The following is a 72,089-nucleotide window of genomic DNA, read 5'->3' as shown; positions in this document are numbered from 1 at the left end:
AATATAACTTTTCACATTTTTTTCTTTTCTTTTTTTTTCTCTTCTATTAAGAGGATATTTTTAAAATGGAAAAAAAAAATAGAAGGGAACAACATGCAGTAAAATGTTAGCATTATGCCAGACTCTGAGTTTGGTTTTGAACTGACAAGCCAAGGGGCCAGAGGGACAGCTGATATCTTACAGGAGTCATTTAAACTCTAAATCAGCCTCAGTGACAGGAAAACTTCTAAGATACAGAGCAAATTCACTCTTGGCAAAGTTTCAGAGAATAGCCTCAGGGCATGGGTGATGATTCATTCCTCTACCTGAACCATGAATAAGGACATGTGAAAGCTATTTAGGAAAAGCTGGGAGCAGGACACAGTCACTGTGTCTTCACTGTCAGGTTTGAAGCCAAACTGACTGACTGTCCAGACTCCATTTACCCTCCAGAGCTCACTAAGGAGGGACTGAAGAATATTTACAACTCATTACATTTTCAAGCATGTCTTGGGCCACAGCAGATAGGATTTGAGTTGAACGTGCAGACCAGGGTGAGAGGCAGGTGGAGCTGGGTCCCAGATGCTTGCTGGGTTTCAGGCCAGGCTCAGCTAGCTCAGGAATGCAAAAAATTATCATGTATCCATGGGCCATTGGGCTCATTAATCCAATTCTCTTTAGCACAGGCCGAAAAAATTCCTCTATTCTTAGGCAGTAAGGTAGCTTTTCTGTGCCTGTATTAGGGAATTAGCAAGGCCTTTCCCTTTGAAATAATTAGTAAGACCTACCCAAAGTAATTTAAAAGTTTCCACATGATTGCCTCTTTTAATGTATGTGGGCATTTCTCCATGGAAATGGTTCACAACTGGAACCCAAACTGAAATCAGTTTGCTAATGCTAGGCACTTTTTTCCTGTGATCTTTCTCCAGACGTGCTGTGCTCTGTATCTTTCAGTCTGAATCCAGTTTACATTATACTGCTATTGATTTTTGAAGAAACACACAACCAGGCTATTTCTTTTTTGCAGTGATCAAAAGAGTGCAGAATAAAACCTCTCTTGTTCATTTTGCTTATTGAGTGTAGAAAGTGATAGCCTATGCTTTCAATTGCTGTTCACCTGAGAATTATGTTACAGTGTTACACATGTTTTCTTGTTCAAGGACTCCAAACGAGTTTTCATCAACATCTATTTTGATTAGTATCCCAATTCATCAGGCTTTAACAAGCTGAGTTCTTTTTAGATTTCATATTTGTCTGTGTTGTCAGCTCCTGTGTCATTTCTTAGTGGTGTGGACTTTGAAAGGGGTGTTTCAGTACAACTACAAAAAATAAATACTACATGTTAGACAAAAGATTAAACAGACTTTGCAACAGTAAAATATTATGAATACACTAAGCATATTATCTACTTTTTATCCTACTTATTTATTTAATGTAGAGAATTTTTTGTTCATCGCACTATTAATAAAATATCTTTTGAAAATATTTTTCACTAAATTATATTTCCCCATTCAAAATCATTTTAGGATATACTGAGAATGAAGGAGAATGACAAAATCATTCCACTTACCACTTTTACTAAAAGTGTAGGAGCAAGAAAGGATGCTTTTTAGTTCATATTGCACAGAAACTTGGAAAGGAATTTGGAAAGAAAACAATGCGACATGCAGGTAAGATGCAACCTCATTATGAAGCATTAGAGCTCTACGGTTTGGTGAACCTTACCCAAGAATGTTGGTGTGTAGAAGAGCTGTAGCTTGTACTAATATCTTAAATATCAAATACTTTTCAAAATTAAATTAATAAACACCAGCTAATTCACTGAGTATAATTTCTAACCATTCGTGCCTGGTAGAGGTCACGATAATTACAAAACAGGGCAGAAATCACCATCTTTGTTAATTTCTTTCGGTTCGCCTTGTACTTTTCTAGCAGTACCATTTTCCTTCTATTGTTGCATATTTATGTTTTAAAGATTTTGGTTTACAGCAGTATTGAAAACAAGTGAGCCTCACGAAGTGTAGATAACAGCAAGCAGTGCCGCGTCTACGCGCGCCCTGAAATCAAGGATCGAGCTTCCTCCTGCACATTATGTAAACCCCAGCCATTGTTAATCAAAGGAAACTCCTTTCCCTCATATCTCAGCTTCAATCTGATCAAAATGTTTCAGGGAGCCATTAGGGCTTGACGACGGTCATTTCTTGGCAGATTTCCTCGGGGGCTCCTGGGAACGCTGGTCTCCGAGGCAGAGCGGCGCAGGGCTCAGGCCTGGGCACCCGTCCGCCTCCGGCTCCGGGCCAGCCGGTTTACCGGGTTCCCGGGGCCCCATCAGCTCACGCGGCCGGAAAGGCTCCGAGCACCCCGAGCCCTGCAGCTGCCACCCTCACTCCACTGAAAGCAGCCCAGTATGCCAACTGTGCCTCAACAAAATAATCAAATCAAATAAATGCACCTGCATACAACTGCCTTTAGCTCTATTTACACTACCTGTTCTGCATGGTGATGCATGGGCCATTTTTCTCCCTGTCATGCAGCCCATTTGCATCTCATGACCCAGGATTAGGAAGCTGCATGTCCTGCTTCTCACTCAGTTATTTTAAAACGTCACAGGAAGGGTGAAGTCCTGTCAGGGTGGTCTGAATATAGTCTGCTGACTTTCCAGGAATTCTTCCATTTAACACAGCTGAAAACATTTCCAAGTGATGGTTTTTTTTTTCCTTCTCTTTTAGTTACTATAACCAGAAATAAAATTTGTAACACTGATAATTAAAAAAAAAAAAAAAAAAAGACCAGACAACATGGCACTGGTTCCAAATTGACTCTGCATACTTTAGAGATATAGAAAACTTTTCATAATCTCAAAAAATAAATATCATATACAAGTAGCATAATTATTCCATCAGATCCTACTGTTAAACAAGAAATAATGAACTGTGAGGGTAATTTTAAGATATATATTAGGAAAAATAACTGTTAGTGTGAATTGTTTTGTGTAATGAAGTAGTTATTGAACCATTTAAATGCATATTCCCATTTTCAGTTTTATTTTAAATAATTTATCCAGAATTCATTTCATTTGGAACTCTTTTTTTGTCTCATTACAAATCATTTCTACTTCAGTTGTTTTTCTTCTTTTTTGCAACTCTCTTTTCTCTGTTAGTATACTTAAATTAATGACATTTTTATTTAATATATTCCTCTCCCTTTTAACTTCAGACATTGCATTATAACAGCAGCATATAACACACAGGACTAGTGAAATATTATATATATTGATATACAATAAATGACTTGAATCTAACTGGGAGAATTTGATTACCAGCCAACATTTTTTTCATTCATCAAAAGGATTAATTTTTTTTTTTTTTTAATCTGACACCCCAATGTCCTATTGAACATAAAAAAACCAAGGTAAAAGAGTGGAATAAAAGCTGCAAGGATAATATAAAGTATTACAAGGGATCAGCAGGAAGAAAAGAACTGAATTTCTAAGGGCAGCCTATAACTGCAAACTCTTCACCTTTTCTTGCTGAAGCATTTTCAACTTGCTTCTTTTCATCTTTGCCTTAGTCTTCTGCCCATAATGTCTCTTCAACTCTTACAGTGATTCTGGTTTTGTTAAATATTTCTTTTTCAGTTTCTATCCCTTTTTATCCCTGACAGATAATTGAGACGAACCAGGCTGCCAAAGAGAATTTTGGGTCCTTCTGTGCTTTGTGCAACACTTTCAGAGTTATGTCATTGTGACATTAGAAAGCCACCTGTAGTATTTAAGCAGCTTCCCAATTTATTTATTTAAATTTAAACATTTGTTTTAAAGCTCAGCTAACTGACGGAAATAGGGTTTGGGATTTTTATTTTGTTTTCTTTTCCTTTTTGTTTTTCACTAGAAAGTATCTCTAATAAGGAAAATGCTCAAACACATAGTAAAATTTAAGTGTATAGCAACTTCCCATAGAGGTCAAAGTGAAATTAGTCACTAGAACTACAATTACATGAATGTTTTCAGTGCACCACCACCATCCTTCTAAAACTGGGAGCTTCCAAAGGAAGTGATCACTCACAGCCTGCTCTTTATAGGGCTGCCTGTCTGACCAGCCTGCATATACCTTATCATACACAGATGGTTGTCAATTAGAAAACTGCTTGGAAATGTAGGAGTTTTGTCTATAGGCCTCAATTCTTAAATGCACTTGCACATCTGTTGAAACTTAAGCTAGTTAAGGTATATAGGTACCTAGTAGTTAGCCTGAGATTTAGAATAGTACTTAGGGATCTAACTTCCTTGGTTTAGGTTCCTAAACACCTTTCTGAATCTTTGCTATAAACGCTTGGAAAATTTTACACATTTAGCTAAAATTTTATTTTTTACTACAGCCTTATATTTTCTGGTGCATGCCTTTAGCATGAGATATAAAATTCCCTCAAGTTTCCTGTCCTCACAAGCAATAACTACTGTGTATTTTTAATAGGCTTTACCATGTGTGGTAATTTACTTGAAGATTTATATGGCATTAGTTGCTATCTTTTAAAAATTCTAATATTAAATATACTCTTGACCTGTCTTTACCTGCCGTGCTGGGCCTGCTTTCGCTTCTAGTGAAGCGAATTCCAGAACTCCCTTGACTTCACTAGATGCTAGGATAGTCCAGTAGTGACGTTTATGCATAGCAGGCCAAAGGAAAGATATCTCTGCAGTATCTGTGACAGACCGTGTGCTATTTGCCTAATGGCACTGCAACAAATGTCCTGCAAATTAGAAAAACTAGCATGAGTGATACATTCAGGTATGTTTGCATGCACTAATGTTACTGTGTTTCAGTATCTCTGATGCTTCCTCATCACTGTGTGATCAGCATATCATATAAATAAGTATAATCTACAGGCCATTTCCATGAGAATGAATTGTTCAGTTTTATTTGTTACTTGGATAGGCTTTCCATAAAAAAAATGTAAGAAGCATTTATATTTCCTTTGTATTCTACCCTGAAGTGAAGAGCAATATCCATTTCCACTATGAATCACTTAATCAGAAGGCAGTGTTAGCCCTAAAACATAAAAGCATAAGAAAGGCAGGCCTCTTGCTATGCAGAAAAGATACATTCAGGATCCTGGCAATGTGAGAAGATCGTGATGGCTGGGAAAAAGCTCCAGGGCAAGAGAATTGGGTGGAGAGAGGAGAGAGGGAACCACCTGTGGATCAGCTTTTAGCAGCGAATTGGCATGGCTCTAGGTTTTTTTGAACCATTCCATTTAATTCTATCCCAGAAGCAAGTTATGACTGCAAAAAACTTCCCCCAGAAAGATACTGCTATCGCAACAGTGGTAGCAGTGTTGAGAGCAATTTCAAAAGTAAGCACTTTTGAATTTCAATAGGGCCTTTCCACAGAGGGGAATTACAGTCCTGTACAATTTTGCACTAGATACCTTATGAGAGGAGCTGCTGCATAGCTAGGAAAATAATCTGAAGCCTATTATAGAACAAGAGAGCAACTGTTCGTGGGAACTGTGAAAGAGCTGGCAATGAAAAACAGAATGGAGAGGACAGTCCTTTAAGAAAACAATAAGGAAATTTGTGTATCCTAAAAATAAATATGTGAAAGCATCGGAAATCAACTGGTCAGTTTACAGAAAGTAGGGAATAATTCAATTTGTATCCTGATGGCTGAAAAACTGGAGCAAGAAAATTAATTCGCAATTTGTCTAACATAATTAGGTCAATTTAACCTGGAAACAATTTTATTTGGCAGAATTCAACAAATATTGTATTGAGGAGAGCTCTGGAAGGGATTGTGTTCTGATTCATGAGGAACTGAAATACTATAGCAAACAACAAAGGCTTTGGACCCAATTTTGAGATTAATTACACCACTATTAATAAGACTAACTTTGTTAATGGGTTTTCCAGTGCAAAAGTGAGACCAGAACCAAGTTATTCAAAACTACAAGACCTACTTGGAAGAGGTCAAAAGTGAGTAGTAAAGAAAATGGTTTATTCTTCTTATAAGTTATGATACCCAGAAGAGACATTGAGGAATTTGGAATAAAAAAATAAAGACAATCTGTTATTCTCAAGGGGCATGACAGAAACTGAGTTCAGTTATTTCCTATCAGAAAAAAAAGTTGTCAGATACTATTTTCACACTTTCCATGCCCACATAATTTATTTCACATGATGACCTTGAGGATGACGTGTTAAGTAACATATGTTAAAAATGATAGCACAGATGTGTGTGACAAAATAATAACTTTTTTTTAATTATTATTTTTTAGTGGAAATTTCCCAAACAGTCTCAAGAGTTATGGCTCACTGGATGATTTTCTAAGTGAGCACAACACAAACCCCATAGATAGTACATCTGGAGATCTCATCACTGTATTAAAAAGGAGGGGTGAGGGAAGGGGGGCATTTTGACCATTATTGTCCATGGCTTCTGAGTTACAGTTTGGGCAATAGGATGTGTACAGAGGATTGTAGGACTTGGTCGGCTTCACTGTGCAATCCTCAAAAGGACACTCTCCCTCTGCATGATCTATAAAAGTCACACAGCTCTACCTGTGGTTTTTTGAACTCTAAACAGCCCCTGTGTGTAACAACCTTACAGCATGTTACCACAGTATATTTTTTTTCCAGCCTCATCAATTATTTTCTTCACATTTGTTATTTCTGTGAAGTCTTGTATCCTGGCCATATTGCCAAAGGCTCCTAGACTGTAACCTGCCCTGTATGAGAATTTCAAAAGCATCATACTCCATAGAAAAAGCATGAAAGAGGCCTTCTTGTACTTTGGAATCACAAATGAAAATAAAGGTGAAAGATCGTGTTCCTCTCTCCCATGCTACTTTGAACACACACTTAAAATGCTCACAGACTGGAATGCTGCTACCCAGTATAGCCACAACAAAGAACAGTTCTTTTTAAAGTGTGGTGGAAAGCCATTAGAGTGTTACATGCAAAAATGACCCTTTAACAATTTTCTTCACTTTCCATTGTTCTAGGACTCCAGCACATGTGACCACTTTATTCAAAGAGATATTTCAAAGAGAGATTTCTCAGATTACTTTGGATAAATTCATAAAATGGAAGTCAAAGTAGTAAATGCAAATATTCCACATTTATACTAACTAGAGATATATTCTCATTTTTAATTGCTGTCCAATTCACAAAAGCACTTTAAGCATGTGCTTACTTGCTTATTACATTACAAAGTTTTAACATTAATGGCCCCATTGGGATTATTACTATTGACTTCAAAGGGAACCAGATTAGGATTTATACAGATTTGGCTGGTAGCACTGCTTATTATTAAAAACCTTCTTTTAAGTCACATAAAACTTTGCCAGACTTCAACCATTTAGGCTGAAATTCCATATGCTTCATAGCAGCCTCAGGCTGAATTCTTCTGGAAAACTCAAAACAAAACAATTCAGTTCTTTTCAAGAGCTAGGACTGACTGGGCAAGAAGAGTGGGACAGGGAAACCAGGGAATGGGAGTGGGACTGGGAATGTCTGGAAAAGGAAACTTGGCCTGGGAGCAGCAGCAGTAATTTGGGACTAGAGGGAAAAGCTAAGAGAGGGAATCAAGAGATATGTGGTAGAAATGACAAAGTAGTAGGGGGGAGTAGCTGGGATTAGGATATTATGGATAGGAAAATATGTCTGGAACAAGAAATCATGAGAGGGAAAAAGGCAGAACTGGGAAATACACATGAGGTTAGGAAGCTGGAAGGGTGGGCTACAATGCTAGAATAGCCTGTGCTGTTGTGTCTTCTCTGAAGCTTGGAGCAGAGGCCTGAGCTCCATAATCTCACTCTTTTTCCCCCCTTTTGGCAAATATCCATAAAAGCCATTGGCAAAATTTCTTGTGTTCCTCTATGGCTTGTCCATGCAGAAGATAAAAATCTGCTGATCCTTCTTTTCACTACACTAGCTTAGATATGCTTAAATGAAGATTAAAAGTATTCTGACTCCAATGACCCACACAGGCGTCAATATGAAACCACATTGCAGAACTTCATTTTTTCCCCATTGTTTTTCAAAAATAAAAATAAAAATAAAAAAAAAATCCTCACCTGCCTCCTTACACCTCTGATAAAATAGCATTATTTTATGTGGAAATGTCAGATTTAGTGTCAGATCTAGGCAATTGTCCCCTTGTGCCCTTGAGGACTAGGAGTTATGTAGTAAAGACAGATATTTTGAACGAAACAGGAGACTTTAGGAAAAGAATGGAGCACTGAAATTTTGGATTATAACCCAGCTTCTGCCTAAAATTTCCTGCGTGACCATGAAGAGAAATGCATGTCTGACTTGCTTGTTTCCAGCTTGCATTATGTTCCTTCAAACAGAGTGGAAGGGTCAGGTCAGCTCTTCAAGAAGGTAAGAAACTGCTCCTTCCCTTGGGAAGGAGATTCTGGACAAAGAAAAAAGTTTCCCAGAGACTGCAAAGCAAGGCAGAAGAATAAAGTAGAGGAATAATAGCAAGAAACTGGGGATCAGGGAATGCATGGACATGCCTCTAAGTCAATGGAAAGGGAAAATTCCTGGGGACCAGCAGGGACTGTGTCATTTCTTGAACCACAAAAGCACTGAGCTGACTGAGACCAAGCTAGAACCTGACTGCAGGGTCAGGGACAAAGAAATGGTAGCTTATAAGTCTTTTTTATTTCTATTCTGTTTCTATTTCTATTCTATTTAAAAATTTTTAAAAAGGAGAAAAAAAGAAAAAAAGCATTCTAATTTCTGATTCAACAATATTTAGAGATTTGGTGGGGGTGCTTTGGGTTGGTTGGTTTTGTTTGTTTGTTTTTACTTTAAAAACCCTGGGGAGCTCACAATAAGCAAAAGATCTAAGCAGAGTCACCTAAAAGCTCATCTGATATGGGATTCTGACATAATGACAAACAGAACTGTTCACTGACTCCTATACGGACACTGATTCCACAGGAAGAAGACAGATAAGACTGTCTTCTCCCTGAGAGACAGTATCGTCTCACCTAGTCCTTGTGCTATGCATCACATGCTGCAGCTGCACTGCTCTTCTCCCCCTCCAGCAGGCCCTCTTCTTTGCAAACCTGAGGCCTGATTTATAGGTGTTTTGAGGACTTCACAGCTGCAAGTGAAACTGATGGAAGCCATACTTTGAACTTGTACCTGTTATTGAATGCTATATGCTAATGCTATAAGTCAAGTTCTAAACAACTCTCATTAAACACACAGTATTAATAGCTATGCTTGACCATAATGTCTTCGTGCTTCAGCCTCCCTTCTGAGAGCAACTTGTAACAATAAATCTGTGAGTCTTTGATTCCAGTGGTGCTTCCCACAGAGAAATCCAGGAAGGATTTATTAAGTCTTCTTGATGGCTGAATAGAGTGCAATTCCTAGAGCAGAAGGCCACACAGGGAACAAGAAGAAAATAATGTACTAAACAGTGGCCCATTATATGAAAAGTACTTTTCCTGCACTGAACAAAGGAGGGTCCTGCTGAAAAAAATAGCATATGCTAATGTGATTGGTGCCTGCATATTATAATATATGAAGCCAAAGGAAGTGCATGCATTTTGTGAAAGGAAGCTAACCCTGACATTTGAGTACTTGATACTGCAGTTAAATAATATGTTTTTAATGTAGTTTTCGTGGATGGTATACTTAAACCCCCCCTCTGATTCTGCAGTCTCCATGCAGGCAAATGCCCTTTGCATGACTAACACAAATATGAAAAAATAGTAAGCTATTTATGTGCTCAAGATGTTAACGACTAAATAACCGATTCTGTTCTCCAAATGGAAATATCATTTTAAAAATTACAAATGTTTCCGTATATAGTATCTGCATGTCTACAGCAGAGAAAGGAAACACTCTGTATTTACTTTGTTTTTCATATAAATGCTATAAATTATCATTTAACATAAGTTTGTTGCTAAAAGAATGCATAAAATAATTTTACCATTAAAGTGAAACTTCTGTGTTGGAAATCCTGGGCCTTTTTGTTTTTTTTTTTGTTTGTTTGTTTGTTTTTTACAAATGGGTCTATTTAATTTACATAATCCTGGAAATCCCAGAAAAGCTATTGTTATCCTTGTTGCTATTACCTGTGTCTCTGTGAGAAAATGGATTAAGTGGAAAAAGTCTTCTAGAAAGAAGGCAGATTTTAAAAACCTCTAGTCCCAGCAATAACTATACTGCAGATCTTTCTATCCTTCTAAATGGGAACTGATGCAAAATAATGGACAGAGCACTATTCTAGGACTCTGTGATCTCATTAAAAATCTCACCTCTACCACTGACTGGCTGATCCTGACCAGCTCTGTTCTCTTCCTCTGCCTTGCTTTACCTTGGAAAGAGTGATACAAACATTATTTCATAAAGTATTGTGAGACCTCGCAATGAAAAGAAATCCTTTCCTAAAAGCTATTACTGAGACGGTCGTATACAATTAAATTGCTATTACGTGTTATATTAAAATGCAGACAATCTGTTTTTGACCATTTTTTCCTGTCCTTCCTTCCCAACATGCACTTGCACATCTAAAAACATATGCATGAATCCTCTCCCCACATCAAGAGTCAAATGGCTTCCCCCATATGTAGCTACAAAAGAACTCATCTCTCTTAGCAGGTGCTCATACAACTTTTCAGTTCACATGCCATATGAGAAGGAAAATTTTCAAAACATACTCCCTAGAGTCACTGTTTAACAGAGTCAAGTCACTGAAACAAGTGGCAATGATGCTAACAGTAGTAGCTTTGTCTCTTGCTTTTGCTCTGAAACTGTTTCAAGACATGAGCCTAAGGTAATAACAAAAGCTGTAACATCTTGTTATATTTGCTAGCAACGGCAGACCCTATGTCTTTCATTGCCACAGCATGAGACTCCTGAGTATGCCCCATATGGTGTATCATAAGCCAGAAAATTCAAAGTGAATCCTACACGCTATTCTTAACTCATATGCACAGCATGTCCTTTTCAGTGTGAAACTAAGAGGTTCCGCAAATGTAACAAAGAAGCTGTTGTATAACTTCCACACACTTGGCAAAAACCTAGCTATTGTTTTTGGAAAATGACTGTTGGTAAACACTGAAGAACTTTGGGCAATGACTCCTTCAGCACGAGGAAACAATGATCTACTATAAAACTGATTGTTATTTTATTTTGTTATTTTATTACTTAATTGATACTCAATGCAAATAGACTTATTCAAAACAGGCCATGATGCCTATCATACCACCTGTCAGTGATAAAGTTATGGAGAGTGCATGCAGCACAGCCTTCCTGGGCCCTGTGGTCATCAGTGGCTGCAGATATCAGATTACAAGCATGGAGAAGGGCCAGCTTGAGGCCTAGAGGAGAAATTGGATAAGAGCGGGTCTTTTCTTCCTTTGAAGTAGGGGCCAAACACATTATACAGTAGCCTCAAATCACTGCGTCCCAGGCTCTCGTAAGCTGAGTGAGACCACTTCTAAGGAAATAAATCCATGTGTGGTATATTCATTCTCTCTTCCTCTTCCACACTCTCTTGATAGCAGCAGAGTGTGGAGGAAAATTTTATTACTGATGCTCTTTCCCTTGCCCCTCCTTCCCATTTCTTCTTTGCTCTTCAGAATTCACTCGCAACCAAATAGCCCAACAGAGGCCTGCTCTGTTGGATGTCTGGATTATAACTGATCCAGATTTTGTCAATGGGTCCCAGTCAGCTTTTACTTCTGTAAGGAATAGTTCCATCCTTGCAAATCCCAAGGTATCTTAATTGGGAGGTATTTCCAAAGAGGGTTGGAAGGTTTTTAGATATATGAGAGATGTAGGTAAAACAATATGCATTGCATTAGATAGGCTAAACCAAGCAATCACTTTGTTATTTTATTGTGTCATTCAGCTCTGGCTACAAAAGTCTAGTTCAAAAAATTGCAATTTTGTTTATTTTATCATTCAAATTCACTACCAAGAATTGCAAAACTCTTAATATCAACATTGTATTATGATCTGAGCAAACAGTCCGTGGATACTATGGACCAATCATTTGCCTACAGAAGTTGGATTGCAAAAACTTAATTTACTAGAGAAATCAATAATTTGGCTAACATGAAATAATGAAACAAGCATGAATCTCTCTCTCTTTTGTAGCTTGACAGCCACAATAAGACTGTGACCATTCTGCTAGTGCAGCTTGTCATGTGTGAAGTAGGTATTAAGCAATAATTTGCTTTTTACAAGATCAGATGAGTATATCTAAAGTGATCAGCAACTGAAGAATTAAGACAGACTTTAAATGAGTGAATATTTTTCAATATCTTACTTACCATTTTTATTCCTTTCCTTCTTGAAACACCTTTTTTCTTAGAAATCTGCACTGCCATAACCAGCTTAGAGTAGTTATTCCTGAATCTGTTTTCTCCCTAGCACTTCCTCCCTTTGATGTATTTATAAAATACCTTATGTTCCTTAATTCTTTTGCCTACCAGTGTATAGCTGGTTTATGAATGACTTCAATGTCAATGTTCCTGCAAAATTTTACACTTCTAAGTCACATGCAAATTTTTGACATTTATTAAAAACAGTCTATGCAAATACAGACAGCTCATTATTTAAAGAAAGAAAGAAAGAAAGAAAGAAAGAAAAGAAAAGTAAGAAAAAGTTACTGAAGTTTTCCATTTGTAACATGAGATCCATAGCATAGACCTGCCAATGACACAACACTTTCTTGTTCTGGACTACTAGCATCCTAAATTGAGACATCTTTGTGTTGAACACTGCACAAACACATGATGCTTCCAAACAGCATAACTGAAAAACTGCTTCTGATGCTTCTGGCATCATATTGTATTCGTCATCACAGTATTTGCTGTATGAGTCCTGAAATTGCTTTGGGATGCAGCACAAGCTTTCCTCAAGACTCAGCCTTGAACTGTGTGTGCCAAATTCCCTGCCAATTAAGTAAAGTCAGATCACTATTTCCACCTTCCCAGCCCTTGAGCAACTCTTCTTATTTTTTAACACTTCATGGCCTTCATAGGCCTCATGGTGAGACTGGACTTCCAAGTATATCCAGGCTTTGAGAGATTATCAGAGCAGCAATCACAGTTCTTGTATTGTTAACTACTTGTCTATTCCCAAGAATATTACATCATTTTCCAAGTTAGATAAGGCAAGATGTATTTAACTTACTAGAGAGGAAAGTCATGCAACTAACTGTGTGAAAGAGCTGTTCCTTTAAGGGATAAATCGAACCTAAATTGCAGATGTTCTTATGCTTTCACATGTAATTTGCTGCTCAGCATGGGTGTGTATATTCAGAGATCAACACAGTTCTTCAGGGAAGTGGGCTGTTTTCAAATAACTTTATTTAATAAAAGGCTATCTGAAAAATTACTTTCCAGAGGCTGCTGTCAAAAAAACATGACATTTACACCAATAGTCTCTCAGCTTTGATGTATAGTAAATTATCCAATTCCCATTTCAACAGATGGAGTGCAGCAATTAGGTGATGTCTCATACAGGACCATCTGAATTTTATTAGCTGATGCCTTTGCTGAAACTAAAGCTGAAAAATGCACTGCAGCATTTCTATTTTGTTTGATCACACCTTAAATAAGAGGTATTTCATCTTATTTTTGTCATTCAACATAAATGTAATTATATTGAAAATTTCTTATAATGAACAGCCATTGTATTGAACTCTTCATGTGTTGGAACTTGAACAATACATGATGGATTGTGGTTCAATGCACAGGCACAACAAAAGATGTACATCAGGAAGCATTTACTAAAACTTGCCATCCCAGTGAAGTTCAGCTGATAATTTAAAAGTGAGTAGAATTTGCTTAAGCCTGTTTCTTAATATTTTGCTGGAAAAGCTTTTGGTTTGTTTTGCTTCACTTTGCCTGTTTTAACTAAAGGCTTTCTGCTTTCACTATGGATATTAGAAGATTTAGTAGAGAAGAATGAGAATGTAAAAACAGGTTTTGATATTAAATGAGTTTCAGTTAAATACACTGTTGTTGAACTAAGTAGTTTTCATAAAGTGCTTTACAAAGCATGAGTAAGAAATACCATGTAGGACAGATTATTTTTGTTTAAAATATTGAGAGAGAGATTGATCCTTCTCAGTCTGTTCATTTAATTGACTAACTTGCATAAGCCATAGCCCCACCAGGTCTCTTAAAACAAGACTTGGGGGTGCTAAATTCCATGTTTCTGGAAGGGAAGTAATTAGACACCACAGACCTCTCCTTCTCTACCACAATTTCAAGTTTTTGACCAGCCCCTACCATTAGGTCAGATATTTTATTTATTAAGTGTTCTGATCTGCCACTTGACTTTTCTTACCTGAGATCAGTTTTCAGGCTCTATTCTTGTGAAGTTTTCCTTAGTTTCCTCTCCAGCCATGACCAGCTTGTGATGTAAAGATAGCTACAAGGAAGCTAAGTTTAGATCAACAGAGGAAGAAATGGAGAGGGGATAGAATAACTGTTTTCCTGCAGTTTTCTGGGGTGGGGTCATCTGAAGTGCCCCTTGTGTGTAAACTTCTGGAAACACTCTGATTGAAAAAGATGAAAACACCCTTTTTTCCTTGCTGACACTTTTTTTCTTTTTTTCTTTTTTTTTTGTTTTTTGTGCAAGCACCAGAGAACAAATCAATAGCTTGTGATTTAAAAGGGTGTATGTCAATATTAAGCCCTATAACACTGTGTTCTGATGTTTTTGACATTTGTTCTGAGTACATTTAATGTACCTCTTATTCTTCAACCTTACAAACAACTTCTGAGAATTTGCTAAGCTATGGAACTAGCAGTGTAAGCCTCACACGATCACAGGACTTCTGTTCCTATGCTTGATGATTTACAGTGAAGATGTAAAGAAAAAAACACAGAAGTCATCTTTGCAGCTATAGTTTTATAGCAATAGGTTAAAGAGACCTGAGTGTGATTGCATGACAGAAAGTTAAAAAAGCCTAAACCCACTCAGATTTTAACCCTAATAAAATGAGCCCAAGACTGTCTTTTAAAATTTTACTTCATATACTCACAGCCAGCCAGCCCAAGCCCAAAGTGAAATAGTGAATAGAATGTTAAACATTAAGAACTAAAATTGAACATTAAGAATTAAAAAGTTGAAGTAGTTTGGAAATTTATAATGCATTCTAAAAAATGATGTGGCATGCAACTAAAAGCTAAAACAGAAGACAGAAGAGTAAGTGGTGTCTCTGGTTTATGGTATTTCCCTTCTTCTTTTGCACAGGTAAAGAAAAATTAGGAGCTTTCCTCCCTTTGTCAGGTATGGCACACAAAGTGCTCCTACTCCTTTTAGCTCTGTAATAATATCCTAATTTCAGCAGGAGGAAGTAGGAAAGATTTACTGCGTGGCCAGTGCTTTGTCAGTCCAGTTGCTCAGTACCTTACTTCCTGCTTCTCTTCCTAGGGTAAAGTACTCCATGGTCTGAGAAGGAATGGCAGACTCTAGATAGGAAGGAAAGTCCTTTGTTAGCAGCTTATGATAGGTCCAAACCTAACTCTGTCTATTCTCCGGCTCTGGGAAACTTTACAATTTTGAATGACCCAGTCACTTTGTGCCTAGTTTCTCACTTCTAAAAAGATGATGTTTCCTTTGTCTGCTTAGACAGTCATTGTATGGGCAGATGAACCTTTACATGGTTTGACATCATGGTTGATGTACTCTGTGGAGCAGTCAATACTTCTTTCAACTGCCAGAAGGGAAAGTAGGAAAGAACTCCCAGTTTGACTTTTCTGTGCAAGAACTTCTTGGTTAGACTATGACTACAACCAAGTCTGCAAATATAACAATTCCAGAAAAAGTAAACTTGCCAGTTCTGAAAAAATGGTGCTTATTATAAGGAAAATATTTTATGCCAATGTTTCAGCCCTCCTCTTCCCTTCATCATTTTCTGATAAGAATTTGTTTCTGAGCAGATGTAAATTTTAAGGGCAGATTTTAAGACCTAAGGATCATCTGGTTTGATCTTTGCCTAACACAGGCCATAAAATTTCACCAGTAATTCTTGTAGTGGAACATATGATCTTCCCTTACTATGTAAGTGAATACTGTCAAGCTCAGTAATTTGCGGTTTCCTAGAGCATAAAAACATCCTGTCTCAATTTAAGGAATCCTGGTGATGATGAATTTCCTTCTTCCTTGATAATGGATGATTACTACTGCTGCAAAACAGTTGTTTCTAATTTTCATTTTGAACCAGAAACAAATCTGGGGCTGCCATATGATACTGGTAGTTATGGCCTGAAAGTCTGCCACACCCCCAACAAGGGATAAAATATTCTGCTTTATATCTATGCATATGTCCTTGCTCTGCTGGCTTTTTCTAACCATGAAAATTTGGGGCATCTTCTGTTATGGCTGGGCCCCCCCTCAACCCTTATTCTATTTTCACCTATTTTATGTTAAAACACAGTTGAATTAATTCCTCTCTCAGACCTCTCAAAAGCCATCCCATACCACAGAAAGGAGAAGGCAGAGATTATCTGACGTGTCATGGGATGTAACAGATGGTGCATCATGTGATGACAGTGCTTCCAACTTATATAAGATTATGTATTAAACTATGGTACCACAGTTCAAATGTGAGACTCACAAGGATCTGCCAGACAGCATAAATTTGCCAACTTCTGCATAACTTTGCAGCCTCTCTCGCTCTGGAACCTCAACTACCAGATGCAATCTCAGCCTGGCTGGCTGCATCAGGCACATGGGAACAGGAGCAGGAGAGTGTCAGCACAGTGAATGCCTGAAATACTAGTGCTGCGACAGGGAAACTTGAAAGGGGAGGAAGACAAATACAAATGCATGAGTCATAACAAGTCCATTCACAGTGTATTTCCATACCCTGTTAACTTAAAAACAAACAAACAAACAAACAAACAAAAACACTTTCCCACAATGAAGTCATGTAGATAGTTTCTTTATGCTCTTTATGCCTTAGTGATTTTCCACTCTCACTGTCAATCTCTTCTGTAACCTGCAAAATCATGTATTTGTCTTATACATGTATTTTTAAAGTATTGATAAAAAGTCTATCTCAATACTGTAGTGGCTACACTAACAAACTAAGGTAACCAAGGTACTGAGTCAAAACACTTCTTGGGGAGAGTCATGGTCTAAAAAGAAGGAAAAACAAGTGTTAATCCACAGAGTATAGATATAGATGAAGAAAACATAAGAATATTACTTAGCAACATAAAAGATGAGGTAATCCAATAGTGTGTAAAAAAATCACCATCATTTTCCCCCCAAAATTTTTTAGGGAAATCACATAGAGAATGATAAAACCCAGTGAAGGATTAACTGGGAAACACAGCAAAATGTTGTGCTTTTATGTAAAAACAACAAGGATAATGATTTACTTTTAGAAAACAAATGCATATATTCATTCCTTGTGTTATTCCACTAAATTTACCACAAGTGTAAATTTGAACAAGTATATTACTCACTTGAAATATGGAGGAATGTAAAATATTTCTGAGGAAAATCCAATACTTTTTGTTTATCATTTAGGAGAGAGTCCAGTGATGGCATCAAAACAATTTCTCTGATGCCAAATGCCAGGAAGCTATTCTGATGGACACATTTTTTACATACACCTCTGTGGCTCTGCTTCAATTCAATAAATTTAGCTATGAAGAATTTTCTGAGGACATTCCATAACTTAAAACTACAGTATTACCAACATAAGAATTAAAAGACATTAGTGAGACCTCCAGAGCATGAATTTAGCTTAAAGATGATTAAAAAAATTGTTTTTTTTTGAACTAGCTTCTTATGTTTGAGCAAAAATGATATGCGGATCATTTTTCATGCAGTCTTCTGCAATGCTAGATCTGGAATTTTACCTTCTCTCCACCAGTGAAAGCACAGAGTCCCATGCATTCACAAAATTCAAGAAGTTAGATTATGAGGAAATGCAAGAGTTCATAACAGATTCTCTTGCCATCTTCACCAACATTCAGTTGTAGAAAAAAAACTTAATGTTACAGCAGATGCTGTGAAATGGTTTTGTTTTCCACTCCGTAGTCATACACAAATGATCAGTCTTTCCTGAGTCTCATGGAACTTTACAGCAATGAAACAGTTACTCAAGCACAGGACTTGGCCTTTTTCTAAATGCCTATGATTGCATAGCTCAAATATTGACTTAACTACAAACACTCTCAGTCTGTAATTTTAGACATCAAAAACAAATATATGAAATATGTCTTGGAAAACAATACAAAAAGCAGCGATAGTACTGAAGTGACTAATCTTTATAGAAAGAAATCGTATGATTTTTCTTCAAAATGTTTGAGCTACAATTTGTTTATATCATCTCGGCTTTGCTAAGAAAAGAAATGAAAAGCAATTTAAAGACTTGCTTGTTAATACAAAATCCTTCCCAAAGAAAGGGAAGGTTTAAAACTACAGAATAAAATTGCTTTTATAGGAAAACAATCATTCAGATGGCAAAAAGCAAGCAACCCCTGAAGCGACCAAACTTTAAGAGGAAGCCTATGCTTCTTGGGGTCCTCATCAATAACAGTTTCATAACAACCATTTCAAGCATTCATCTTTAACCACATCAGAACAGGTTAGTGAACATTAGCTAATCCATATATTGCTAATCAACTATTCTAAAAATGTGTGACTGTGCAGTACAGCTCTAGGTTTATGATTGACCTGGCCCTTTTTAACACAAAATGGACAGAAAAGGAATCATACCAGTTTTTTGTTGTAGAACTCCTCCGCTGTCAGATTTCACTGCATCTATAAATAATGTTGGAAATACTTCAATCAAGACATTCCTATGTTACATAAAAACATCTTCTGATGCACTTACATTTTTTCTTACCATAAAGCAGAGTGAAAGTAAGAGCAATCTACCATATTCAAACTATTAAGAGGCAAATAGACTTGGCCAACTGAGATTTAAGCAGTAGACTCCTTCCCCAAGGAAGTACATATATCTATTTTATGAATATTTGAGTAAAACAAAATATAAAGCAGCAACAATGTAGGTACTTAATTTGCATTTTAAAACAAATGCATACACTCAGAAATAAGAACTAGAAATACAGCAGATCCGAAGTAAAATAGGAATGAACATAAAGTAGAAGAGCAAGATATTTGATGATGGAAGGAATTCTAAAGAAAACCTGATCTAACTCCTGAAGAAGTCAAAAAAGTACAGGTATGGACATAATGAATATTGCATGGAGCTGCAAATGGATAAGACTGGTAAATATTTGAGTAAAGCATGGAGATCAGAGTCAAATCAGAAATGGGTGAAATAGCCAAATAAGCTTCAGGTTCACAGAGTCTGTGAAAACCTTCAAAAAAATTGAAATGACCAAGAACATTGTTAGTATATTCTTCTGTCACTACAGTCTAATATAAAAGGAGTCCACACTATTTCTAGGTCATGAATGATAAAGGCACTTTGAATCAAAAGATGCCTCCCTAATAGTATGCCTAACAAAAATCTGAATGCAGATTAAAAGGAATTAACATCTACTTCTTCATGCAAATAACTATCCCTTTCCATCTGTAATCTAAAACAGAGCTGATGACATTTAGTATACTCAGGAATGCACTGTTAAAGTGCTCAGATACTCTTGTCCTTCTAATGTTTTGCACTGTGGAACACAAATTTTGTATTTTCATAGCAAATAACTGTGACTTTCTCTGTTGTTAATATTGTACTCTCCATCCAACTGCAATACTTCTTAGTATTAAGTTGAACTTCTAGCTGACAGTGATAAAAGAACTTTTCTGTACCAGCTGGGATTTTTACTTTTTATTTTAATTGGACCCTAGCAAGAAGATCCCAGTATTGTTTTCAACAAAGTAATTCACCCCACCACCAAAGATTAATTCCTGAAAAATAGAAGTCAATGAATGGACTGAGCATCACAAATTAAGTTTTCAAATATTCAGGTGAATTAAAATCTCAACCAACCAGCTAGTCAAGCAAAATATGCATATAATCATTGCACAAGCAAAAACTTGTGTTTACATGCACAAAGATTACATTTTCCCACCCTTATGTGGGATTCAGCTAACAAAGCTAGTATGGTCAATAGTTTCTGCCATCCTTACTGTAAATGTTTTGAAAATGGAATGCTCAATTGATGTTTGGACAAATCGTTAATGTGAAAACCCTCAAATACCAGGTGAATAAGATAGAAAACTGATAGGAATTCTAGTCAGATTTGAATTGGGGGGGGGGGGAGGGGGGTTCACTTTTTTTTTTTTTCCTGACAAACACATGCGGCATAAAATGTAAGCACTTAATTCAAAATTCAGAAAAAGTTAAATACTGCCCAAATCTGAGTATATGCCTGTGATATGGGAATGTTTCCTTAAGGTTTGGAAAATATTACGGACAGTGACTGAACTCCAGTGGGACCTGAGTTGTCCAAGATACAAGGCAGCCACAAACCTGATACCAGATAATCAATCTGTAAGCATCCCTCTGAGAAGCTATGTTTGATGTAAAACATATTAAGAAAATATTAGAATGTTAAGTATCAAAAAGAAAATCTTAATGTGTGTATTTTATATCTCAGCAGTCTTCTCTTTTGAAGAAATTAATTTCAGTAATGGAAACTTTTGTTTGAGAAAGGACTGTGAGATTATGACATAATATAATACACTCTGTGTTGATTGTTAAATTTAAAAGAAATCCTTTGGAATGATGCTATTACATTTTAAGAAAAACTACCACAGAGGCAATATAATCTTAAACAAAAGATACATTATAATCATTTAAATATATTTCAGGATTTTTTTTTTTTGCTGATTTTAATATATTTAAAAACTTGATTGTATATTATAGACGCTGAAAATCTCATCCTATTTCTTCTGAAATATGTTTATGTTGTCAGATGGAGCAATGAGAAAGATACTGAGCAGCAATTTATTTTCAGAAGTTATAAAATGCCAGATAATCTGGTTGTCTTTTAAATGCTGCAGTAACATATCCAGAAGGATAAACACCACCACCCTAGGAAAAAAATATGATACCTGTAATCATTATGCGTATGCTACTGCTGGAAGAAAATAGTCATTTATTTTCAAGCTAACTAAACTGGCAAGGCAGGAAGAGATGGTCTAATGCAAGCTTAGAAAAAAGCCCTTGGAATTACCGACTTCTGTTTTTATGTGTGTGTTCCACTCACACTGTTAATGCAAAATATTTATCATTTGGAAACATATTTCATCATAAAAATAGTGTTTGATGAGATGTTTCATTTTAAAATGGAAAACAATTAGTTTTTTAACAGAATGAACAGTTGCAAGCACATTAAAAATTTAGCAAAAATTAGCATATTATTAAAGAAAATGAGATATGCATCACACATGAAATCATTCAAGTTACTATTTACTTAAGGTTAGGGGTATCAGCACTGTGCTGAATTAGGTTCGCAGATCTGAGCCTTTGTTCCTCCAATACTGTGAACACAATTAGACAATGAGAAGTAGAAATAATGTGATTTTGTTATAGTGATTCGTTACATTCCTTCTGCTTATGTCTTTATATATTTGGAAATATGCAAAAGTTAACAAATGATGATTCTGGAAATGCAGTGAACAGTAAAGCCTATTTATCTTAGCAGCCTAAAGCTGCAAGTTAAAGTTCTCATTTCTTTGAATTTCAATCTCACAGTACCATATAATTAGATAGTTTGTGTTAGCACTCTGTATGTATGTATGGGGCAAAAGACAGCCATTAGAATAATACCTGAATGCTGGATCTGAAGACAAAAATATAATCAATAAGTTTGAAGTGATAAAATTTCTTGAGGATTGCTCAATTTTGCAGAATAAAAAAAGCAGTAATTTTGTAATTACACTGTAATTTTTAAGCACATAAATGGGTGGTAAATACTATAAATTTCTATATATTCAAATGGTAATTATGTTCTTATATTTGCCTTCTAAAGGAAAGAGTCATCAAGGACTGAAGCTGGTAATTAAATTGACTCATTTGCTCTCATTAAATTTGTAAAAACACATCATAAATCATGAAGAAACATGAGATTTGGGTATACAGTGTTTTACATGGGAATTATCAGTTATTTTGGTTACAAATAAATATGTGATACTCTTTTGGTATGTAAGATCCAGGTTGTCAAGCACTACATATTAGGCAAGCCCATCCATTTCAGTGACAGTCACTGAAGATCTCTGCCTAGATTCATACCAGGAACTAAATTATCCCATCCCAAAACAGTCATGACACCTACTCACCTTGTTATTCCTCTCACTCTGAAGAAGTGACTGTCTTTCTGCCAAAACTCCTTTTTACAGATCAATGTGATGGGCTGAATTTCCTTTTATTTCACGTTGACATATACATTTCCGCTCCCTGTGTTGAATTTTTCTGTCCTCTTACGCAGGACTTCTGTGATCTTCCTCCTTGCCAGTAAGTATAACATACTCAGTGGAAATTTTTACAACATAAAACAAGAATGTGGAGATGGAAAGGAAAGGAGCTGAAGTGTTTGTTTTTGTATTTTCTTATGGGAATAAAAAAAATTCTAGACAGTCGAGGCAAGAGAAGAATGGTTAAGTAGGGAGCAGAAAGGTCTATAAATTGTACTTTTAGCGTCCTAAAACAAGGGTTAACAAGCATATGTAAAGTGTAGAGGCAGCTAAACAGCAAAGAGCACACACAGTATTTAATGATCTTGCACATTCATCTAATTTCTCAAAGAACCAAGTTTGCTTGAGATATCAAAATATAAGCTTCAAATCACTGTAGATTTTTTAATTTTTATTTTTTTTTAAGAAATACTCTCTCCCAGCCTATTCTTCCCATTTTCTTCTTAAAACACAATAATACTCTTAAAGTCTACACATTGCAGGGAATGTACAGTCAAGCACATAGTATGGATGAAAATCACTTCTGAGAACAGTACAGATTTCTGTGGGTGGAAAACATCTAGTAGAGGGTGAGTGGAAATTAGTTCCCCCACAGGTTTTGTACTGGCCTGCACAGCAGTGAATATTATTCTCTTTGAATTCTTTATTCCCAAGTTATTTATTAAAAAAAAAAAAAAGACTCTTTAGAAATAACTGTTAACTAAATTCACAAGAACTCATAGAATACATTAGCCTACTCTCAACATTCAGAAATCTGTGCTTTCTACTTGTCAGAGCGCTACCACAGAGTTCAAAAGATGCTGAGTTGCGTTAATAAATTATTACAAAGTTAAGATAGTATATTTGATACATGAGTTTCCATCAGGAACCGATGAGTCTAAATATGACATATTATTATTGAAGTGTTCAAATAACATTGTACGATAAAAACATAACATAAAATATATTAAGGCAGCTACCAAATATCCCTGGAACAGAAACTCTCTTTAAAATATCCAGGATTCAAAAATCTTAAAAACACACAAAAATTGGCTTTTTAGAAAAGATTTTCTCCACGTCAAATATGTGCTAACCAGCAGTCCTAGCAATTTGGTCATTTTAGAAAACAGATAGTTGTCTGACACGGAAGAAAAAAAGACATTACCAAAGACCAAAATAATCCAAAATATAGAAAATAAAAACAGTGTATCTATCTGAAATTATTTTACATTTATACTATCTAGCTACTGTCCTTTCATTTACTCTGTAGGCTTTAATTCCAGGATCTGTTTGAACTTTGCTAGAGCTAAACTTTGTTTAGGAGACATCGTTTCTTCATCTAATTAATTTAATCAGATTTTAGAATAAGTTTTCAAAAGTTAAAGATTGACCTGCAAAATATGAACATGGTAACCTTCAGTGTGCAACCCAGAAATTATTCACGTTCCCCTGTTAACAGTCTCTAGTTCAGAGTTAGAAATCTTATTCAGTAACTGAGGAGACTTATACACCTCAACCTGGGACTTTCAGAAACTAACTGGAGAAGGGTTTGAGCATACCTGCAGCATCCTAGGTGGCATCATTTGACTTAACCACAGTGTTGTAAAATCCTCACCTTTTGTATTTCTTTCATTTTCCATGCCGCAGTATTTAATTAGCTATATAAATTGGATCAGTTTTAGCAGGAAAAATGAGATTTGCTGCATAAAATCCTGAAGCCCTCACCGAGGAAGCAGGAAACATAGGTTCATATCCCTATTCCAAATCAGTATGAAACAGGATTTGACAGTCCACCTCTTATTTGAAAACCTTAACTACCTGGCCATTGGGAATCAGCATCCAGCCAGAGCCAAAAATGTCTCGTTCCTGCCTGTCTCTTGTGTTGTGCTTGATTTGGTAGTCGTGGTCGGAGGAGGTCTAAGAGACCGGATCCTGCCAGTGGGATAGGCAGGAGAACGCCTTGGTGAAAATGCCCCTGGGGCTTAGGTGTGAGCTAGGGATTTGAGCAGCTCGCAGAAACAGGCCGTAGGTGGTTCTGACATGCTCGCTGGCAGAAACTATGTGGACTTAACCATCACTGAGGCAACTACAGGGTGAGAGCAGATGAGTAGGGCTGTTAGAGATCTTAGTAGCAGCTGGATGCTTCTGAAGGAGAAGGGAAATTAAAAACCTATGTGTGTAAAGTCATTTTTAAAATGGGTCTTAGGTGTTTTTGAACATGTCATCCTGATAACTCAAAACTAAGTTTAAATATACAGCATAAAAGCAATTGCCTTTTTTGTCCTACAGTATCATAAAACCTAATTTTAAATAGATTACATGCTTGATTATACACACCTTTACAGCAGCTTCATGCCAGGGAAACTCCAGCTGAATAAAGCTAATGTAACAGAGCAGAAAATCAAGCTCTCTGTCTAGTTTCAGCTATTCTCTAATTCACATTCCTAAAAAGTTACAGAGGCGGACCCAAAGATTAGTGGATATCAAATCCAGACTTTTGGTCCAAGCCAATCAGAATGCTCCTGTTTCACTGAGTATCAATATTACAAAGTAGAAACACCATTCTGATTTAGCACAGCTAACAATCTTGTACCTACTAGCAGTTAACCCATGAGACTGCCCATGCATTTAAGCACAAGTATAATTTTAAGCACATAAATAGACACTGTTTGCATTGCTAGTTTGGTGCCACAGTTTAACACCTTAAAGGACTGAACTCTGAAGACAATAAGGTTTACTAATGCTTATAAATATCCTCCAAATGATGACTTTTTATAAATGCGTGACTGTTTTCAACTATGTCGATAACAGGACCAAGTCCCCTGAAGTTATTTCGGAGTCCTGACTGTGGGTAGAGCTGATTCCAGTGTCAGAGTCTGTATCATTTATGTCCAAATTAGTCACTCTGTGAAGAAAGTCAGGAACTGCAATGCTGGAGATGCCAGTGCCCTTGGATGGCTCTTCATTTGATGGAAGCCTGGCTTCCATGTTGTCTTTAACATGTAGTAAATTAAATTCTTCTGCAAGAAGTTCATATTCTCTTTCCTTCTTTTGAAGCAGTGAGTCCCTGTATGTAAGCTCTTTCTGAATGCAGCTCAAGTATGAATTGATTCTCAGACCATCTTTCATACTTTTTTCCAGCTCACATTTTACACTTTCCAAATTGGAGTTTTCCAGCTCAGCATTAGTAGCTCCTTCTGTGTGCACATCATCTGCATTTCTTTCTGTGCATATACCATGTACCTCTTTTTCAATTTCAGCACAAAGCTTTTCTATTAATTGTTTGTGATGTTTCAATCTCTCTTCAACCTGTAATATCCCCTCACTTTTATTCAAATATTCATGCATCTCTTTTTGATCATCTGGTCTATTCACCTGCTGCTCAGCATCATTTGGATTGACCATTAAATAAGAGTCCTGCACATAATTTTCTCCATCATTGGCTACACGATCTAGATGGAATTTAGCTTCACATTTTTCAATTTCCATATCTAGTTCCTTCATTCTAAGGACTTGCTGATGAATCGTGTGATCTTGAGAAATGATTAGATGAATCAATGTCTCCATATTATCTCTCTCTTGCTGAACACTGTCCTGTTTAAGTTTGGCCAGTTTCCGGAAAGTCTTCCTGACAATTTTCTTCTGCTTGTCTATTGGCAACATCTTCATGTAATTTGCTGGACTGAGCTCCCACTGTTTTTCTACATTTTGTACTACCTTAGCTTCAGCTGTCTTCCACAACGGAAATGAGAGGAAAGCATCGGACTTTACCAACACAAAGTGCAAATTAGGCTGCTCTTCTCCCCAGGCCTTCCAAAGTCTCAAAATCTTTGTCAAAGGAGGAAGGACTCGCTCGGAACCTCTCCATTTTTCTATAATACAGTAATCACTAGGTTTTCCAAAAAGGACCTTTTTCTCTCCAAATGTTGCCTGATGTTCCTCTAGTAGCGCATGAATCACTTCTGCACACGTTGTGCGCTTTGTCAGGCCACATACAATCTTCTCCTCCTGGCAAACCCAAACCACAATCTCTCTTTCATTTGAAGCCATGTCCTTGCTGGGAGATCTGAAAAAAAGGACAGAAAATATAAATTACATTTCAATGGCATAGACTACATGAATAAAAACTGTAATTCTGATATGACTACCACACTGAAAAACTTCCATATTCCTGTACATTTTTTTTAATTACATGAAGAAATACTTTTAGATTAAGTAACAGAAAAGCACATCCATTTCAGCTGCTGCTCTGATATTATTACTAGTGCAGATGAATGTAAATTTCACATAAAATGTCTTTTATCCCTTTTTTGGTATATTTAACAAGCATGTGTTAACAGTAAGTGACACAAGTTTGGCAATCTACATTAAATGTCCAGACTCCACTGGAGTCACATAACTTTCAGATCTGCATCAGTTCTCATCACACAAACATTGCATAAACATTGATAGGCTCTTAATATCACTCAGGCTTTTGAAGGGAAGAATCATGTTTTCAAATGCACACTGAACATATGTGGATTTTGAAATACCACTGAAAATAAGAAAAAATGATAGAAGAGCATCTGAGTTAAAAGAACACGATGGTAAGACAAAACTATAGCTTTTCTGCCACACATGCACACTCAAAAGCATAAATACCATTGCTTACACTGTGATTTTCATGAGCAAGTCTCATGAAATTTGGTGCTATTACTAAAGTACCAAGCAATCTGAATCTCAGTGACTTATGAAAGAGTAGCTGCTTTGAGAATATATATATATATATGTTTTCTAACCTTTGGAATGATACAGAAATGCTTCAGAATCTAACTTATATGAATGCCATCAAGTTTTTAAAGTTCAAATAATATATATTTTAAAATTTATGAATTCCAGTGAATATGGCATTAACCTAACATTACCAGATAGTACCAACTTATAGATTAAGATACCTAAATTCAGGTATCGAGGATCCCATTATAGTTACTGTAGCTCTTTAATCAACACCTAATCACTGGAACCTAGAGAGTCATCCAGCTGACCAAATGTAGGTGTTCACATTAGAGTAAACTCTTAAGTTTGTCCCCGTCCGTCCAACCTGGACTGCAAAGGATTACATCCAATGCCACAAGACCATTCTGCCAATGCAGGAGATGTGGCTGAAAGTAATGGGATTTGTACTGAATATTCCAATCCTCTAGTTTTCACAAGCATAATTTGCTGCTTGCCAGAACTTGGGATTTGGCATCTTGCCTAGAATGATAAAACAATTAATTCCTGAGAAAATTACATTATTTTGCATTTTCTGGTATCACTTTCAGTTCATTTGAATGGATGAGACAGTCCCACGGGGAAAGTCTGAAAATGATAATGACAATTTGGACAATATCCTAAGGGCTTAATACCACTATTGTTCATATCTGGCACTACTTAGTCACTGTAGTTTTCTAGTCATGTGAGATGTAGTAGGAACGGAGTCTTACTTGACTTAATTAGGGTTATACCCTGTGATTATCAAAGCAACCCAACTTGCTTCTTTTTCTTAATTGCTACACAACTTGAAAGACAAGTGCAATTCAATAAATTGAACTATGATTGACTCAGCTGTAGGTACCACTCTGACTGGGAGGCAAGAATCCTCAAAAGACAAGAGATTGCAACTGAATAGCAATAAAATTTAGAGGAGTGAGTTTTATTAGTATCATTGAACAGGAGAGCTCTGTCCAACAGCATTGTTTCATCTCTTGGAACATTCCCCTTTAAAAATTTGTGTTTTGTTAGATTACTCTGAGTTATGACATCATCTTCTCAATTCAATAGTTCCTTCTTACAGGCTAGCATTTTACAGTTATTATAATTTTAACTGGTATTCAGAAGACTAATAAATATTTCCTAGACTATTAAGACTATTTTTATATATGTGTATATATATAATATATATCAAAAGGATATCAAATGGCAGAACAGCACAAAGAAGCAGAAATACGCAAGTTGAAAATGGGAGGGAGAGGGGAATGAAAGACAATACCAGACTAAATGACACTACTGTTAAATATGTCATACGCTAAAAATTCAGTATTTGTCATTTTTTGTAGGTTTACAGGATAGAGGGTGCTATAGAAACATTTTTGTCTGCTGATAGATTGGTAGTTAAATGAAACTTGCATAAATAGATAATTGCAACATAGGTCACTGACAGTCACAGGTGACCGATGTTGCAAATACCTCTCTTCATTTTACACTGTGGATATAAAAAGAAAAAAATCCAGCTGAACTACTGAGTTACATTAGATGTTAAGGATAAAATGATGCAAAATGAATTATCAAAAATACAGTGTCTTAGTGTCAACTATAACCTATCTAGAAATAAAAGTATATTACCAGTCAATGAATTTCAACTCAGAAATGTGCTGACAGAAAAATAAAATTAAAATAGGTGCAAAAATTTAAGAAATACTAGATTGGGACTTTGAGGCAGTAAGTTCAGAAAGGCTCTTTCCTGTTGCTTTTTTAATCAGTAAACACATTTTAGAGAATGCATGTTATCTCAGCCTGTTAGCATTCTTCAGCAATTCTTATACAATTTGTTTCCACACTGAAACTTTTTTTTTTTCCTCATTCCTGTTTTTGGTTGATTTCCATATTCTCTCCTACCCAATATCTTCAGTGTGTATTGGATTATATGAGTTAAGCAGATTATGAGAATTAAGCAGAAGCTTACTTTCTCTTTTCCTCCTGGCTCCTTTAAAGCTTGCCTATGAAGACAGCTTCTGTCTGTGATGTTAGTAATTCATCAAATAAATTTTTAATTCCTATACAGTATTAGTGTACTGATAAATTTTTATATTGTATTTATTTTACATGGACTTCCCATTGACTTCAGCAGGAGTTAAACAAGCTACTGATGAAAACAGAATTGCTTATTACAAAGTAATCTCAATTTTGCTCTTGCTTTTTAATTTAAAAATAATTAATTAGTCATTTATAATCTCACAGTGCCATGGAGTTCTAATATTAAAAAAAAAAATCAAGTGTTATTATACTCAACTACAAAACAGTAAACTGATGTGGTCTTCCATGGTCTTTTAAGGAAAATTTATTGTATAATTCTTTAATTATAGTTAATCTAGATAATGCCAAACAAAAAATGAAGCTTCTGCTTGTCAATCATACCATAACAATTACTGAAGACTTGCTTTCAGGATGAAAAAGATGCTAATACTAGCAGCCATCTTTCATTATGCTATTCTTTCCTCACAGAAGGTACACAGCAGATTCTGAATACACCAGGTGAAATTCATCTCACTTAGCCATCTGGAAGTTAAGATTTAAGTATAAACTTATCATCAGAGCTCCTTATTTTCATGAGAGGAGAGATGACCTCCAAGGGGAAAGTCATCACATCCTAAACCATCTATAACAGTTGGGATGAATCCTCAAATGAAATCTCTGTCTTTCCATGACTACAAGAGACCTATTTGATCACCTTCAACTAGCTACCTCATTTTCCAATACCTAAATACAAATGAGAATAATCCAATCAGATTTTGGTTTAGCATCTTAGAGAAATATAACAGGAACGGTTTAGATAGCAGTAGACTTACTAAAGATAATTAAACATGGGACCTATGTATTACAACTTCATAGCTTAGTAGACATTAACTTAAGAAGGACCATTCACTGCTTGTTTTTTTACTAACATATACAAGAAAATCTATAAAGTAATTACTAATACTAATGAAGGTATAATCCAGTTTGTCACTCCTCATCTTGAACAAATGTTGGTCTTAGACAATTTTTTTTTTTTGAGAGAGAGAGATGTAGTATTAAAATGATAACATTCAGCAACAAGCTCTGCTTTTAGAAAGTCATTTTAATAAAGAGGTGAGCTTCTCATATGTAATAATTCCTTGGCCTTCACATCCCTCAGTTTTATAAAGAAAGCAAAAGAATGGTCATTTTTGAGTAACCTATCAATTGAATCTGTAATGACTAAGATGTTTTTCCAGTTTAAATTTTTGGCTTTCTTCAAAAACAGTTTCAAAAGCAGCTTTTTCAATACTATTTAGGCAACTTCTTCATTTTTTCAACAGTTTATTGCTGTTGCTGCAGACATCCTCAAAAGCTTACAGTTCTGCTTGAATTCTTTTTCTTTGAATAGATCACTGAAATGTTCTCTCTCTCTCCCTCTCTTTAGTTATCCATTTATGATTTAAAAGCCTTGATAATAATGACAATGTGCAAACAAACCTTTTCTTGTAAAGTTATTTGTTGCTTAGGAACAAATTTAAGCTTAAGAATGGTCAAAAGTACATTTCCTTTTTTTTTTTTTTTGACTTCTAGTTTCATCCTTTTATTCTTTGCTTCTCTTGTTACCCAAAAGAAAATCTAATCATGTTATAGACCTCACACAAAGCCTTGATTGTGTCAGCACAAGCTAACTGTTGAGTGTTAGATATACACTACATGAATTTATTATTCAGGCCCACGGGAAAAAAGGTAGTACATTCCAGCAGTGCATAGACAAAACAAAAACGTGTATGCATGCATGCTGTGCAAAGTCAAAATATGAGATAATTTAAAGGCTAGAAGCAGCACTTTTGATACTCCCCAAATTTAAGTGATGTTCTCCACAAAGAACATACATATCAAACACATAATTTTATGAGCACCTTGCTAGCACTATTGTTCAATGCTTTATCAACTTTAAGTTAATATGACCAATTTGCAAAAACAATTTTTGTATATTAGTAGAGTGCTTCAAAACCTGAGACTATGTTCATGATCAAAAATGTGATTAGCTGTGTCCCCAGTCATTAAAATCATTAATAAAGAATTAAAAAAAAAATCTGTAAGTGAAAATAGATGGCACACAAAGCAGTACATTGATCCTTTGATGGAGAATGTATAAAACTGTTAATGATTTACAAATTCACCATCACAGAGCTCATGCTGAAAAGCCATTTGTGTGAAATAGCTCAGTCGTATTTTTTCACCAACTTACTGGTGAAATCAGCTTTTACGATTTTGATTTTCAGAGACTGAAGAGCTTTTACTTATTATGTGTGAATTCAATTACTGTTAATCAGATGCCATAAAGCTGTACCTGTTAAAGAGCACAAAATGTTTGTGGATTGGAATATTTTTGTACTCTTAGTGTAATGTCACCTTTTTTTTTCATTCATCATTGCAGCTGCAAGTGGCACATCATCTGTAATTAATTACTCTTTTTGTCAGGAGGATTCTTTCCACTGTTTTGCTAGTAGATGATATAACTGATTCAGCTCATTCTACTGTAAAAAAAGAATTTAACTTTGTACTTTTGAGATCTTTTCTTCTCTTCAGCTATTTTTTCTTTTGAAACTCTGCTTGCATAAACACATTTCATCATGCATGAGCCCCAGAAAGCTGCACAACACAACAACCATTTGCAATGCAAAAAAGGCAACACGACAATCATTTATAAACAGCCTCCTATTGGCAGTATAAAATCTAGCGATGGTGCGACTGAATGGATGGTCTGACCTGCAGCAAATTGGATGATATCTGGGGTTTATCATTGACTGGCTGTCACAAATCTGCCCACCTGGATTTTGGCAAGCAGGTATTTGTGCTGTGGTCATCTCTTCGTTCCACACCCTTCAGTGTTCCCTCCATTTGCAAGGACGCAGAGGGCACACGCCTTCTTTTGCCGCACACCAATGAATCTTGTTATCTCCTTCTCTGCGCCTCAGATCTTGGCCATAATTGCCTATCACAGAAATCTGTTAGCTTTCAGTTGTATTTACTTGTTGGGAATAAGGAGAGGCCAAAATTGCAGGGACACCTATTTGATATGAACAACCTGCAGATGTCCTATGCGCACATGCTACACAGACAGCCATTTGAGAGCTTCTCTGATATCAGTGACATTTACAAATCAAAGTATATGAGGGCTAATGACTTCATCAGTCACCACATTCCACTTAGAAATGATAGTATCATTGCTTTTATCATTTATTTTTCAAAATCTCAGTATGTATACACACACAGAGGCATATATGAAACAACAGAATATCATGCTGAAAAAAGGGTCTAAACATATTTTGGCTCTGTGGGATTTGCAAAAAGTAAAGCTACTGGTGTCATGTGTTGCAGTCCTTGCTTGAATGAAACTAACTTAATTTGATCCAATGGGATTTTTGACAGAGTAAGTTTAAGCACTAAAGATATAAAGAATACATAACCCATACAAAAGTTCAGGTCAAAAGCCTCTCAACCTTTCAGGCACAAATGGATCACATTAAAAGTTCACACTAAGTTTATTCAGGCCATGCATATCTAATTCACTTTTTTACTCAACTTTCTATCACCTTCTGGATAGTCATTCAGAAAGCAATAAAGGCCAAATCCTACACACCGTATGCCTCCTGCCTAACTAGATTACATGCTTGAGTTTCCTAAGGGCAGCAAGGAACAAGTATCTGTTTTCTCACCACCCAAAGAAGTTGGAATTACTCCAGAGCTTTAGGGATTCTAGACAGCCTATTAACTAACGCCATACCCATTCCCCTTCACCTATCCTTAAAAAACAATGTTTATGGAGGCACAGTTAATGTCCATGTCATGTGGGGGATATAAATTCCATATATGACATGCCAATATCTTGGTCCTTCTTCCCTTCTGCACCACACTAAAGTCAGGGCAACGCCTAGCTAAAAAGAGCCAAGGCAAGGCAGGACTGGTACTATAACAACAGTAATCAAAAAAAGCTTGATGTGGATATCAGAGTAAACCTGATAGTGCAGTAAGACTTGGAAAGGACAACACAGAACTTGGGAAAGGAAAATAACTCCTTCAAAAGAACTAACCTAAATTTCTCTCTACCATCTCTTTTTGCATCTGTTTAATGATGTTCAATGATACATTTTTTTCCTTTACAGAAATACATCTAGGTATTTATTAAAAACAGAAGAGAGTATTGGGCATCTAGGTATTGATGTGACATTTATCAAACAAACACATACAGACAATAGTTTGGATGTTCAAATTAAAATATTCCAGGTACTTGAAATAATATAATAAGTTAAACAAAGGCTATTTTAGCCAGCTGTGTACAGCACATTCCTCTTAGTATCATTTTAGCTACAATTTGTAATTCCTTTTTAAATGCACTATTTTTTTAACTCAGCAAGAATCCCATACCATCAGTAAGCCTTTATGAAATATTTAAATTAGCCACAGCTCTTGAGAGTTATATTCTATATCAATACACATTTTTGCACTTAAAACTATTAGTTCTATATTCCTTCTGTAGTTGGATGCCATCACCTTAGTTTGCTGCTGCACAGAATTGCATACATTACAATTCAACAGTGATATAAAGTAGAAATTTCTGTTCATGCAAACATTTTACACTATCCTAGTGCTCTTTGACAATTTTCATTTAAATTACTTGTGACTAGATATGAAATAATATTATTGTGTCATATCACAAGTAACATGAAAAGGTAGACTGATAAACAAAAGTTATGTAAAATAAACATTTTATTACAAATAAGTCATTCACTCCAGAATTCTTGCTGTATTGAAATGTCAAACTCCAGTTAAAAAAAACATGGGAAATTTTGTGCCTCATTCTAATATCTAATGCTTGGATACTAGTGGCTGAAGAGGGACCCATATTTAAGAAAAATAAAAAGGAAAGGAAATTGATACTGCTTACAACAGATATAAGAGAAACAAAAGCAATATACAAGAAAATGGGACACTAATAGCTGCATCATTTGATAAGCAGAAAGATAGCAGAGTTTATACAAAGAAAAAATGAAAGCAAAGAAATTGTACTAACTCAGTATTTTACACTAATAGAAAGAAATATATAAAAGACATTGTAAGAGGATTTATCCACCCTGCTCACTAGATAGGAAAGATAATTACGGAAGATTGTCCTGAAAAAAGATTGTTTAATAATGACACAGTAACTCTCTGTCATTGCTCCAGTGGTGGCAAAATCTTCTTTGCTAAATTCAAGTGCAGGTTTTCAGCTGAGATGACTGAATGGCTGCTGTACCCTCTCCTTCACTTATTAGCTCTGCCCTGTGCCATGTTTATGCTCCCAACCACTAAACCTACAGACAACTGCAAAAGCTGCAGTCCCCATTCAGAGGAAGACTGCATCTGCTCCGGTCCTTTTCTCCTGCCTCAGCTCTGAAATTACTTCTCTCCCCCTCAGGCTGCACATTCTCTATAAATTACATACACACTTGAAATCTGCCTCCTGTCAGACAAATCATCATTTTTCCATTATATATTCAAAGGCATAAGTTTGGTAAGTGAGTATTAGTCAAAAAATGTTTGGATTGCAGTGAGTAACATTAGCAAGTTTGCTAAGTACCCAGAATGCTGTGACAGGTACCTTGTTCAACATATCAGGTCTGTAGTTGTGATGGCCTGCCAAAGGGGAGGTTTGAGAACACAGGAGACCTAGTTGTCCTCCAAAATATTTTTTAAGATGAGCAACAATAACATTAACAATTTACTGGAAAAACATGCTTTGACGTGCATATTGCAACTGCTACTGAGGAAGCAGATGTGATACTGTAATGGCAGATCCATTAAAAGCTCCAGAACCAAAACAAAACACTGACATATCAGTGGTAGTAATTCTTTGGACCATGATGGGGTGAATGGGAAGATGGGCATTTTCAAATTCTCCAGTGCTGGTAAGCAACATGCAGTTTAGGAATATCAATGTAGCAAATGCTACATTCTGATTTTGGGCAGTGGTCAGTTCCCATAGCTCACAAATGAAGATACCGCTGAATTTTAGCTACCACAATCATATTGCAAAAATATAATTCTTTGTAGTGCTCCTCTGTTTATTTAAGTGCCTATGCATATTTAAGAGTCAGTTAAACTGTACCATTGTTGTTGTGCTTCTAATTCTCTACCATCACCTTCAGTAACACAGAGGAAGTAATAACATTTATAGCTCATTTAAAAGACAGACCCCTAAACTACAAAGTTAGAACTGTTGTTATTAGACAGCTAATAGAAATTTAGTTTATCTCATTTTTCACATTAGATTTTTTTTACAGTTGTCTTAGCAACACTCTTGTTGTTTATGAGCTTTTGGCATTAAAGAAGTGAGGGGAATTCCATGGGTTGAAAACACTAATTTTTTTGTTGTTGTGGTTTGATTAAATTCTGTTCAGCCTTTCTTGAAAGGCAAATATACACTCTTTCCCTCCCCTGGCTTTGCTGACATCTTGCTCAGTGAATAAACAAACACAGAACGCTCTGAGGTTGGGTTTATACTGCCAAAACATGAACGAAGTACAATCTATGTAGAGCAGTCACACTAATGTAAGTTGAATAAAGGAACAAGATACAGACAAGGAAACCATAGGATTTCATGTCACCTTTCTGATAGTCCCTGGGACAAAAGATGACTGGGATCTTCTTATGATCCCTTAGAAACAGAGCATGGCTCGAACAATTTATCACCACTTCTCTACTGCTGGTGAAAGCATATGAGACAGCTGCTTCCATAATTCACAATGAAAGAAAAGAAAGTCCTGATGGACTTGGTATCTTTCCACCAATGCCTCAAACCTAACCGAGGCTCAGCAAAGCATCTTTTCTTTTCCTTACAGCCTTTTCCTTACAATTGCCTGCTGTAATTACCTCTGTAGCTACTCAAGCAACAGCCTGTGGTGAACTTCAGAGCTTGGATGCTGTAGTCCATGATTCTGAGAAGGAACATCACAGGAATCAGTACTTTTATCTTCTGTCTTTTAAAAAACCCAACACTACCAAAACCCAACCCCAAAATATACAAAATTGTTTATAAAATAACTATGTTAGGCAAATGATTATCCTAAATACCATTTTTACTGTAAAGTTCAGTTTTATAGGTTATCAACAGTGTGACTTAAAGTTTCATCAAGTGGCTTAGGTAATCTGATGGCAAACTGCCATTCCTACCTCCTTGCTTGTGCCACCTCTAGTGTTAATCTGACCAAAGGGTTTTCAGCTTGCTAAACTGGCAGAAAGCTTACCCCCCACACACACATATATTCACACGTGTGTGTGTGTGAATACTGATCTCTGAATTGGGTCCCATGGTGTCAGGAGAGAATGAGTGCTGGTGCAAAGGAGATGGTGGGGAGTGGCCAAGAGCTTGGTAGGGGGTTACGACTGCCCTTTCAGCAAAAACAACTTTTTAGATCTGCACAGCCATCTCCTGAAATATCACCCTTAAAATTCCCCTTTACTATTTCAAATCCATCCTATTGTGCATTACAAAATTAAAGGTACTCCATACTATTTTTTTGAAAGGGGCCAAAGCATGGTCACATGGGCACCAAAAATCTGGCATTTCCTACCTTTACTTCCTTGACTTGTTCACCTCTCATGTTCTTTCAGAATAGCCCTATCATTAAATCTAGTTCAAGCAGCAATTCAGTTTGCCAGAAGTGAGAATGGCAGGATGGACCTAAATTTTCTTCTGTATTTCATTATTGTAATAAATTTTACAGACAGTCAACCTCCTCACTTCGAAATTATACTGTATAATCTTCTGTTTCATTTGCTTTCATTAAAGTATATTGAAGATGTCACCTCAAAAGGGGTTCTATCAAGACCTCATTTACAATCAAATTCTTTTTGGCTTTTTCAAATTTCTCCCTCAAACTTTCTGAAAGATAATTCAATGACAAATGTGTTCCATTACTTACAATATTTGAAGAGCTGAAAGGAAAAAAAAAAAAAAGAGATGATGAAGTGGACTCTCATATAACTCTTCACTCTGAAGAGCTAAATTGAGTACTAGATACATAATTACATTAACAAGAAAAGTGGACATAAATTTTAACAAAAGAAACCTGAAGCATTTTAGTGTCCATTGACAATCTGAGAGATCTACGTGCAGCTTACGCATTCTGGTATTTTTCTAAAATTGCTTATCAGTGAATGCTTCAGTATGTAGTTACGCAGCCACACGCTGATAGGGTCTCTGAACTATCACCACATCCTCTCTGAAGAAGCTACTGAGCAAACAAAATAAATTGTTAAACTTACTGACCAGACTCTTCCCTAGCAATGCTAAAGAGGGCACAGGAGCTTGCAAAACTAGTTCTATCCAGCTGAGGGACAGAGATGGGGAAGGCAAGGAGGGAGGAACTGCTGTCTGAAAGCAGGATCATAAAGATCAAGAGACCTGGGAGATTCACTGGATTCCTATAAAGAAGAGAGTATAGGCAAGAGAGAGATAGAGATGCACAGAACAGTGTCTTGTAGCACACACATACCATTTCTAGCTATGAGAAGATGAAGGAAGCTGACTGCAGAGGAAAAGACATTCCATGATTCAGATAAAACTCCATTTGAATCCTAAAATGTGTGACTGATCACAACTTAACCCCAAAGGTGGTCTAGAACTATGACAAAACCGTTAAAATGAGTAAAAGCATACTTTTCCCTCTTCTAGCTGAAGTTAGGAAGGACTCGATTTTGAATCCTCACAGCCTGTTTACAGTTTAGCTTTATTATCCAGTTTACTTCAGGAACTGGCCTTTACATTCAGGATATCCACAAGACAGAAGCTCTTGGAAAAATCTGTAATGAATCCACTGCGGAGTCTGGAACCAGTAATATAACTGGCCCACGAGGTGCCATTTCTAATGAAAGAATAGTAGACAAAAATCTGGTGTACAGCAAGTGTGTCAGGAAGGCTACGGGAAAATGATATAGTGCTTCTTAAAAGTGAAGAAATATCCCCCTCTGTTTCCAGCTGGGGCCACCTGAAGAGGTTCACAGTCATGTCAGTTGTCCATCACAACCCTCCCACTGCAGCTGACTCTCCCTTAGATATGCCATGCTGCTTATCTGACTGTTCTCCAAACCACAAGAGTCCAGATGAGTTAGACCATAAAGATAAAGGCCTCTTGTTAAACTGTCTACAATAAACCTCCTGAATGTGACTGAAGAAATCATACAAAAATTTCAGGCAGCTAAACTGAAGAGATGGTAACCCCTAGCAAGAGATTTGTGAGGAACAGTGAGGAGCAGGTGGGGGCCAAAGAAACCCTGCAGTCAGCACAGCTGAAGCTGGAAGAGGACGCGTGTCTGTGGCCATAGGACAAGAGAGTCCCAAGAAATCATGGTCTAGTTTTGCGAGACGCCATCTATGGCAGGATAGCGATTATCCCAAGAGGGTGGTGACACCAGAACAACACTGCAAACTACTTGCCTTTAGTTCACAGAAAGTCAGACTGAGTCAACATTCAAATTAATCTAATGTTTCATTATTTCATATATCCAAATGTCTTTGCAGCTGGGGATCCTTTCAACATATGAGCAATGCATATGACTTTATAGCTCAGGGAGGATAAAAAGACATTTTACTTCCAAGAAGATATTTCATAAATTGAATGGATACAGCAGTGACAGCTAAATGAAGGCACTCTTCCTTCTGCCATGCAAACAACTGTGATGTTTGGAGAAACACAGATATTTAGAATTCTTCTGTGACATGTTCACATTCTGCTTGTCACCTCCGACTTTTAAAAAACCCTTGTATGTACCCAGTTTTATAACATTTAGATGCATATGTATGCAATTTACAGAAATGCCTATTTCTGTATGTTATGTATGATAATCTGTTTTTTTGTAATATATTTTATTGTATACTAGATGTAGATAACATTTCTTTAATACAGGTTAGATCTATAATAAGATATATGACACTATACCTTATGTGCTATACATATGAATAAATTATATGATCACATACAACACAAACTGTCTCATATACGCATTTATATTCTAAATATATACCTACCACACACACACTCTTTACTAAAAAGAAATATGCGTAAGTTGCAAAGTCACACATGCTCAAAAATTGTAGGCACTAGTGTTTCCTACGCTTCTTAGCTCAATGAAAATTAATTAAATTCAGGTTGTTCATAGTGAGATGAATCCTTACTCTTACATCCTGGACCCTGCTTCACTGAATGTGTGCAATAGACAATACTCATTCATGCTAGAGTCCCAGAAGGTACTGAGGCTTTGCAAATACTGGGTGTTATAACTTTTAGGTGCCTTGCCCACTGCTGCAATTTATAATCCCTTCTTTCCACAAAAAGTGCCACAGAAGAGTTAGACCCCTAACAGTGGGATTTGTTGACACCAGCGGGCTTAGCAGGAACTGATCTAAAATAGTCAGAAATGCAAACAAAAGGGTAGGACTTAAGCATTTACTGTTGGACCACATTCAGGTGTTTCACCTGCACAAAACATTACAGCATTAATTAGAAGTAGAACCGAAAGCCTGAATGCCTTCCCCCAGTGAAGCCTTCAACACAAATCTTTGTCTTTCTCCTAGTTACTGTAACTAACTTATAAAAGTTAGCACAAATTGAACAGCTTCAACAGGAAACACAGAGAATTCCAGTTGATTTAAGGACTTCCCTGACAAATAGATGCTAAGGATCCAAATTCAGGTATCTCACAAGGTGTTCAGACCAGAGGGACACTTGGCTGCACTTTGTATATCATTAGACATGCTCTGAAGAGGGCTATTAGATAAGACCTCATGGATGGAAAAGGTGAAAACTTGCCTTTCTTTTCATTTTGGTAGGGTATGAGTTAGATGCATAGCTGCAGAGTTTTCAGGACCTGTGTGAGACTAGCAATGGTAGTATATGAATCTGGAGAATGCTGCCAGCCAAAAGTTACTGCCACATGTTTTACTGACAATTCTGTGAACCTTAGAAGTTTCTAATGCTTGGCTTAAGGGACTGCAATGGCATTTAAGCATCAAAGTCTCCTTTGTAAATCTAGCCCTTATTACTTACTTTTGTTCAGTACGTGCCCATCCTATCTTCTCTCCTGTGCACAATACTACCCTTGAAAGAAGACACAATTTTTCATTTCACTAGGACTTTTACCTGGTGTCTTTTGTGCTTTTTATCACTAGATATACAACTGCTTCAATAACATTACTGAATTTATCTTCCTACCCTCTTCTAGGGAGTAAAGAAGACCTTCCTTTTACAAATCCAAAGCTCAAAGAGTTAGGCCAAAGACTTCCACTCATTCCCTGTCTGGATGATTGAACTGGTATCTATAACAAAATACGTCTGAATTGGGACATCTGTAAACTTCCTTTGCCCCTGTGAGTGCTTAGCCCTTGTGCAAAATAGATTACAGGACATCAAACTAGAAAGTGAGGAACATGCAGTGAGTAACCACTTTTGTAAACTGCAGTTTATGTGACTTGCCCAGCATCACATAGGAATTTTCTGGCAGGAGCAGGGAATACCATCCAGGTTATTAGGATGGTTCTCCCTTAATCATACATTAGCCACCTGTAATTCACTGCTCCATTCACTATTTGCTTTTTAATTTCTAAAATGAATGGTACAAAAGATGGTATATGTTCAGTACAGTGTTAATTAGGTCCTCTACAAAGTCTGAGCATGTTCCACGAAGGCAGGATATTCAGAGATGTTAACCTTCCCTTTGAAAGCGATTTGGGTGGAGCTCATCCCATCTATTTAAAATGTAGATGTGTACTCAAAGATAATTCTCTGAGTTTCCTCTGTAATCAGTGGCATAAGATAGGTACCTCCAAAAGGGTGACTAATAGATGTCTAAGGCAGAATGAATTGCCCTCTGGAGGTGTTTAGTTGTACTCATTAACTACAAAGAGTACCAAAATAACTAGACACCTATATTTCCAATGGCTAAAGTTGGGTAAGATGCAGCTCACCATTTGTGCTCTACTGTCTACCTGAATCTTATGAACAGCCTGACTGTCAATAAAAGTAAATGTTCTAACCATCCCCAACTGCAGTTCTAAAAATAACTCATATCTTTGTCTGACTCTTCTAACAGTCTTTAAAAGCAGCAGAACTAAAAATCTGGGAAAGCACAATAAAGTCAACAGCAATCCCAAACTTTTGTTAGGAAGCTGGGTTTGTACAGAGCTTTTCAGTAAAACAAGATACTAATAACAAAGCAGCCCTGAGAGATACAGGCAATAATGAAGTTAAACAAGTATAGTTAGTAGCTTAGCAATCAGTACAGAGGAAGTCTGACAACAGGCACTGTCCAAGTGAAACAACAGTTCAGCGTATCAATTTACCAATTATAAAGCCAACAGAAACAAGAGCAAATGAAAATCAGCATACGATCCTGCATTTATAAATATCACTAAGCCACTCTTTGATCAGTAGGAAGAATCTGATAAATTCCTGTGACAAATGAGGCATAAAATAAATTGTCAAAATACTGCCTCAACTGCTGTTCTGAATTTTTTTTAAGTCTAAAGTGCTTTCACAGTGGAAACTACCCTCAGTAGAAAGTTATGTTGAATTTGAAGGAGGTCGGGGAAAGAGAACTAAGGTGTTCCACATGGGTGAGGGAATCTATCAACAAAGAACAAATTGCAGGTTCAAGACCAAGGGCAGACTCTCTTGAAAGTTAGTAGTCTTCACTCAACTACACAACTCCTCTGAGGTCATGCATGCTTATAAGTTAAATTAACGTAAACATGTTTAACCCTGACAAAAACAAAACTTGGTCTACATTATTATTACAGTATTATTACATTTCTAAAAAAAGAATTTTATTCCTAAACAAGAGATTGTTATGCTTTTCCATATTTAATTAAACCTTGTTAGTTTCATATTATTAAAAGGAGGACAAAAGAAATATATCTTGTGCTTGTCAAGAGAGATGGTTATATTTTCCATTATGATGGGAAATTCATAACTCAGAATTCTTTACATTAATGAATGAGAACAGACAGGGGTGGAGAATAAAGAAAGCAAAGTAACCAGATGGACAGTTTTGGCTCTCAAAGTAGACAATTCAGATTTATGCATCTCATTCTTAGCAAATTTCATACCTCTGTGTAAATATATTTTCCTCCTATCATTACTCCTAGTAATGTAGCTGATTAATGAATGTAAAAAAAACAAAAACAAAAACAAAACAAAACAGGAAAACAGAGGTTTATATCACATCCAGGATAACAATACAAAAAATAAACTGGTGGCCTGGCTTCTTACCTATAAACCTCGTGTTCCAAAATATGTCTAGTAACCACCTATAACTTGATATAAAATGATTCAGATTGACACAGGTAAACATGTCCTCAGGCAGACACCTTAATATTCAGTAAAAGAGAAACACGTCTTTAAATAAAGTGCATTTGAGAGGTATGCCAAACTTAAAACGGAAAATAGTCTTTCAAGTCTGGTATCTTTTCTTCCTCTCCATATGGTATCAGAACTTTAGTTTTATAACACTAAAAATAAAATTGCAGGACAACTTTATTATCATTACTAATGAAGACCTTGCATTTTGATTTTTTACTTCAAAAGTCATCTTTCTCTCCTTATGTTTACCTCACAAAACCACCTCGCAATCTGTTAAGAAACACATGACAGTTTTATTTATTTCCTTTTCTGTGATTTTGCAGTCCTCCCCACAAGCAGTTTTATCATTAGAAGAAACCTTAGACTGTTGGAAATTTCTCTGTGAAGTACGCAAAATCAAAGCAAAACAATCTGTGGTGTATTCTCATTTCTCTGTGTGGCAGCCAGCTCTAGCGGACTGTACACAGGATTAGAAATAAGGAACTCCCAGATTTTAGTCATACCTCTCCTACTAACTTGCTTTCACATTGTGGACTTCTACAGAATTTACACTGTCTAGTCATGTCTTACTTATTCTCCTGAGGCATGTAAACATTATCACCCAAATTAAGGAAAACCAAGTATGCTTATCGGTTGTCTGAGGTCACAAAGCAAGTTTGTATCATTATCACTATTACAACACATGCTCCTTGAATGTACTTCTGGATAGGCCAAGACAGGAAAAAGCAACTAGTGGGTGGTTCTGGTGCCCAACTGAGCCAAGTTCCAGAAAGGTGCTCAACAATTTCCAAAAAATGTTTTCGTTCTGACAGGGCTCCCTGAAATCTGCAACTTCCAAAATCACTAATTATCTCTTGGCCTTTATATTTATGTGTAACACATATAAATGAGAAATGATTTATGAAAATTACTGTTTCTTATTGCAAGAATTCTGCAGTTTCATGGAAGATTTAGTACCCTGGAAGTAAAAATTCCATCACCGAAATTTGCATGACAAATATACTGCGCTCAATTCTACATAATTTTTGTGAAAGGGAGACACAGGCATGGAATAGTTGATAAATAAGTCAAGGTACAAACCAACAAACTGATTTGACAGAAACTTTCAGAGACGTCTATATGAAATTTGTCTGTAATACAGCATCATACCTACCTGAGGATTACACTGAACTATGTATTTTTTAATACCTACACTCTAGAGGATTGTTCTGGTCTTTGTTAGACAAATAAATGTAGTCATCTATTTTTTGCTCTAATTCCATTAAGTTGGTCACTTTCTTTCTGTTCATCATCTAGAACTCCTTTGACTTTTTATCTGTAGTGTCCAGTCTTGAAAGTATCATAACACATAAGAGAAACATTAGAAGAGACAATGATAGCTCAGCTCTCTATGCACAGAACTGGCTATCAGCATGTCCAACATACAACTCTAGGCTTAACTTAGTGTGTGGTCTCAGGCAAAAAGTTTATCTTGCATCATCCTTTTTGTCACCAGTAATAAGCATTTACCTACATACCAAAAAAAGAAGTTGGAGGAACTAATTAATGTTTGTACAGCACTTGTGATGTTAATGCTTGCAAATAATAATGTTTGAGATCATAATTTTAAGTTATTATTATTCACTGTATAAAACCAAACAAAAATTAAGATTTTCTGAGCATAAGGGTATACCTCTGCAGGACGTTCAAGAGGTTCTAGCCTGTGATTATCACTGACTTTTATGAAAGTTACTAGAGTTAAAAAGAAAAATCCCCATCTCTGAAAATGTTCATCTCTCTACTGACATCATTATTCATGCAGCAACATCTGATCCTTTTCCCTGCATGTAAAATATTACTTTTTCATTAGTAAAATAGGAAACCATCATTAACCAGTAAGATTTTTCTTCAGTTACTAAAAACATTTTTCTTTGTCTGAAGTGTGTTTTCTCAGCTTGACTGTACATTATATGAGTGCTTCAGATTAGCTTCAACTTAACCTAAGTACTGCTCTTTCTTTAGATGGTGTAGTATTACACCCATCTATTAGTCATTTTATTTACTCCACTGGAATGAAATTGCTGTCTGCCCTCCTGGGATAGTTGATAATTAACTCTTTAGAAATAAGGTTAGTGTTTTGCTAGACAAAAAGCTCTTCCTGAAAGTGAAGTGAACAAACGTATACAGAGATTACTAGAAAATGTATGCAACCATTTTGACCCCTGAGACAAAGCTTACAAGCCATATCAGTAAATAAATTTGAATGTATGAACTCCGGCTCAAAAAGGAACCTCTTCTTTGATAGTTCAGTAATGCAACTCACGCTCAGGGAAAAGCGAAAATAACGAGAACAATGTGTTCCACGATTACTGAAGCATACCAAACAAAAATCATCTTTTCATTTCAAAAATTTAATACAGATTACACCATTGATTCTGAATAAGCTTTTATCCACCCCCTCCAAATACATACCAAATTCCAGGTAGTCTTGGAACAAAAAGCACTTTTATAACTTCATACAGACCTCTCTCAAGGTATGTTCATCCGAGAAGTATTAGACATTTCACATGATTTCATTAGACTTACAGTATAGTTCACATGCAGTTCATTCAGATAAGCAGTTGATCTCCAAGAGCTTTTCCAGTCCGACCCCACAGGCTGAGTATTTTCAGTTTTGTTTCACCAAGGCTTAAAATGTACCACAGTGCACTCAACCGTAAAGCAGCAGAGGTGTTCAGAGTAATACTCAAGTCACTGAGCTAACTACATACACCGAGAAACTACTGGAAGGAGGGAGGAGAGGAGGGAACATGATAATTTTAGGTCAGTATCACATAGATGAAGTCTCTAATCTAATTCATTATCCTGCACTGTAATATAAATCCTGAGAGAATAATTGAATATTACTCGCGTTGGGGAGGGGCCTCTGACTCTCAGGACAGGAAAAACTCCCTCTCTGTGCATACGAATGAATGGATATGCATGGCCTTTCTTTCTATCTCTGAACCAGAGTTGAGGAGATGATTAGAGGCAGACAAAATGAGGAGGCAAAGTAAATGATTGCCTCCTATACAGAAACACTATGCTAACTGCTGTGGAGCTGAGACTTTGAGGGTAAAAAGTGGAAAAAGTCAGGAAGGAAGAGCAAAAGCAATAAATACATTTAAATAATAACAGATCTGCAACACAACTGTTTTATCATCAAACAGTACTGTGGGTTCAGATGTATTGTATGTCAACAGGGCATACAAATGGCTGTGGTAAACTTAGGACCAGCAATAATTACACTGGCAAAAATATTTCTCTAGCTATTTGTGCCTAACAGCATAGCCCTAGAGTTTCAAGGACAACTATGTGAAGAAGGATTCCCTGTAGAGTCTCCCTTTTGGCTTGCTTTTTTCCTGGCCTACAGCCAAACATTTGCATGGAACACTAAAGCTCTGATGAGTTTGGTTAAGCTTTAGATGAAAAACCCAAGGATATGGCCTCAATGAAAAAGAAATAGCAATGGAATCAACTTTCTTGGAGTGAGATCACCGGGAAGATAACATGATGGCAAGACAGTGATATACCCAGATATCCTTGAGGTGATGAGTAACATTTGAAGTGATTAAATGACAAAAGAACCTAAAGACCCATTCTCAGAAGTGATCAAATCTAGCACCCAAGAGCAGAGTAGTCTTAATCTTAGAAAATCAGTGGGGCATAGATTCCTGTGTTACTTAGCAACCAGGAAATTTTTATACACATAAAACATATGCACTGTAAATATATACGCTTTGTTTTTGTTGCTTATACTTGAATAGGGAGCTGTTTTGTCTCTGTGAAGTGCAATGCATTAGATCCATACTAGACATTATCTACAGAGAACTCAATAATCTTTCTCATACTCCATATGATTCAATCTTTGGCTGAGTATTTCCTCACATCACATACTTCCAAAGAGTAGCATCTTTAAGAGGTTTACCTAAAAATAAATCCCTTCAGGTTCAGTCATGTCACTGAGGCTGAGTCCTGCAGGAAAATGTCCTTTTTCCTTTATTTATTGCCTTATAAGGTGCAGCCTGTCCCCATGGATCATATTTGGATCTGTAGATGGGTGGGGCTTTGCTATCTTTTGAGTGTGTTGTTCCCCAGGGGACATATTAACAAGTATAAACACGCTCTGGGAACTATAATTATTTCTGGATGCCACAGGAGGTCAGAGAATAGTATAAAACACTCCTCACAAGTCTTGAAAAACATATCAAGATATCACTCATGCTCTTTCTGGCCAACAAAAATACGTCAGGGACCAATTCCTAGCTGGTATTCCTCTGAAATCAAACCAGGGCTTACAATGACCTACCTAATGATTACCTAAGTCTTGTGCCATCTCTCTGCATGAGCTAGATTTCAGCAGCCCAAGAGAGTAATACAGACCAAAGATCTCTCAAGCACAAGAAGCAGCTCAACATAGGTTTGGTCTTCCTGGGGCTTAATCACAGTTTCTTTCTCTGAAGGCTTCTGGCATCACAACCAGCATCCCCCCCGCTTCCTGTTCACATACCTCACACACAGAGTTACGGTTAAAGTAAACTCTTTGTTTAAATTCTAAGATCTTTGGGGTAGAGGCTGACATTTTATGACCTGGGTGTGAAGAGTCTACTACAAAACAGGGCCCTGATCCTTTATTGGGACCTCGAGGCAATGCTGCAAGAGGAGCACTAATTACAGAGGTGTCATCTTGTTATCTGAGCAAATCACTGTAACTCCTTCATTTTCCTTCTGGCTCTTGCTCCAACTACTTTTGTTGCCTTGACTAAGCCATTTAACTTAGTTTTATGTCCTCCTCCTGTAAACATACATTTTACTCCTCCAATGTAGTTAATGGTCATTACTCTTAGTGAAAATGCAAAGTGGGAAGAGGGGGGGGGAGGATAGTGCTTGCTCCCTTTGTACTCCCCCTTTGCTTGATATTTCTTCTCTTACAACTGAGATTCTCAAAGAGATAGGCAAGCACTAGACCTAAAAATAAGTAGCAGATTAAATTACACATACATACACACATACACAAAAGGACACATGTGTGTCCTTTTTTGGTCCCTCTTTACAGACAGGCAAATTAAGGCAAGGTAGACTAATGAGCCACAAGTTCTGACTTCACATCTACTGCTCTAAACACAGCTAAGGATTTTAATGTCACTTGACTTCCTATTCAAGATTTCAAATGAGTTGGCAATGATACAATCATAATAAAAAAAAGAATTATTTCATGGTTCTATTGTACTGCAAGACCCATTTACTAAGTCTATAGGCAAAGTCTGAATTCTCAAAGTTCAGCATTGAAAGCGAACTTGAGATATAGAGAAATCTACATATTTGAATAGGTAATAACAAAATCCTTAAAATAATTATGTGTTTTGCTTTGTTCTTGTTTTTTTTCCCCCCATTTCTATAGTCATAAGACTTTCATCCACTTCTTATCTCTACTGCCCTGGCAACACCTCTCCAGCCATAAAGGCATTAATTTGGGGGGGAATCAAATGAAAAGAAAATGCTAAATGTTCCCTGTGATGTTGCCTTTAAGATTTAAATTTTTATTTGCTATTTAAAGCTTTGGATTATGACCTTCTCCCAAGGACACAATGTCATATCAGTGAATGTAATGAGGTTGATGCAATTAGTATGAAGGTATTTTAAAAGTCCAAAGCGAAACAGATGCACAGGAATAGAGTGGAACTGTGCTTTGTGATTTAACATATTCAGATAATTGATGGCAATAGTAAGCCTTATATTTTAATAGGAATAAACATGCAGCTTTATGCAAAATCAATTTGATAAAAAAGCTCATGCACACCTTTCTAAGATGTTCTGAACACAGAATAGCCACATAAGGAATATTTGCATTTCCAAACTCATTAGCAAAATATACTTATGTAAGCAGTAACCTACAGTATTAATGTTTCTAAAATAGTACCATATTTTAAAACCTTGACTAATGTAGTTGTTCTATTTTTTATTTCATATAATGTATTAAGTTAGTCATTTCACACAGTCTCAACAACAGTCACACCTCCAGAAAAACTCTCAGTGTATCAAATGAGAGGAAAAAATCTCAAAGCCAAAACCTGCACTTAGGTCAAAATCAGGACATTTTAACAAGTCTTTTTAGGGCCCAAACCTATTCCTTCTGAAAAAAAGATCGTTCCTGGGGTACCCTTAAATATGGACTAAATTTCACTGGAGAACAACAGTTAAAGTGGGGAAGAAATTACAACTGATCTGTGAGCTTATCACTGAGCCAAAACGTCAGTGATATGTTTCTGTAAATCTTAGCTAGACGGGTTGAGCCACTGTAAATTCCATAGAGACCAAAGTAGCATTTTCACGCCAAGCAAATTTACTCTTTAAAGCTTTAATGCCCTCCTCGCGCTTCAAATGGTGACATACTTCCACACGAAGCATTTTTTGTTCTTTCTACAGTTCATGGGGATGGCATGTGTAAGCACGCACAAAGTGAGGGGCAAAGTCCTCGTAAAGAAACTTCGGAAGGAGCCAGCTGAGGGGCACAGCTGTCAACCGGCACATTTTTTTCCGGGCAGAAAGAAAGTCACCGAAGCTTAGCTCAGGGTTACCGGTAACCAAAAAGCCTCCCCCCACCTCGGTGCGCACACGCCGCCCTCCTGCCTCCTAGACTTACGGCCAGAAGACGAGTTAAGGGCTGATTACTCGCAGCGGCAGCCTGCGGCTCTCCCACCCTGGGAAAATTGGGGAGAGCAGAGCGCGGCGGGGCCCGGAGCGCAGCGCGGCCGCAGCCTCCCGTGAGAAACTTCGCCGAGTTTTTTCCCAGAGCGGGTGCGCGGCGCTGCGTGCGCGGCCGCGGACACTGACCGCCCCGCGCAGCGCCCCTGCGCACCGCGGCCGCAAGCTCTTCTCCTCAGCCCCGCTCTAGTCCCGGCTCGTTAAAACGAGGGACTTTAGATGTTGGCGTTGGTTTGGGCGGGGGAGGTTCAAAGTTAGGGAGAGCAATATCCTTCCCGCTGAAAGTTTTGCCTAGGACTTAAAGGGGCCAGAGCGGAGAGGGGAGAGGCAGGTAGAGGAGCGGGAGAGAGGAGGGGAGAAGCGCCCCTGCCCTCCGCACACGCTGCCCCGGCCCCGAAGCGGCTCGCACTCGCTGGTGAGCCCCGAAGTTGCAGCTCCCGGGGGCTGCGTTGTTCCGAAGCAACACATCCTTCCCCAGAACCGAAAAAAAGTATAAAAGAAATTCATCCCTTACTTCCCCCCCCCGCCCCATTCCTCCGCGTACGCGCAGACTTTACCTGTTTTTATGCCGGGTTTTTAATAAATTCCTTCCAAAGGGAGCCATGGTCCCAACGGCAGAAGCATAACATCAGCGATCTCCAAACAATTCGAGGGTGTTCCCTTCTCCCCTATTTTTTCCCTGAGCGCCTTCCAGCTTGTTAATAGTCACTGAGCGTAGCGATGAGCTGGAAGTTGTGTAATTTACTGCTAACTTTGAACTCCGGCTTGTTGCTGCTGCTGCTGCTGCTGCTGCACCTTTGGAGTCCTGCCCAGCTGCAATCTTGAAGGAGGCGTTTAGGAGCAGGAAAAAGAAAGCGGGGGGGGGGGGGAGAGAACTAACCCCACACTTGCTCCTGCGACGTGAAGTTATGTACAGAACTTGCAAAACTTTCAGCCTCGTCACCTTCAGGGCACCAGCCAGCAAATGGGAGAGAAGGGGGTTTGCTCCGGTGGGGAACTCTGCAAAAACACACAACAAAAGGATTGAAAACTTTCTCCGGGAGGTTCCAGCTACCTCAGGTCAAGTCGTTCAGCTAAACAGCAACGTTAATGAAGGGCAAGCAACAGTTGCCACACCAGTTCTTTGTACATAATAACCTGCCTTTCAGATCCAGGAGCAATACGGCTTTACAAGGTGTTGGACAAGTAATGGGAAGATGAAGGCACAAAGTCAGAGCGCTGCGGTCCCTTTGCCCTCCCTGGATTTTTAAGTAAACATGTGCTATTTGCAATAGAGACCTTCACAGACCTGGGTGTGAGCCACTGTGACTAAAAGCACCTCTGAAAACCTCTTAAACGTGGCCTAACAGAGAACAAGTGAGGCAGCAACCAGAGGCTCAGTTCATACTGGGATGTTGCAGGACCTTTTTTATTATTATTTTAAGCTAGCTTCACCAACAGGGAAATGAAAGCACATTAAAGTTCCTTTTTGCTGGAACCCCCTGGGAATGAGAGATTCGTAATTAAGCTTCAGAAGGGAAAACTTTTCTTTTTCTTTCCCCTTACTGAACACAGCAGCTTTGGAGTGGAGCGAGGGAAGGAGGACCCACTGCGCTGCAAAGGCTGACGCTGGTGGGTGAGGGTCCCGGGCTGGGCAGGCAGGAGGCCCCAAGCACAGCTCACCCTCGCCCTCTGCTTTGTGCACTTATTTTAACAGGTTCATATTAGATGTAAATCACTCCGAATTTTTTTTCTTTTCTTTTGTTTCTCGCCTTTTACTGGGTAAACTCTGTATGCGACTGCCCAAAGGTGCAGCACAATGGGGAATTGTTTTATTAAACAGGAGAGATGACTGGATAGGACTCTATCAGACTAAGGGCTTGTCTGAAGGAGGCTTTTTCTTTTTCTAAAATTCCTTGTTCCTCCCTCAGTCACGACAGTCACAGCAGCCTAAAGAAAACAAAGTGAGGGCCTATTCCATGGGTTACCTATTACTGGCAGCTCAGGGAATACCCCACATATTTTCAGTTCAGTCCCACGCCGCTAAATTCCCTGAGCTGTGACTACAAAGAGAGCTACTGGAGCCTTGTTTGGGTAATCACCCAAATAACAGAAAAGTAGAGAAGCTAAAACAAAACAACTTTCCTGCTGCCAGGGGAGATTTTAAGAAGCAATCTGCTTTTGGCATAATGAACATGATCCCAAAGCCATTAAATTCACAGTACTCTTTCCTTTGACTTTGAATCAAAGTCATATCTGCCACAAAGAGGGGATTTTCTCATATCTAGAGGACAGCAAAAATTTTCCAGTCCCTAAGACATGTTCAAGTCATATTTGGCATAAAATTCTGATCAGTGTAAAATTTCCTAGAACAAAAATAATATTCAAGTAGCCATTTTTATTGGCAGAGGTAAAATGAAATAGCTTTATCTACAGAATAATATTCAATTTTTCCTTATTAAAAGAATAAATGGGAACCTGGCAATATCTGTAGCTGTTCTTATATTCCTGAATACTCATCTCACAAATTTAATTTATTGAAATATTAAAATGCCATAGAAATTGTTCCTCTTTTACTATCAAATGCAAAATAATTTTAAAACAAAGATATGTAATGTGGGAACTGGGTACCTCTATACATGTAAATCACAATGCTTCTACATTCAGTGTAGCTATGCAACGAGTTGTAGGAAAGACTCCAGCATTAATATTCAGACATTTTCCCCACAGCTGAGGGAGAAAAGGCAGCTTTCAGACTATGCACTTTCACAATTAGGCTAACCAAAAACAGGAAGAAAGTAAGTGGGAGTATGATAAAGTCTTACAAAATATCAAAGGAGAGAATCCTGAGAAACGAGCATTATTGTTCTTTACTAGAAACAAGAAAAAGGACATTCAGCAACCAAAAAGAATTGAATACATGCTGTTTCACACTGTATTCAATTAATTTACAGAACTCAGTCAAAAATATAGAGGGCAAAAATGCTTGTGAGTTTATATAAATATCTGCATAAAAACAAAAAATAAATGTATTTCTCTTAGTAACAGAAGGGACACAAAACTTTCATTCCTCAGCACATAAACTAGTCTCTGAATGTTGGGAATTAGTAGAAAAACATTTCAGAGGGACAGCTTAATTTTGTAGGCAGTGTTGACACAACAGTTTAGTTAGCTTACCCTTAAACTTCCAAAGAGCCTCAAACTACCTGTATCTGCATGTACATGTCTTTAGTTTTCTTTAAACTCAAGCTCTGATCTTCCAGGAATTTTGGGCCAACATTCCAGACCAGGGCCCTGGCACTTCCCTGCATACCATGTGGACATAAAAAGCAGCCAAGACTGAAGTCAAGCAGGATCACCTACTAATCATGGTTGTGCATGTCAAAGTCAAAAAGGCGAATAGCTGGTAATGTTCCATTTTTCACTGACAGTAGGAGGCTTAGCCAAATCATTCTCCTGCACAGTTTCTTCTCCCTAGGAGAAGTGATGAAAGAAGGGCAGATAGTTCTGTTCGCAGGAGTCATTTTTGGGAAACACTGTGTAAAATTTGCACATACTGAGCTTGAGATCATCAGAAAGATTTGTCAACAATTTACTGTGGTATCTAAAGGGGAAAGGAAGTGAATTGTAAACACCTGAGTAATACCTGCCATCTGGACAGGCTTAATGAACAATAAATCTGGATGCATATCTTTGGTGCTTAATCAGAAAGTTTAAGGTTGAAATTGAAATATTTCCCCTTGTCATCTCCCAGAGCAGCTCACACTGAGCGTTGTGTACATCCCTTTGGCAAAAATACTGCAGCACAGGTATGTGCAGTCTAGCTTTAAACTGCAGCAGTCCAAGGGTATAGTTTCAGAGGACGCAAAGAGTCAAACAAACCTCTTACGCACAACAAAAGGTGTGTTCCTGCCCTCCCCTTCCATTTCTTCTTCCCTCTTAACCAGCACATGGCTCCAGTGCTCATCTTACAGTCTCTGGGATCTCATCTGATCTCATCGTAAGCTGACGTAACTCACTCAAATTCCAACCCAGCAACAAAAGTTTGTTCCTTCTCTGTTTTGGACAGGTTACTGAGGTGAATTGCCCTACCTTGGGATCAGACCAGATCAGTCAGTGTGATCTCCAGAGCTGGTGCATGGGAGGAGCTGAACTAGAAGCACAGCTAAAAGAATGAAAGAGAGGAAGCAAAGTGAAAAAAGGAATGGAGAAAGAGAGAGAAGGAGGAAGACCTCCTCCTTTGGCTGTATGGTAGGACAACACAGCAGCCCCATGAAACTATACCCTAAGAGTGGATTTACATGAAATGACTTCAGCTGATCTGGGGCAGCTTTCACTGCCATTAAAAGCAGGGAGGTCCCAATCCTCTCTCAGCAACCACAGGCTCCTGCTGCTTTTCTTGTGCCAGGTCTGGTTCTCACCAGGCTTTGTGCTTTCATCATTCAACTTATTAAACTGACCTGACACAGGAAAGTGGATAAATAGTATTTTTGCTGGGCTAACTAGTTAAATGGGCTTGCTGAGGTGTCGGACAAGTGGCAGGACCGGCATGAGACAGGACCGTGTGGCCAAGAGTGTGGGCAGATAGACATGGGAGAAGGACCTCTCTTCTGAGCAAATTACCCATTTCTTGCTCTAGACCACTGCACCTCAGCTACTTCTGCTATCTTAACTGTCTCATTTTAAACCACCAGAAATATTTCTATCTGCATTAAGTGCAGACAAGCCTATAAGACACTAGACTAAATGGTTCAATAGGATAAGAGGGAAAGGTAAATGCCTGGGTTATAACTGGTTAAACAGCAAGAAACTGTGTGACCCATCCTCAGAGAGTTTGGAGTTTACCCCAGAGAGCTCTAGAAGATTTGTGCTGCTGAACTTACTTGCCTGAGAAGATTCACAAAAGGGACTGAGAAGACTGGTGACTGAAGATAAAATGGCAGGTGAAGGTCATGTTGATAAGTGCAGAGTAATATACTCAGAAGAAAATCTAAGGAAACCCTTAATTTATCCGTCATGTCTCAGGAAGATAATTCATTTGGCGTAGTTCACTCAAAGCCTCAGGTCAATGCTCTACAGTAGTAAAAGGCAAAAAACAACAAAAAAACAACAAAAAAACCCCAGTTATTTAGAAGAGAGAATGAATCAGAAAACCTCATTATGCCACTGTAAACAGTTATTAAGAGCCCACTTCCTGAATACCACACATACCCCATCTGAAAAAGGATACTGTAGAAAGAAAAGACAAAAAACCTCCAGCAAATAGCAAGGAGAAAGGGAGATTTAATATACAGAATAACTTAATATATGAGGAGAGATTAAGTAGCAGAGATAAGGCTCTTCAATCTGAAATAGGAGAGGCCTATAATCACATATATCATGGAGAAAAGAAACAGGAAACAATTTTTTTTCTCACAATATAAGGGCCCGCTGAATGAAATAATCAGACAGAAAATTTAAAATAAATAAAATAAATGATTTTGTAGTTGCAATTAAATTACAGAACTGCCTTCTGACTGCAAAATGTCATGGAGAACAAATTCAAAGCGAGGTTAGATAAAACCACGGAGGATATGGCCACTAGAGGTCATTAAATATCACTGGGTTATTGGATCCATGTTTTCTTGGTTCAGCCATTTCCCAAACCTCTTTTTGTTCCCTTTTCCTCCTCTACCACTCACTAGTCTTTGGCATAGCCCTAAGTACAGTAAGCCTTACCAGTTACTTTAGACTCACAAACTGGGCCCAGGTGTAACATCACCTCAACTGCTGTGACCACCGTAGAGCAGTCTTTGCATGTAAGGAGTTCCCCTGTACTTGAATACAGCAGGAAACAAAACAGACAAGTCAGCTTGTCCCCATGTAAGCACGTTTTTATTCAGTATTGCAGGTACAGGAGCATTTTTAGATTCCACAAGCCTCAAGTATTCCTCAGCATACCTCACACTCAGTCTCAAGGCAGGGAGCAGCTCCCCAGGTTCATGGTCTTCCCATGACTCTTCCAGTCTGCACATTCTTCAGCCAGCCCCCAAATCTCCTTCTCTTCTTGCTTTCATTAGGTAAGGAGACAACATCCTGTGATGGTGTTTACCATTTCCTCCACTTCCAACACTCTGCTCCCTTATGTGTTCCCACTCATTCTGTAATGGTGTAAGTATTTCTCAGGTAACTGGCAGGTCTGCGATAAAGAAACTAAAGCAAATGAAGTGAACATCAAACTGTATGAAAGAACATCCTTCTATCTATTGCAGGGGCTATTATATATATTATTCCAAATAAACCTTCAGCTCTGAAAATCCTTGAATTGCTGATCACCCAATGCTGGCAGTAAAAAGTCTCTTATACTGCTCCCTAAACATCTGCTACTGCCCATTGGCAGAGACAGAATGTGATGCCATCAAGGCATTTGGTCTGACACAGCGGAGCAGTTCTTCTATTAATGATTGGATGTAACATGACAACTGCCCTGTGTCTTTCTCCAGCTCCCTAGTAGATCTTTTTTCTTTACTCTGCAATTTTGATTAAAATGTGTTAAGAGACATGAATTAAATTCTCAGTTCCTCCAGAACTGCACAGTTATCATGGAAACATCAGACAAGGTTAAATTATCTGTCTAATACCCTCCTTTTTCTTTTTTTAATCCTCATATGAAAAGTATTTTATAATTAGTTTTCACAGCAGTTCTTGTTGCATACTGCAATAGTGGTTTGGGGTTACATTCAGCCTCTTTAGTTTAAGTGCCTGACATAGCAGCATCTGTGACTACTGTGGCATCTAACTCAAAGAGAGCTGTTTAGATAAACTACTGTGTCCCAAGCTGCCATACCTGGATTCCTAATAATTGCTGTAGAGGATTTATCACAAAACATAAGACTTTATCTGAGTGCACCTCTAGGAGCCCTAGCTAAAATTGCATCCATTGTGAAAGGTACGTTGTAAACACACCAGGAACACCAAAGAGATCTCCTATTCTTGGAAGGGTTTAGAAATTGAAGAAATGAGAGAAACAAAGGAAATCAGTTACTTTAGTTAAAAATATGTCAACAATACTTTTTGATACAAATATATTATTGGGGTCTAAATATATTTAATATAACTTTGTCTATATAACAATTTTCCCTTTTAAAAGACATCCTATTTTTCCTAATATGCTGTAGCCTATTTACATGTTCTGAATATGTTGCTTATGTTTATGCTGCCTGCTTCCAAGGATAACCAATGACAGTCCTTCCAGCACTAAATGAGAAAGACAATCATATTATGCAGATAAGCAATTGACAATATTATTTTCAATTATATGAACACATAGAAAGCAAAGGAAAACAGGGAGAATCTATGGAAATGATTCTCAGGACAATCCCCCTGACTTTAAACCTCTAGTAATGATGATATGCTTGCACTCCACTATGTGAAAAATAAATGGGATATTAATTACGTACCTTTTGGCCTGCAATGATATGTAAAATTCCTTTCATATTTCATGGTTTTATGAAGTTTAAATTTAGGTTAGAGTTAGGACTCTTCCAAGATCTTGGCTCAAATAGAAGGAGAATAAATGATTTCAAACCACAAACTGGAGAACAACATTGCTCTCCCTCCTCTGCCCACCCTGGTTTTAACCATATAAGCAATTAAGAAGGACAGGGAGTGTAGATCCACCTGAGAGCCTCAGAGACAATGAATCCTCATGCTCTGATTGTCTGTAGAGTTTAATTCTTTTTTAAATGTTGCATTTAAAATTGCTTCTTAATAGAGTGCTATGTTCTCACTGGGATAAAAAATAAACTGTTGATATGCTCACGGTCAGGCTTGATTCCTCAAATATACACATTAATAGAACCTACAGAGGTAATATTTATTTTTCTCGTGGTTGCATTTCAAAAGGCTTTAGCTCAACTGAGCCCAGATTTGGATCATTATTTAGCTTTGGGTCATTATTTAATACTTGAAGAGAGCAATTCATTTTCTGGTAATTTAAGTAGATTTTACAGTATGTAGAAGCACTGACCTTTTCAACTGAAAGTGATTTTCAGAAAGAAATGAGATCTATTCCTCTAAGTGTGCTGTTGTCCACCGAGTGAGAACATTGTTTAGAGATGAACATCTGAAACAAATGCCCTGAGAGGTGTGCACTACGCCAGTCATTACAGAAGTAGTTCTCATGTTCTTCTTTAATGCCAGTCTCTGAGGTCTTGTTAGTGCCTGCACCCATTAAGTCTATCACTTTTGAACTTTACACCAAAATCACTCATGTTGCGTTCTTGATGTACGCTTCCAGTGTGCCTGTTCTCAGCTTCCTGCACAGAGAAAAAGACCTTCTCCAGATGTTGGCTTGCCTGTGGGCCAGGCATACATTAACATATAAGCCCTCTCCCCTTGCCAAATCCCAGCCCATGCACAGGAGATACTCAGACTTTACCTAACTGACAAAATACCTCAATCCCTGATGTCCGTTTTTGTGTGCAGGGCAAATAAAGGTTTACTTCCCTCAGATCCCATCTCATGTAGGGGAACATGGAAAGTGTCACAGATAATTCCACAGTTGCAGAAAGGTGCTGTTTCATAATCCTTTACTGGCATGCTGCCAGTTCCTGAATTACTTTTAAAGGAAATTAGTGCATCATGAACAATAACCCCTCCCCCCCTTCTAATATACAACATATGAAAATTTTAGGTTACAGCAGCATCTAAATCTTTCTCTCACTCCATTTCTTACAAAAAAAAAAAGAAAAAAAAAGGTTTCAGTAGGGTAGGAATCTGAATACGATGTAATACCTGGAGACAATTAAATACACATTTTTGGGTGCTTTTGTAAAGCTTTTGCATTGAAGCCAGTGGGAGTTTTGTCTGATCAAGGCCTTCTTGTACAAATGAACAACTGCAAATGTGTTAGGAAAGACTGATCTCTGGGACTGTGAATCACTGGTGTTTTGCCTTCTTTAGGGGAAAAAAAATAGCCCTCTTGAGACTGGTTGGTAATTCACATCCAGAAGAATTTCTTACTTTCATCCTAGCTGGAAAGCAGATTTACTGCACAGAACATTTACTTAAGAATAAACCTGTTGTTAACTTCAGAATAAAGCAATGCAAATAGCATCAAATTAAGACCCAAAAATGAAAAAAATGACAAAACTGTATTGTCTACTCTCTAACTAGGGCAGAATATATCCAGTGTATGTTTTAGTGCTTTGCCCATTTCAAATTTGCAGTAATATAATCAAAACTATCTTAGTCCTTTAGAAGCCTCGTTAGCTCTTTCACAGATTTAGTATTAGTTTGACCAAGGGACCAAGGGGACTATCAAAGAGACTTCAAGAGACTATCTAAAGAAAGATTTAGGAAGTTTTGACATACCCAAATGTTTATGACCCAAAATTCAAACTAAGAGATGGCATTCCAGGCCAGCAATCAGGAAAAATTTCAGAGAGCACAAAACCATGTGGGACACATGCCTGCATCTGTCAGAGCAAAAAGAGGAAGGAGATGGTTTATATATCAGAGAAGTGTATATCAACATAGCTTCTCCTGAAGATGATATTATCCTCGATTGAACTGGGGTAGAATTCCTCACAACTGGGCAGACTTGCCTCCTTTTAAAGGATTGTTTTTGTGGAACTCTTTTGTGCCTCTTGGACAAGTATATGTTTTTTTTTTCCTGGCTAATTTGTTAATTATCATTCCAGCAAGATAATTGCCAAAGACCTAGGCGCTCAAATTCTGCAGGATAATAGGAATATATTCTATTGGTTTTCTCCTCAGCCTGCTGGCTGCTAGTATCCTAATTCCTGACAAGCAGAATAAAGGGGATATTGTTACCTAATACAGGGATATAGATCCTGTGCTTTTGACTTAGTATTGCATCATGTCCAAATCCGCAAAGTTGTTTAGGTATTTAACTCCCACTGATTTTAACAGATAAGGATAATACTTTCATTATTTGAGCCTAACTCCCTAGTGCTAAGAGATGGAGCCCCTGAGGAGAGAGATCCCTGATTTTGACTATGGCTGACTGTGCAAGCCATGGTGGAGCCCTACCCATAAAAGAGGATCCAGGTGGTTGGGTACATAAGACCATGACAAGGTTGGTATACAATCAGCTACACAACCAAGAGGGGTATGATCTTGCAAGAAACTGCTTACATGGAAGCATAGATGCAAAAGCACAGGCACAGTGCTGCAGATATGAATGCCTTCTAGCAGAACTGTATGGGAGGGGGGAAAAAGCTGGAATTATTATTATACTTAGTGGAGAAGTGTCCTATTCTCTGTCTTTTGCATAAAGAAAATTACCCTTAGCATCCATGTATTATGCCCCTTGTACAAGGGCTCTAGGCTATGCTGCATTTGTGCTGGCATCTGCACACTGCAAACATTTCAAAACACAACCATAATCCCTATTCTGCTGAAGAAAAATGTACAGGAAGGACAAAGGATCACCCAGCACAAGCTATCTGATGAAGTTAGCATTGTATCTGAACTAGCCATTATAAACAAATGTGTGTGGCCATTAGCTAATGGCCAGCCCCTTACTTCTAGCATTTCTGTTTCTGAGAAACTTTGGAGGTGATTTTTAGAATGCTAAAGTTGGTCAGTGTTATCCTGTGTTTTCTGCTGAGGTCAATAAGAGTTGAACATCTGAAAACCAGAAGAAGGGTTAGGCAAATGTGTCTGCTACTTTAATGGAGGCCTCAGTCCATGATGCACATCCTTCTGCTGCAACTTTGGACTGTAGAGAGTAGGAGTTACCTGTACTTGCTGTACCTGTGTAAGCCTGCCACAGATAGCGTGCCAAACCTATTAAAGTTTTGAACTTCATTCCTTCTAAAACCCCCCTTAGCTCTATAGTGATGCTATCTAACATTATACTTTCTACATCATGACCTCAAACTACTGTTCCCACAGCAGAAGGACCCCGTCTGTGTAAACAAATCTTTTCCCTTTGATGTTATTTGTGGAACAAGGGTAGAGAGGTTCACCTCCAAAACCTTACCTTGCTTGTAAAGATATGGCCCTATGGAGTGAGATCACTGCAGCTACAACTCTGCCAAGCTGTCCTTCATTTGTTAGCCCTAACAGTGAATATCAAGCTGTCTCACCAGTTAGCAGTGAATATAGCTGGAGCACTTGTTCATCCAGGGAAGATGGGGGCAAAAGGGAGCGAAGAGGGAGAAAGACTGAAGTTCGCCTCTTTGCTCTAAATTTTTGTTCCTGATTTTCAAGTCTCTATTTTGCCTAAATCAAAAATGTGAAATGTCCAGGGCACCACCAGGCAAATTTCATGCTCTTTAAACCTACTTTTAACCTTTGACTCTTAACATATTTTCAGTTAATGCCTAATCTTACTCCCAAAGTATCCCACTGAAATCAAGAGAAGAAATCCAGGCCTCACTCTTTAAATCAGCAACTCACATTCCTCAATGTGTGTAAATGAAATGTTCCAGATGCAGACAAATTTGATTTTTAGCATTTGAGTCATGCTACCCATCTTCTTAAAATTAGACATGTACGGAGGTGTTTGCAGGACTGGGGCTACATCATCTAGTGATGGGTCTCAATTAAACATGGCTCCAGCAGTACAAACCAATGCACCAGAGGGGAGGTTTGAAGCTGAGATCATGTCTGCAGCAGAAGCTACTGCTGGCATCAGTGCATTAATCTGGGCTGTGAGCTCTTGGTGCTAGCTGAATCCCCTAGTTTACTTTCGGTTATGGCAGCGAAATTGTCCTCTTGCCAGCCTGGCATGTTTCCGTTCGGAGGAAGAGGGGAAGCGAGAGAGAGGAGTGAGCAAACCAAGGCTTGACATGGTTATGGTGTGGATGGCAATTGCAGATGTGGTACTACCAGCATGAGACCTGGCTAAGAGGGTGCACTGCTCTGGAGGGTTTTGATAGGGAGTAGGGGTAAAGGCTGTAGTTCTTCAGTATTTCTTGTGACAAGCCTTTCCAGTCAAAACAAGGCTGGTATAAACTGCCCCAGATTAGAAACATTTTTCTCCAGACCAGTATGTATTTATAACCTGAATTTTAGTTTAGACATGGCATTAGTTAATTAATGTTTCTAAAGCACTGAAATTGAAAGGTATTATGTAAATGCAAAATACTCTTCTGATGCAAAGCCTGATTTTATTTTTCAGAAAGACTGCTTTATTTCTTGTCAGCTCTGTTTTTGCTTATATTGTAAATGATTGGTTGCCTGTGTTTGCTGTTGTAACATGTATTCTTACTACCACGCTGTCTTTCTTTATTGGGATGTCTGCTTTTCAATCTCCAAGGAATTTCTCAAATGCTATACATGCAAATTTCAGTTCACAGATGTGCAAATAACATAGATGCCTTCCATCCCTCATAGGTAAAAGGTTTAGAAGTTGCAGAGAAGGTGTATATTTGGAATGTGCATGTTGGCACAGTACTAAAACCACAGCTCTTTGAATTCATAGTTTGCTTCTGAAGATAACTCCTAAACCAATGATTTTTAAATGGTCTACTTATAAATGGTCAAACCAAGCACCTTGTTTATGAAGCATAAATTTAAATAAAACTAGTGCTTCTGCCCTGCTTAATGAACCTTTCTGAAGAAAGAAGATAAGAAAAAATAACTATCAAATTGAATAAAGAAAATACTTGTACGAACTGAGGCAGTGATTCTTAATCTTTTCTCATGTTACAGTAGAAGAACTGTGGAAGACAGGCCATGACTCCTGAGACTCCCTTTTCTAGAAACAGAAGGAGGAGGATACTGGTAGTTAGGACTCCCTAAACCGGTTATGGGCTCCTAGCAAGAACACATACCTGGCAAAATTAGGGTCTCAGCATAATCTCACTGATTTACAATCATAATAACATGTTGCCTCTCTCTGTGCACACAGGAAATATTCTAAGTATTTTTAGCTCAAAATCTTTTCATGACTGTGTGACTTCTAAATAACTAGTTAAAGTGAAATCGTCTCTTGGATACAAAGGAAATAACAGCACGATTATTTAAAAAAAACTTGTGAAGGTGGTAGGAAAGACAAAATAGAATGTTTTCAAGAGTTTTAGTGTGGAGTCCACATTCTACTTATGTAACATAATTAAACCAGTGTAATGTGAGAGTGCATATTGCCTGCCTGCAGTTATAATGTTCCAGGGAAAACTGAAGAATAATTGCAGCCAAAATCCAAATATCATAGGAAAGAGATAGTCACCCCTCTGAGTTCAGACTGATTTCATTTCACTCTTTTAGGAATTGCAGATTATCATCATTGTTATCTGCTCAGTCCAACCATAATATTATTAAAGCAAGAATTTTGCAACTTGTAATTATATCAGTTTAACATAGAATTTCAAAGCATGACCTCTCTGGTGAACAGTGGATTACATGAATATGCAATCTTTAACAAAGTTGTATCAGGCTGTTCACCCAAGTCCATTGTATATGTTATATCCTGGAACTTAAATTAGAAAATGTATAGCTCACTGGAGACAGATGAAAAATTAAGTTAGGTATTTGGGAAAAATGTGTAATCAGAGAAATGAGAAAGATGCAGTCTGGTCTGGGAATCCACTTTGGAGAGGTGAAAGTGAGCAGGAGGTGTCCAAAGCATAACTCCCATGACACACTGTGGTGGCATTTCTAAACTGCAATGTTTGCCTTCTCAGGCAAAAGGATTCTAGTGCAAGAAAAATGAATGGAAAGTGAGTATAGGAGGAAAGTTTTTTTTTTTTTTAATGCCCAAAGGGGACATTTTAAATGGCCTTCTTTATCCAAAATCACTTTTCCTAATTTCCTAAACAATTTCCAAACAGATATACATACATATATATATATATAAAAGTATATGTATGACCATAAGGTTCACAACATTAGTAACTTTAACTGTATGTTCTGTAGTTGCATACATACTATATTTGCTTTATTGTAATGGCAGGACAGAACCTGTTTTGTCAGGAGAAGAATTAGGAATTTCAAAGTCCTGAAAATCTAATACCTAATCTGTGCTTTTGTGGAGAAAAAAAAAAAAAAGTGTTCAAAAGAAGAAATGATCCTTCAGGTTAATCTGTTGAGATGCCACTTAAAAATCTTTGAGAATCATGATCCCCTGGGGTACTGAGATGTTACTACCATTTCAAGTGTCAGAGCTTCAAGAAAAGAAGCCTTGCCAAGCATGTAGTCCTCATATGTAGAGTCTACACAGAACGCCAGTTTCACAGTTTCAGACTCCTGAACTTAAAAACACACCGAAATACCTCTGTAGCCATTAGATGTCCAAGAGGCTTCTGCTGATGTGCAGCTCCTTTCAAAATGTGACATAGATTCACTGCATATTAAGAAATATTACTGATTCAGATAGCAATGTGGTTGTTTATGCTTTTTCTAAAACAGAACATTCTTGCACATAATGCAGTTGCCTCCTCAGGGTTTCCTTGCAGAGCACAACCTCTGGAAATTTTAGAAATTGAAAGACACAGAGCGATGAAAGGAAATCAGATTTGAAGTAGAGCAGATGCCTAACATTTTTCTTAGGAATGGCCAGGCATGTTAAGGATCAACTCCCCTTACCTTTAAGCTGCTTCTGTTCTCCCCTGCAGCACAACTGATCTCCAGGATCTGACTTAGGATTTTCAGAAGGTAAACACAGCATCAATGCCTGAAAGTCACTGTCCTGACCAAACAGAACAAAAACCCTAGATATATATTTTGAGCTCAGAGAAAGAGACACGGAGGACTTGCAATGCCTTGGAAATTCAGCTACAGTGTGTGACTATGCTTTATGCTTTAAATATGTTTTGAATACCCTTTCCTGTCTGTCCTGCTGCTTTGCTGGAGCTTATTGTCCCTCAAGCAGACATGATAGAAATGAACTTGACTCACCAAAATTTTCTTCCCAGCATATTAACCTAAACTGTTGATAGTCAAGCTGGTGTAGGAGTAAAATAGCTTAAATCACCACAACTAAATTCAAATTTGACATTGTGAGTCAGCATCTTGAGCCACAGTTTGGTGTTTAAAACTTCTTGCTGACTTCTTCCAGGACGATTCCTCTTCCAGGTGCCAAACTTCTATACCTGCAGCAAGGTCTGGCTACAAAACAATTTCATGGAAAATTCTCAGACAACATTAGTATATTTACTGACAAGACTTCAGCAGCTTCAGTCTTCAGCAGCTTCAGCCTTCCATTTGTTCTCACTGTGTTTATTTCTGGTCCCAATCCATAAGACTTTGCCAACTGGAGAATCAACTGTTCTTTATTATAGTCTCCAGTACCTGCTATTACAGGATAATTAGCAATTTTTTTTCCCTTCTGTTTTGTGATTACAGCTTTTGTGTTTGGTGTCATCCATATGTTATGATAGTAGTTTCGTGTTCCAATGACCAGGTAAATGGAGGTAAATTCATGTATCTGTTCTTTCATGGATCGGCCATTTGCCTGAGTGTTTTCTTATCTTCAGATGCGTCACAGTTGAGATTGGAGCTGATGAGTGGGCCTGGACAGGCTGTTTAAACCATGTGTTGAGGGCAAGTAAAGATAGACTGAGATTCCCACACTGACATCCACCAACAAAGAACTGTACATGTTTTCTCTAGCTTGAGAAATACTAAAAAAAAAGGAAAAAAAGAAGAAAAAAAGACACAAACACAAAGAGAAAGAGATCTGAGAATACTTTTTTTTTTTTCCTTATTAAATCTTCTCTGGAGTATGTTCCTTTGCAAGATAAACCCTTTTTGTGAGGAAAAATGTGATATGAAGACATCTTGGAGAAGTCAAGATGATTTGGGGAATGCACTGTAAAAACGGTTAAAATTCCTAGTATGTAAATATTAATGGAGCAGCAGAAGATAGCACAAGTGCAGGAAAGAGCTGGAAAAAAGTAAATAAAGGAGTAACTGGGGAGTAGAAGACAGTTCTATTCTATTGAGAAAAAAACATAATTGCTTGATGGTCTGAGCTCAGTCGTGCCTGATCCAGGGCACTTGAAGATAATATGTCAAGAACTTTGAAGATGATGAGAAAGCAAAGAATATTTTGAACACTGAATTTTCTGCTTCGTCATTTTCCAAGAAAAGGGTAAAAACAGAGCAATGATAAAAAAGATTATGGGCCATAACATACCATAAATTCATCCCCTTGGAATCACTAATAACTGGAATCCCAGGATTAAAAAAAAAAAAAGCAATAATTAGGTGATCACAGATTTTAATGGTAGGGAAATTGACAATTACTGTCTTCCTGAGGAAAAAATAACCCATCATTCCTATAAATTCCAGTTACATAAGAATATGGGCAATTACACTACTGAAGAAATCTGTGACAGAGAGTAGGCACTAGAAAATATCTATGAGATATGATTCTCATTCATAGAGCTTTCTGAACTGCAGAACACCCGCAGAGCAAAATCAGCTGCAGATTGGTCTTTTCACATCATGGAAATAATAGAAAATAGGACTAGAGGGGAGTGTGAGTGGCCAGCTAATCTAACCTCCGTGCTAAGGCAGATGAGCTATAGCTAAAACTTTCTGGCAGACTAGCAGAGCCTGTACAATGTGATTTTTGTTTTTTAATCCCTGCTTAATAAAGCAGAAAGACATATTCCCAATAGTATGCAAAAATCTGTGTTCTCAAGACATCTAAAACCACAGCCCTGTACTAAATTTTGTTCTTGTTTATATTTATTCGAGCATAAAACAAAAGAACTTCCAAATTTCAATTTTGCTCTGCTGCAAATGTTGATTCGGGGAGGAAGGAGATCAGTTAATTAAACTTTTCTCACTCTGTGTTTTCCACGGCAGGACTTTGAAAAGTCTGTGTGTTTCCTGTTTCTGTGGCATCTATTTCAGTGTTTCATATACAGGCACAGAGAACACAGGAGGAAAACAGAACTCATCACTGCCATCACTCACATTTGCTCTTTGTTTTTCAAACGAAACTTTCTGCAGTGAAGACGACAGAAGAATCTACTATTCAGCGAGTGTGTTCCTGCTATATGTGGCATGTGCATCAGCCCTGAAATGTATTCACCGAGATCAAAATGTTCCGCATTGTAATATGTGCATTCAACAGATGGAGCATTTGTCCGGATCTGAGAAAAATCACACTAAAAGCAGTACAGCGATGGAGGCTGACGCCAGCCTTCAGCTTTACACGTATATACTCACACATTAAATACTACTCTGCCCTACCCTCTCCTTCGGATCATTTTCGCTTTTTTTTTTTTTTTTTTTTTGCGACCGGGATCCAGGAGAGCCCATACCAGATTTTGAGTGTCCTGCGGAGTAGGGCGGGCAGCGAAGAGTGGGGAGCGGCGGCCCCCCGCCGCCTCCCGGGGCAGCGCCGGCCGCTGCCGCCGCCCTGCCTTGCGCCTCGCCTGTCGGCTCCCCCGCGTGTTTCACTGTGTCTTAAGCCCGGGATGCTGCTCACGAAGTCAGGTCCGTATTAGTTGTGGAGGAAAAAAATAATAATAGTAAAAAAAATCCTACTAGTGTTGTAAAATACAACTGGAAAAAGTAAATTTTGCGGGAATGCCCTGGAGCAGCTCGCACACTCCCGAAGCAATAGCTGGCTGATAGACGGCGTGCGCTCCTCGGGGGTAACGGAGTCGCGCCGTGCCAGGTGTTATAATTTGCTGTGCATCGGGGAAAAATCTTGAGCGGACGGCTCTGCCGTTAGCTCTGCTGGAGGCTCCGCGTCCTCCGCGCCGCGGTTCGCCCCGATTTTCCCCGAGCCGGGAGGAAAGGGAAAACCGACGGAGAGGACCGGAGAGGACTGCGGCGCTGCGCGCAGGGCTCCCCCCCCGCCGCGCACCGGCTGTCCGAGCAACTACTTTTAAAATATATATATAAATAAATACAATAACGCTTTTCGGGGCTAGAGGAGCGTCGCCTTTCGGCACGTCCCGCTCCGGCCACGCAGGGCGGTGGTGTGCGTGCGGGGCCACGGAGCCGCTGCGCGCCCCCACGCGGGGCTCCGCGCACCCCCCCCCCCCTTCCGCGGGTCTCCGCGTGCGTCAGGCGGCGAATGGCGGCGGAGGCGGAGGAGAAGGAGGAGGAGGAGGAGGAGGAGGAGGAGGAGGGAGGGCGCTTCCTCAGGAGGCGCTGGCGGCGCTGCCGTGACATCACCCCGCGGCTTATATAGTTGGGGAAGGGTCCGGGCGCCCCGCATGGTCCCGGCAGCCGCCCGCGGGAGGCAGCGCAGCGCAGCGGCCGCGCTGTCTCCGCGTGTCTCTCTCTCTGTGTCTCTCTGTCCGTCTCTCCCTAGGATTTATGGACTTGCCCTGCTAGCGGCGGCGCGGCAGGATGAGAGCCCAGCTGGTGTGCGTGGCGCTGCTGGCCTTGGCCGCCTGCAGCCTCTGCTCAGGTAAGACCCGGACCCTGCGGTTCGCCAGTTCCTTCAGACAGCATCGGAGACGGCATCAGTACCATGCTTGTTGCTGTAGACTAGTCATAGAGAAACATGTACCGGTGTAGACCACTTACTTAACTACACGCAATGCTCCCTCATACGTGATTTATTGAACACCACCTAATTCCAAACTGTCATAGAAATTACAATTTCTACAGCCCCTATGAATACCTGCGGTAATACAAATCATCATGATTATATGTCCACTTTTTCAGGTTTACATCAGACCCCTTTAGTTACCCGAAATACAGTTTAGGATTCTGGAAAAAAATTGCTATCAAGTGTTTTGAAATGATGACAAAAAATGCTGAACTAGATGCAGATCATGCAATAGGAAGCTCAATATAAGTGTGTTACTATTACAAGAATAATTGTTTTAGAAACTTGAAAAAGAGGACTATGTATTAAAATGTGTTGCTTGCTCCCTTGGAAAATGACACAGCTAAGTTTGTGTGTGTGTGTGTGTGTGTGTGTATGACAAAAAAGATAGTTTAGTGGTAATTAAACATGTTTGTACACATACAGACACAGACCAGGTGTCATAGAAACAAAGGTTTTGAAAGAAAGGTTTCAAAACCCAATCTTACTAACTTGCAAATTACTCTAATTTTTAACTCCACGAAATTTAGAAGAGTAAATATACAGGTATCTTCACTATTCAGGAGGATTCACGAGTTCATAATTCTCCCTTTAGATGAAAGTTTCCAGTGTGTATTCTGCAGAAGAAAAATGTAACGCACATAATGCCTGTGTTTTATATTCATCACAGTTCAAATATAATTATTCTATGTGTTTTAGAGAGCCTGTAGTCTTAGTGACAGTGCTGAATATTTATCATTCTCTCCTCATATATCTAAAGCTTTTTTAAATGAAGACATGGCTAGTATTTTCAGTAAAGAATATTTGACTCTGCTGTTTGTAGAGCCTGACTGAAAACCCATTAAGGTCAAAGGTTTAAGTGTAAACTAAAATAGCCTCATAAAAAAGAAACAAAATTGTATGTATAATTGACATGATGTTTCATTTACTTGAAATTTGAAATCATATTTAAATGAGAAATGCCATTGGAAGGGCCGAGTCAGTTTTAATTAATATGGACAATTATGTTGTAAAGAAAATGATCATTCAGTTTAATTTTCTTTTGAAAATGCTTGCCCTCAGGGGAAGGTGTGTTCTTATGGAATTTAACTATTCTTGTAGAATGCAGATATATCAATAGAAACATTATTTCTTGTCAATAAGTACTGAATGATCAAGAGGACAGCAAAGTGTGTGGATTTTCTGTCGATATGAACAATAACATATAATCAGACTTTTTATTCAGTGCTTTCTGAGAGTCTGTTCTTTTCATGCTTTTACCTCCTCCTCTGCCTTTCAGTCCTATTTTATCTCTGTGTGCTCCTGTCTGAATAGACACCCAAGCTTTGCTTCCTTCTTCACTCTAGGAAGCTGGAACAGTCTCCTAAGTAATGTTCTCCAGGATGCGTAATCAAAACATTTCTTAATACCTAAGTATTCAGTGTAGCATTCCACTTCCACAGCTATCTTCCATCCCCTATGGCATTTCAAAACCCAGGTGCTAAGCAGACGCACGTCTTTTCGTTGTCCCCAGCTGGTGTGACCCAGGACATACACCACAAATAAGGATGCCGTCCACATGGGCAGCTCCCCTATTCCCAGCAGCTGCTGCTGTCACTGGTAGAAATTAGGCTGAGCAGATCTGACACTGCTTGTACGGCTTCTGTTAGTGGTAAAGTGGTTAAGAAATTAGATAACATTGACAACAGGTAGTGCTGAAATGGAAAGCATTAGATGAGAGAGAAGTTGCTAGTGACTTTCTGTAATACTGATCTATTCAATATTTTCAATAGCGACCTCAAAGCAAAAAGGAAGAGCAAGAAATTGTAGTATTCTTATAACACAAAGGTGAACAAGAGCATCCGTAGAGAGGAAGATTGTCGTAACACATGGAAGTTTTTGATGACTTCAATAATGAAAACAGTGCCACAGTACAAAATGCAGTAGCTTGGGAAATAATAGAAGTGTCTATTAAAAACTCCCTTTAACAGAAGCACACCTGTTGGAAGTGTTTGAGGAGATATAGGACTTGGTCATACTTGCTGACATCAGCCTTATTAAGAGATACTAAGGTTTTTCAACCATAAAAGGCAAGTAAAATCCTAAAATGTGCCAGAGAGTTCTTTGCTGTAGCTAGTGGTAAGCATTAGGCATTAAGGTAGTTAAGTCCTGAGACTTCTCATCTGGAGTATACTGTACAATTATTCAGATTACATCAGGCACAGAGGAAGGCCATTCTGAGAACTTGGGAAATAGGTGGTCTGTTATATGAGAGGAGACCATGTGAGAGACAGAGTCTAATAGCTCTAGGCATAACCTTGCAGTGATGTATCTATGTGGTTTCCAGGGGAATGGCTTATTCGCAAAAGCTTGGGGTAAAGGCACGGTGATGTTGCGTTTGTTTGGTAACCACCATGTGAATACACCCTAAAAATCTAAGCTGGGAATGGCTATGATTGCTCTCAAAAAATATGCGAGTTGGGTAAAAACTAGAAATAGAAAACTACCAGTAGTAATGAAGGAGGTTATATACTAGCCACGAATAAATTTGTAATTAGAAAGAAATCAGGCTTGAAATGAGAAGATGGTGAATAACTGTTGATGGTTTGCAGGAATTCCCCAAAGAAGAAGTGTGAGGGGAAAAGATAATCTTAATTATTAAGATGGAACACGATCAATTTTTAAAAAACATTATAATGATTGGTGTCCTGTGCTAGCAGAAATCTAGTATGGACTAGCACGGACTTATAACAAAGTCCCTTTCAGTCCCATGTTCCTGTGGAAGTTAGTAAGATACCATGGTGATGACTCCAAAATTAAGGAACAGGCAGAATCTCTCCGCAGATTATGTGGATGTTACATACTAATAACATGGATCATTTTAATGAAACAGAGATTTGGCTTGTATTAACATGGAATAGATGTTGCTTTAGTTTTGGTTTAAATGCAAGTGTATTGTTGGGTCTGGACTGCCAGTACTCTGGGGAAGATAAAGCCTAAACGGAACTTTGTTTCAGCAGAAGGTTTAACTGATTTCTGTATATAGCTCGTCTTTGAGTTGTGATTGCTGTTACATTTTCAAAGCAACAGCTCTTCCTTGTGCTTATGTACAGCCCAAAGCAGAAATGTTTTTGACTGTTTTTTTTTCAAGAGTTACATTGCCCTATTCACCAAATCACAGATCTTGCAGATGCACTGAGCTATTAAAAGTCAATTAAATTAGTAAATAAAATCCTAAGGATTTCAGTTAGAATACTTTATTTTTGTGTATACATTGCAAGAGCTTGTATACCAAACTCTGGTCTATCTCAAACCCCTCATCAGTAAAATTATTCTTCATTTATCCAACTAAATTTTGTAAAGTACTCATAACTTACATTAATCTAATTTCTTAGTTGCTACTTAAGGAATATTCTTTAAAAATAAATATTAAAAGGCTTCTTCTAAAGTTAGCAAATATGACAAATAGTAATTATGAAAATCATACTGATTTTGAATGAAAAATATCACGAAAGTTTTTTTTTAATGAACTGACTGCAGATTTGTGGGCCTTTTTAACAGTGAATTGAAATTACTGAATCTTTCTATTCACGTCAATGTGCTTTATCAAGCTTCAAAAAGGCAGCGAGTTTCCATTTTAAAATAATAGTTTTATCTTCTGCTGCAATTACCTAAAGCCTCTTCACAGTCAGTCCCTTTAGATCACATTGCTACGCTTTTATCTATCATTTGTTTGAAAACTCATTGATGTGCCTAAATTCTGTGTGCTGAATTCAAATGTCTGTGATTTATGATAAAATAATAAGCATATGTTTCTGATTTATTCCCAGATTCAGAAGAGGAAATGAAAGTATTAGAAGCAGATTTATTGACCAATATGTATACATCAAAGGTAATTATTTTTCCTCCTTTAGCTGATGGGCAGAGAGCAAATAAATTCTCATTACAAACCTAGAAGTCTCTGTACAAAGTAATAACCTATGGTCTAGACCTAAATGTTCAGTGATAGACATTACTTTGGGACAAAATTTTCTTTTAGTTCAAAGGAAATTTAAAGGTGTTGATGTGACACACACACAGTGTCCCTCACTCGTAACACCGGTACTTTCATTAAACTGTCAAAACTGTGTTATGTGCAGAGATGTAAAGTTATATGAGGAAATGTGTTTCCAATAAGATTATGTCTGATGAAAGCTAAATTAACCTTGAGTCAAATCCATAAATGAAATTTTTATGCAGAACTTTTTCTATATGCATATAAAATTAATAGTCATAAAACAAAAGCTGTTCTGCATATGCTGATTTTGGTTTAGGAATTTCTTCATAGAGTACAAGAACATGGGGACATGACTATGAAACTATTAATCTGGTAAACAACATTTTCTTGACAAGAGGCCAAACTGTGAGTGATGTATATGTTGTTTATTACAAATAGACAAAAGTTCAGTTCCAA

At 37.8% G+C, this 72,089-nt stretch overlaps 2 protein-coding genes across 2 annotated transcripts in view; one reads left to right on the top strand and one right to left on the bottom strand.

Moving 5' to 3' along the window:
* Positions 1–24,971: 24,971 nt before the first annotated feature.
* Positions 24,972–49,826, bottom strand: RASSF9 (Ras association domain family member 9). Its single transcript, XM_013947381.2, has 2 exons — positions 49,761–49,826; positions 24,972–26,411 (listed from the first exon to the last, which is right to left on the bottom strand). The coding sequence occupies exons 1-2, from the start codon at positions 49,805–49,807 to the stop codon at positions 25,142–25,144; spliced, it is 1,317 nt and encodes a 438-aa protein (XP_013802835.1). The 5' UTR covers positions 49,808–49,826; the 3' UTR covers positions 24,972–25,141.
* Positions 49,827–67,299: 17,473 nt separating this feature from the next.
* NTS (neurotensin) overlaps positions 67,300–72,089 on the top strand; it is a 17,041-nt gene continuing 12,251 nt past the window's right edge. The window contains exons 1-2 of the mRNA XM_013948000.2: positions 67,300–67,513; positions 71,467–71,528. Of these exons, the coding sequence (XP_013803454.1) occupies positions 67,453–67,513; positions 71,467–71,528 (123 nt within the window). The 5' untranslated portion in view covers positions 67,300–67,452. The remainder of the gene's footprint in view (positions 67,514–71,466; positions 71,529–72,089) is intronic.

This window comes from Apteryx mantelli, chromosome 1 (genome assembly GCF_036417845.1).
Source record: "Apteryx mantelli isolate bAptMan1 chromosome 1, bAptMan1.hap1, whole genome shotgun sequence".
Taxonomy (NCBI): domain Eukaryota; kingdom Metazoa; phylum Chordata; class Aves; order Apterygiformes; family Apterygidae; genus Apteryx; species Apteryx mantelli.
Note: the sequence above shows the minus strand (reverse complement) of the source record. Positions and strands in the feature narration are given on the sequence as shown.

Excerpts from the sequence above, each read along its gene's own strand:
- RASSF9 (XM_013947381.2), bottom strand. The coding sequence starts at position 49,807 with ATGGCTCCCTTTGGAAGGAATTTATTAAAAACCCGGCATAAAAACAG. Across the intron at positions 26,412-49,760 it reads AAAACCCGGCATAAAAACAG|ATCTCCCAGCAAGGACATGG; the intron begins GTAAAGTCTGCG and ends CCTTTTTTTCAG.